Here is a 64662-nt window from a genome sequence, read left to right as displayed (position 1 = left end):
TTCTTAACCACTGAGACATCTCTAGAGCTTTTTGATCTTTTAATAATTATTATAAATTTCACATATGAACATAATATGTTTCCATCAAATCCAATTCCAATGCCCTCCTCTATATTCTCCCTACTGCTCACCACTTTTTCTTTCCTGCTTCATGTGCTCTTCAAAACCACTGATTCCTGTCAGAATTGTCAGTCAGTGCACGGTTCTGGGATGATTCCCTGGGACAGATACAGATACATCCTATTAGCAATTTTGATAACCTGTAACCTGTAGTTGATTGATAAGTAAATGATCCTTCTCTTATTTTAAACTGAGTGTCTTCCAGCATAACAAAACAAAACAAAACAAAACAAACTGTTCTCTCTGGCAACATAAAAGATACTAATTCATAGATTTGGAATATAAGTACATGACATTGCTACTTGCTTTATTTGAATTGATGTGAAATTATGCAAACCAGTAATGATGACAGGATCTGAATTTGTAATTATTAAGAAGATAGGATTTGTTATTATTTTGTCAGCTTCTTCCAATCTGCATATACTTATGACATAGGGTTTGTAGAGAAAAATAATATTTTATCTTAGTTTAATACCAAACAGACAAACTGATTTGCTCTATAGTCTTTGATCACACCACACTGATTATTTATTTGAAACCAAGCTGAAGAGCAAGATAATATTTTTCTCTATATTTATATGTGTTTGCTCTTTCTGTATATTTATATGTGCCTATGAGTACAGGTGATTATGGAAGTCAGCAGAGGGCATCTGATCCCCTGGAGATGGAGTTGCAGGCTGTTGAGAGACACTGATGTGGCTTCTGAAGACTGAACGCCCCTTTGCAAGAGCAGCAAGCCACTTTACAGCCCACAAGCTATTTCTGCTGGGATTGATTTCAATTTTCCAGCTGACGATTCTAATCGGTCACTTTGTTACTGTAAGTGATACTCAATTTATTCTACTATTTTCAATACATTCATGGCGGTCATCCAAATAAAAATTCCTAGAATAGGTTGGTGAGGTCAAACTGGCTGTTCCATTTTTCACATGTGAAAGATGGTGTCCCCTGCCATCTACAAAGGTTCAGTGTCACCTGGCTTTGTGTGCTTCCCTCTTCTTTATCAATACTAACTGAGGCAACACCTAGACAGGCTTTCTGCCAATTTGATGGTCAACTATTGTTCCTGGGATGTTTTACCAAATATCTTTTTCCTGAACTTTATGATTGATACCAAGACCCCTGTACAGAGATTTGCCTTTTTAGAGGTTTCTCAAATAGAATGTCCTTAGCAGGAATTTTGGCACATTGCAGTGTGAAAGTGGACTTGATGATACTACAGGGAACTCATGAAACTACCCATTGTTCCCTTAATGACAATGACAAGAAAATGAGCTAAACTTTATGGATTTCTCCAAAGCTTCCAGTACCAGATGAGATTCATAAGAAAGCAACTTACAGAAGCTAAAATAAGTTGTGTGGTACAGGGGAATCTAGAGCATTTAAAGTCAAGAAATACCAAGAAAGTCACAAATTCACAAGGTCACTGAGCAAATGAGGAGTTTTCCTTCCTTGTTTCTTTTCTTTTCTTTGTTTCCTTCCTTTCTTCCTTCCTTCCTTCCATTCCTTTCCTCCCCTGAATTTTAGTTATTCGAAATAAAATAAAAGAGAGGTGAAAATTTGTTTTGTGTAACAAAAAGAAAACCTTTTAAAAGCCAATAAATTACAAACCCTGACCGAGTTTATATAGTTAAATAAACATCAATATAATAAGTAAACACAAATATTTGAAGTTCACATGTTTTTAATCACATCCTGTACACTGTTTATGTAAAAAAATGAGAGATTCTTTTCCCTATGGCAAAATAGGGAAAATTCTTTTGGTCTATTACTTCATTAATTGGAAATGCCTATAATATACATTTCTGTTTGATGCTTAGCTTGGAGCAATCTTGGAAAATGTGAGTTGCATATGAAAATGGCAAGTTGAGTTCCCAAAAATAACAACTGTATTGCAGGTCATGCTGAGATCCATAAACACAAGACTTTTTTTCATTTATTTATTTATTTATTTATGTAGTTATTTATTTTTGCCTTTGAGCTGATGCTCTTTTTAAATGGTAAGAAGTTAACACCACCTGGGACTTAAAGAAGCAGCCTTTTCCTTAAAGTTCATTGTAAAGATTTTGTAAAGATATGGCATGATTGAGTGACAGTTGTGAGGAAAGCAACACATTCCTTCTTTAATGGATAGAAAAATTAGTATTGTTTTGTAAGAGACTCAGTACAAATCTGCATAACGTAAACACAGGTTTCTTTAAATGTGATGTTGCAGAGCTAACAGATATTTTTAAAATATCATAGCTCATAGCCACTTAATGATTGATTTCACACTGTATTTTATTCTATAAGTAGTTGCTGGATTCCCTCTTACCCCTGCGGAACTGAAATGTCATTGTTACAGTGCATTGCTTTAAGGTGATGGATAACTATCATTATTATATTAGTCTTTTTCACAACTTCCCTTGTGTTTCACTCAAAGGGCAAATAGCTACCCTCTGGATAACACAAAGCAAGGAACAAGCTCTCCAGTCACTACAGGAAGGTCATCATTTCTCATCCACGTATCTTCTACAAGTCAATCATTAATCCCAAGATGCTCTGTGATCTTGGTTCATCATCCTTGCCAAGGTCTGCATCTGATTTGTCTCCTGAAATTCCTTGAAATTTAATTTCTATTTCAGTGCTATTCAAAGTCAGTGTCTTCAGTGATAAAGTATATGTTTATAAAGGACAAAAGACTGTTCATTTGCAGAAGAGGATTGATTCTTACTGCAGTGGTTTTAGTTTCATAAGGATTTGTCTATACGAAATTAGTTCAGCCCTTGGTCAAGCCCCTCATTTTAGTTTCCTGGCTATCTAAGCCTGCCTGATCTATGACACAATGTTCTTGCTTTTTCCATCCCCTTGCTCTTCACAGCCTCCAGAACACTGAGATAGATATACCTCTACTCTGAATTAGATTCTAGGAAATACACTCAAATCTCTTGTAAAACTCAAGCGAACTCAAACACGGCTTTTCTTAAAGGCATGACAGAACCAGAAACAACTGTGTTCAGCTGAACAGGGATCATTCTGGCACCACACCTCTGTTCCACACTGGGATGCAATTTCTTCATTTTCTCATTGTTTAAGAAATGTTGACTTACTTTATAAATCCACATACTGCAATTCATTTCTTCATTTAAGGAAAAGAGTTACAAGATGTTGGAGGACACCCAGTGTCTTCTCATTCCTCATGTAGAACTTTAAGTACTTTCTGCAGAGGTTTTCTCTCTACTGTGGCCTGAAAGTCTTGTCAATATGTTGCAATAATTGCCTCCAGTTCCTGTTCTGGGCTGATCTCTGTGAGAAGAAAGCATTACATCATCTAATAACAGGATGGAAAGCCTCTGAGACCAGACAGCTCATGGACTTCCAGCCCCAGAACAGTGAGAAGATGGAAGGACATTGATCAATACTAGCTAGCTGTTGGGATGCTTGTTTCTAATGCCATCATTAGCACACCAAGGAAGCACCTCAAAGCCATCATCCCGATAAAGAGTCACATGGCCTTGTAACTCTGAATAACACTTCTGTATGAAGAGTGTCTCAAAGCCAGGTCAGAGTCTTTGACCTGATTGCAATGTCTAGCTCTGTGCACTATGGAGATTATTAATCATATATGAAGATGTTTTGTTCATTTATAAAACAGATATTCATAAATTCAAATATTTATATAGTCCTAATACAAAGCTGAGTGTTTATGAGCCATGAGCATTAGCTATCAGTAGGCTAATGGCTAATGGTTCACCAAGTCAGTTATAACAAGAAATTGTTATGAGTTCATTTTCGATGGAAGAGATTCCAGTGAGTTGAATAGGACTTGCTCACCAGAAGCTTAAATTGGAAAGGTAACTTCTGAATATGTGGGTGGTGTGTATAAGGGAGGAAGTTACTGAAGATGCTGACAACATTTCACTCTTAAGGAAAGCTCTGATTAACAAGTTGTCTCAGATAAAACTTTTCCTGTATGCATGTGCAGAATTCTCCAAATGGGTCTTGCTCAATTTGGGAGAAACAATCAGATGTAAACAAATGCATGCTTGAAATTACACTCACTTGCAATAGTCTATTATAGTTTGCTTGAACTTTACAAAGCCTTAATTCATCTGAGAGGTGAGTCTCAGTTGGGTAATAGTTGTTGATTAATATATGAGGTCCCATGCAATGTAGCCAGCACCATTCCTGGAGAGGTGGACCTAAAATTTACAAAACGTTAGCTAGGCCTGAGCCTGAAAGCTAGAAATCACCATTACTTCATGATTTCTGCTGTAACCCCTAGACTGTGAGTGAGTTTGATGTTCAGAGGTAATGTGTGTGGAATAGCAAACATATCTGGCTTTAAGTTCCTGCCCTGACTTCCCTCAGTTTTGAACTCTAGTCTGTAAGCTGAAATAAACTCTTTCCATTCCTAAATTGCTTTTGCAAGGAGTGCTTTATCACAGCAATGGGAATCAAAATAGAATGATAGGCTTTCAGAAACTACGAACATGTTGACTTAAGAACTAAACATGGTGTCAGCTTTAAACTGCTGTTGCTAGTAGAACATCCTCTGAAACTTCCAGATATGTTTTCTATACTAATGTCATTTAATTCTTTCAAGTCTTCAGACACCAGCTATTCTAACATGTTTGAGTTCCCCAAGGGGAAAATGATTTTGTTAAATGGTATTGAAAATGAGTTCATTTCAGTGATAATAAAAGTGATGGTCTGTAAGATTTAAAATATATGAAATAAAGGATAAATTATTCTTTGTATGCACCGAATGTCTTGTTGAATTCCACCGAACAAATAAAAATGTAATTGTTAGACATTTTGAAATGTAAAGTCAATTTTATTAGCAAGTACTGTGGTCATTCAATTTTGCTGTCCCTATTCAAATTTGTTATCTGTTTTTGAAATTTAACTTTGTTCAGTATGAATCTAGTCCCCTTTGAGTGCAACTGTAAATAATAAGTTTTAAGTGTTTTTGTGTTTTTCATACCTCAGAAACTAAAAGGAGGGTTGTCCTTACTGAGTCTTTTGGTTTTAGTGCAATGACTTACATATGTATTTGCATAACAGAGAAGAGGAAAATGATGGATGACAGTGAAGTGCCGGGGAATTTATGAGCTCAGACACATTGCAGATTTCATCATCTACTGAGATATCATTCTGACAAAAGTACTGCAAGAAATAGGTTTCTAGTATTTTTATTCCTCAAAAAGAGAGCGTTTGAAAAATAAATGCTCATGGTAGCTAAATCGCTATAAAAATGTATTTTAAGAGAGCAATTGTTAAAGCCTGAAACAATTACACTTTTATAACTTTTAGAAATATTTCCAATTTATTAATAGTATGGTTTTTTTCAAATTGTTAGACTTCCTTTGTAGATAAAATAATTAAGACATTTTCTTCAGTTTGGTAAGCTAACAAAATAGAAGCTTTATCTCCTGTTAATAAGTAATTCGATGTATTTGTATAATATCTAAAAGCCATTAAAAGGAAAGGTTTATGTGATTTATTGAGTTAAAGTAATTAAGCCTATTTTTTCATTGAATTTTTCTAGGATTCACTGATTACATTTAATACACATTAGAATTCCTACCATCATGAAAATTTCTTATAAATTTTATTGGAAATTTCCCAAACTACTGAAAGAAAAGTTAAAGTTGTAAAAATCAATAAATTAATGCTATGTATCTCATCTTCTGGGCATATAAATATCTCAAGAAGTAAATATGCAGGAATGATACTGTTAAGAATGAGCTCATACTAAACATTCCTTTGCAAGAGATCTAACAGACATCAGTAGAATAATATTCAGTTATACAGTCATGCCACACTGCTTATTGCCATTGCACTGTTGGATTCAAATGAGGATATCCGTCATGCGAACAACTTGTAGAAAAGTGAGTCCAGAGCTGTAAGCCTTGACCTGAGAACGTACAAAATTTAAATCTTTTCTCTGATTTAAGTTCATTGTTCATGCACTTATTGGAAACTGTCTGCAGAATAGATAAAGTCTAATCACAAAACTTGCAAAATGTGTGTGAGCATAACCACCATGCAATAAGAACAGAGCATGATGTGAAAAATGTAGCAACTTTTAAATCAGTACAATAGGTTCATCAACTTGACAATGTAGAAAGCTCTAGAATTCTCCATTCTTAGATCACATAAAAATTCTACCGCACTGAAATCAATAACAGTTCATTTTATACTTTAAAAAAGCCAGTGATGTAGATCTTTTTTTTCTCTGTGTAACTTATGATAAGAGATCCCAAAAATATGAAGGACTCAGTTCTAATAGGCCTGATTTAACAAATTCCCTGTATATGAACAACAAAATACAGTTGCAAAATATCCATCCTGGTATCCTGCTGCCATCAAGGAAATGGGATGAAACAAGCCTCAACAGACAGGTCAGTGATAGAAACACAGTGATACCCAGAAGGTAGTACATATATAGGTAAAGATTTATCCAAATACAAGGAGAATACAGTTGGAGAACTTTTAGGACCTCGTAACAAAAGATAGTATATTGCTACAAAACAAAAACAAAATAACTCAATTTAAAAATGAGTTCCAGGGCCCCCAACATGGCTCAATAGGTCAAGGTATATGTCTATAGGCCTGAAAACCTGAATTCAATCTCTGAAATTCACATTTTTAAGAAAAAACCCAACTCCCACAAATTGTCTTCTGAACTCAACACACGTGTGTGCATATGCATGCACCACAAAGAAAGAGAGGAAAGAGAGATAGTGAGACAGAGGGAGAGAGAGGGAAGAAGGAAGGAGTACTAATGTAGACTTTTCTTAAAGAAGAGATCAACAGCGGTATAAAAAGGCTTATCATCATTAAGAAGTGTGGAAATGCAAACAACAACCACACCAGATATGATATCACTCCAGTAGAATAAGGTTTTTATTAAAAGGGCAAAAGACAGAGATAAGGAGAAGCTCAGAAGTGAAGCACTTGCCTAGACTTTCAGGGCTCTCAAATATAAACAAAGACAGGTGCTGTCCAGGAAAATAAAAAATGGGAACTCAAGCAAAGGATCTTTCAGGTTGCAAAGTTCTCCATGTAAAGGTCAAATTGCACATAATGATTGAAGAGCTGTAATTTATGCCAATATCCTGCCTAGGTACATTCTCTAATCTCTGTTAGCTGACATCCCTCTTTTTACACATTTGCAAAGCTCTTCATGCTTTCTATTATTCTCTAGTGCTATTAATTACAGTTCTTCAGGGGAATATTTAACAATTATTTTGAATAATGTATTGTCACCCATTCATCATTAGAAAGAGGATCTCTAAATTAAGTGTCTGTCACATAACAAGTGTGTTCAGTTTTGAAGGATTAGAAGAATAGTGAATTAAAAAAAGAACCATAATGGACATTAACTACCTATAAGTTGGATGCTCCAAATACAAACAAATTTATGCTCACATAGGACCTCTCAGGAAACAAAATAATGTGAGGCTGTACATGTGCCATTAAGAGGAAATGTTGACCACAGAGTGATCAGAGTGTACATGGCTGTGAGCCATTTTCCTATTCGTCAATTGATATTTGGATGCCCAACCTACTATGCCCAGTGCCATCCCTATGCATTTGGGCCTGGACTCTGTAGGAAAGGTGGCTAAACTGAACCTGGAATCAAGCCAGTAAGAGTACATCAGTGGTCTCTGCTTTAATTCCTGCACATGGGTTCCTCACTTGAGTTCCTTGTACTCAGGATTAAGAGATCTCTGTGAATACAAGGTCACCCTGATCTACTCAAGAGTGAAGAGTCTGAAAGAGAATTATAGCTCACACATTTCATCTTAACATTAGGGATGTATATAAGACAGAAGCAATGTCTCAGAGAAGCATTCAGTGTCCAGCCACACTGAGGAAATTTTACAGTTTGAGGCTTGGTGAGAGCTCGTGGAGACAGAATCAGCCCATTCAACCTGAGACAGAAGTTAGAAGCTAGTGGCCAGCTGCTTTTCTTTTCTTTTTTATTATTTTAATTTTAAATAGCATGTTTTAGATGTCAATCCTAGTTTCCTCTCCATCCCCTACTCCTGTACCCCCTACTATCCCCCTCAGCCTCCCACCCTATCGCCATTTCCTTCCACATAGGGGATATCTAGAGTCTTTATTCATCTTGAAGCTTGAACCCCAATATCAGACTCTGGGTCTTTTACTTACCGTGTTGCAACAGAGGAATCATTTTTTCTCCCAGTTGCTTTGGACAGTGTTTTATCACATTTTAGCACAAAAGAAAGCTATGGTATATATATTTCCTTAGCAACTAGAGTTCCCTCCCATGGCCAGGGAGAAGGAACTCTTCATCTCTAAGTCCTGAAGCTTTGGAGTGTGATAGAAATCCCCATCACCACCACAGGGAAGCAGCTGGCTCCTGAACATTGTCTTCCTAGTTGTGTATAAGGTTTCTATAAGTCTGATTTTCATAGCTATCAACATTTATTTTACAGCTAAGAGAGATGAAACCAAGGTTTAGAACAAGATAAATCATTGCTTTTCTTCCATAAGAATGGAAATATAAATCTACCATTAGAATAAACTTCAGGAGGTCTTCTGGGCTAGGGACTGCATGCAGGTTGACTCACACCAGCGGACCAAGCAACCATGATCCTTCTAAGATTGCTGGGCCACTCCTGCCCCTACTCGATGCAGTGGTAAGCTCCAGGCCACTCTTTGGGCCCCACTTCTGATTGCCCACTCTGGGATCTCCTGGCCTGGGATTTCAGTCAGTTTGACTCACCCCTGGCTAACCAAGCAACCACAAGCCTGCTGACAGCACTGTGCTAATCCAGCTCCCACCCACCTGGAGAGGGGGTGCCTTTGAAGGGGAATGGGACAGGAACTCCTGAGATGATTGGGAACATGGGGGTGGAGAAAGTGAGAAGAGGAGGGGAGAGGAGCACATGGGAGAGCAGGGAGTTTGAGTCCGGGGAAGAATAAAGGATAGCAGGATGAGAGATACCATAAGAGAGGAAGTCACTATAGGTTTGAGGGGAGATCTGGTACTAGTGAGATTTCCAGAGATCTACAAGGATGACCAACTGCTAAGCAATAGTGGAAAGGCTACCTTAAATGCCCTTCCCTGATAATGAAATTAACGACTGCCATCCTAGAGGCAGACATACCACAGCTAAACACTGAACTGAACTCATGGAACCCCGTTGCAGATGGGGAGGAATGATGAGCAAAGGAGTCAAGACCGGGCTGGTGAAACCCAAAGAAACATCTGATTTTAACAAGGTGGAGCTCAAGGACCCTAGACTGATGGCTGAGAGGCCAGCATGAGACTGATCCAGACCCCCTCAATTTGGGTATCAGTGAGGCGGCCTCAGTAATCTATGGGAGCTTGGGTAGTAGATCAGTATTTATCCCTGGCATACGAATGGATTTTGGGAGCCCATTCCATGTGGAGGGATGCTTTCTCAGCCTAGACACATTGGGTGGGCCTAGGCCCTGGCCGGGATGACATGACAGCCTTTGGAGATTCCTAATTGAGGGCCTCACACTTCCTGGAAAGCAGAGTGGGGATTGGGTGGGACGGTTAGGGGGTGGTGGTGGGCAAAGGAGGAGGGGAAGGAGAAGGAGCTGGGATTGAAATGTGAAGCAACTTCTAATTTAAATTAAAAATATAAGAATAAACTTCAGTTGACTGCAAAGCTGTCATATTCACAAATGCTAAATATTTCATTTAACAATTTGTTTGAAAATATTGCCATTACTCATGAAAGATTAATTGTTCTGTCTAGAGCTTTTAAAAATGCTGATTTCATTAAATGAAGGTGGCTTCCAAAATGATTTTGCATCTGGGATTTCGCTGTAACACAGTTAACAGTGGGTTCCCTGTTTTTAGCATTATAGGAGCCCATTGATTTGATTAGATATGAAATGTTTAGGAAACAAATCCATTCCACTGTTATACACTGTTATGCAAAGACCACCAGGGAGACACTCACTGAACTTCAAAAGCAAGATGTATTGCTCTAACTAACCTTGGTAGGGACTCTGTCTAGTTAGCTGATTCAGCAGCCACCAGAAGAGGTGCCTTCCTTGTCTACTGCTGGGGTATTCAAAGTCAAAAACCACAGGGTTAAATCAGTAGGTGGGGAAAGGTATGGGTTGTTTTCTGATTGGTTGACATTTGTTAACAATTAGGGGAACTTTTGGTAGTGTAACTTGTTTGTCAACATTTTTGTTTGGTTGGCTACAGATGGGAACATTTCATGATTTCTGTGCTTTTGTTTGTTTTTTGCAGATGGCCTGTTGCAAATAGTAACCAGGAAGTAAGCATCCTAGAAGTTAACAGGGGAGATTTTGGTCTCTCCTGGATTTTCTTTGTGTTCACTTTTGGCACTTCACCACAACAAGGTAGCTTTTTTTACGTTAAAATTATGCACAATTTTAAGTTTTATCCTAAGACCATTTTCAAGCTTCCAGTTTCTATATCAAATTCAAATTTTCTCCTAAATGATAATAAAGCTACTGTGTTAGATAATGTAATCCTTATAATACTGTCAGAATGCAAATATATTAATATATTCTAGTATTGTTTTCAGGAAACAAATTTATAAGAAACTTTATAGTCTTAAGATTGTGAGTGCTCATGTGTATTTGGACATATTGGTCATGCAAAGTTGCATAATGCAATAAAACAGCAGTTGAGAACCATGGACACATTCTATTGTTATTATATGTTCTTCTTGCCTGTGTTAATTTCAGCATGTCTTGGTATGAAACTTATATTTTTATTTGAGATTTTTTACATTTTATTATGTTAAAATTTTATCAGCATTGAATACATTATTTGAATTTCTATATAAAGTTAATAGAAGAAATTGCAGAAAACCTGGAGTATCTAATAAATCTGTCCATTTGACACAGTCTAGAGCTACCTGATAAGAATATCTCAGCAGTGGGATTACCCAGAGCAGGTTTGTTTTCTTAATTGTTAATTGATGTTTGAGTGCCTACCCCAATGTAGATGATACCATTTCCAGGGAGATAGTTCTAGGTTGTATGAAAGAACATGCAATCCATGGTGTTCAGAGGATGCTAACAATACTGTTCATTGTGAGAGTAACTCTGTACAATGTACTAATACAAGTTTCAATGTTAAATTGGATTTGTGATTATTGATATGCAGAGCAGATTTTCAGGTTATGTTCTTCAAGCTGTGGATCTCAACTTCAGGGTTGAGTGATTGATTTTTCTCAATAAAAGAGTCTTAAATTACTAGAATTATTATTTACCTGAATAGAAAGATTGCTTCAGCTTTCCACTGCAGCATGAGGTACATATTTTAGGATACACCGAGCACTTTGTTTACATTTGACATGTATGCATGTAACAATTTAGATATGGACAATGTTATTCCTTTCTTTGGAAAAAATCAAAACTACATTAAAATCATGTTATTATCTGCAGAAAAGTCAGGAAAAGTGAAGATAATTGAGGAAACAAATGAACTGGAAATAAAGATGCCTTTCTATCCTATCTCTTTGATTCCTTCTCTTCTGGTGGTGGAGACCTACTGTGCGTATTTGTCCTTCCGTTACATTGTTCACAGTATGGAAGATAATATAGAACCCACATCCCTATGAATTCTGTGCACATTAGATAAACACACCAAAGGGTCTACAAAGGACTTAGACTCAGAAACTCACAAGAAAATTTCCAGAGTAAAACATACTTTATTACGACTAATCGACAGGTACAGAGGGATGTATCAACCTAAAAGAGGGAATACATAGAAGTTTAATTGAAGAAAAAATTATATGAATAGAAATGTATCAAATTTATAAATGCTTAGGGAAAGGGGAGGTCATTTAATGGAAATATGTGAGCTGAGTCATGTTTTCCAATAAAATAGTACAAACAGTAAATTTTTGACAAGAGTTTACACTGTGCAATAATGAATGACTGTTTAAATCGGGAATAAGTGATGTATGATTGTAAGTAAGCATTAAGGATACTAATGTTTTTTATATAAATTGAGGTGAATACACTCACATAAAGTTTTATTTAGTACGGGACAAATATCATAGTATACTTTTCAATCCTTGTATAAGTGTGTCCTGAAAAGACTTCTGTTTAATAGAAAGAGAACAGACACTTAGTATAAGGAGAATATGGTATTTGACTAACATCATGTACTTTCTAAACAACTTAATGGAAGATGAACAAAGATGTATTTTTTGATACTCCTGCAGATTTTTCTGTAGTAAAATGCTGCTAGAAACATTACTGTTAAAGTTTTCATTTTGTTTTTTTCCATAATATGTTAGATGTTTCTTTATTTTTTCTTTGTTTTTGTCTTTTATAGGTAAAATATGAAACACAGTAAAAACTACCCCCTCAAACAAAATTAGTTATGAAAGCTTCTCCTTTGAGGTCCTCTTAACATACTGCAGAAGAAACACTAATTTTCAATGTTTGGTACCCTGCCTTTACAGAAAGCTTTCACTTTCTCACACAGCACATTTTCTAACCTTTTATTTCCCTCTGGATTATTATATGAAAATTTCAGATGATGGCACATCAGAAGCTGTACAGTCACTTCAAAGTCATGGGGCACTGACTTTCAACTTCCATTAGAAATCTCTGAAAGATTTGATAAGCCTTAAATACTGCTGAACATTATAACAATGCACACGTTTCCTGCCCTTCCCGAATCAACTGTCCTGAAAGGATTTAATCATGTCCACCATCCCCAACATGCATGCACACTTCCATGAAAAGTAGAAGCACCAAAGCAAACTCATTCAGGATGCAGGGGTTCTAATACCATTAAGATTAGAACTGCTTGGCTTTGCACTGCAGTATACTATTTTGTCTGTTCTGTGGTTGTTGATAGCAGGCTAGAATGTGAGTTGGAAATGTTCGGTTTAGATTCCTGTACAGTGTTTGTGAAGCATTGGGTGATGCCCATTGATATGGGGAAATTACAATATAGGAGGGGAAACAAGCAAGGGAAATAGGAATTTTACCGTTAGTCTCTGTCCATCAGTCAGTTTCTCTGTCTGACTGTCTCTCTAACCTTCCTTTCCTCCTTCTTTCCTCTCTATCAACACAGTTTGATATTCTATACTAACATAGTTCTCTGTCTAATTCCTGAGTATTAGTTGTTCTAAGGTTAGGAAAATAAATTTCTATGCTCAAGCTTTAACTTTCAAATGTAATTGTAACAGACTTGTGCTACCCTATTGCTGTGATAGAGTTGCAACATAGAGTCTCTCTGCCCAGTGAGTCCTGATGTTGTCTGTAGCAAGACTAGAAACACTAGAATGAAAATTCCTGACAGTTGCCACACTACTCTGGAAGCCAGACAAAAGCATGGCTTATCCTTCCTCAGCCAAGTTTCCTGTAGTTGATGGTAATTAACAGAAAACCACAACTGAACAATGGGTAGAGAGTGAGAGATTTTGGAACATTTGGCCTACATGGAAGGTTTTCATCAAACCCTTCTCTTCAGGACTCTAGAATCTATGTGGAAGAGGGGGCAGAAAGATTGTAAGGGCCGTAGGTTGTTAATGACTCCAAGGAAACTGTATTCCAAACACAGCAGGACTGATTCACACATGAACTCACTGAGACTATGGTAGCATTCACAAGACCTATACAGTTTCAAACCAGTCTCTCAGCACTGATAAAGGGAAGTAAACACAATATCCCACCCCTAAAGGTATAATTTACCCTATTAGTAATTTATACTTATCAGGAAAGGGGAAATCAATTTTCTACAAAAGAGTGTTGTTGGGGTATTAATCACACTCCAGGTATTTCCTATGCCCAGGAGCAGCTAATCAACACAAAAATTCCATCTTTTTGGTCACTTTGTGTTATGTGTGAAGTACTTTTTTTCTTGTTGCTTTTTTTCATTTTTTTCTGATCATTTATCTGTTTTGATATTTTTCTTTATGTTAACGGGTTGTTTCTTCTTGGAGTTGAGAGACATTAAGAAAGAAGACAAAGTTAAGTGGGAAGGGAGGAGAGTAGGAGCCAGGAGAGGTTGGGGGAGGTGAAATAAAATTATCAAAATATATTGTATAAATCAAATTTTAAATAGATAATTTAAAAAATAACCAACAACTCATGTTGTATAAAGCACAATGATGATAACTTGGGCATCTGGAAGAGAGGAGTTAACAAACTACACTAACAGAAAAAAATGATACCGTAGAAGGAGAAACTTGATACAAATATTACTTTTGAAACAGAGCTGGAGAGTACCTGATCCATACAGCAGGTCCAGAAGAGACAAGCATGGAAGATTTGGAGATACCAGGGTGGACCCTATAATGTGTTTTTAGAAATACAGCAAACATGTTCTACATTTCACCAAAGACACAACTTAATGGTGTCTATTTTACTGAAAAACTCATTAATAATGTCATCTTTTGGTCTTTCAATTTTCTAATATGGAGAAAAATAATGCAGATGCCTAATTGTGGGGATTGTAAGTCATAGGGCATGTATTTGCTAAAGTTATAACAGTGTGTTCAAGGCTATTTTGTGTTTGTTATTTGCCTTATTTGTCTTGGTTTTGAGACATAGTCTCCTTACTGTGCCTACGGATTGTTGGGTTTACAGATATGCTTCATATCCAATGAACCTACAAGCAGTCTATGTGGATAAAAACATGGATAATACAGTCAGAAAAAGGATGTATTTATTGTCCATGCCAAGGATGATGCTGGTCTAGTCCAGGAAATTAAAGCAGTAAACTTAGATGATAAATAGAACATATGAAATTCTAGACCTCTAGAAACTGAATATAGAAAGTGAGAGGCTAAAGGCTTAATGTAAATGTGTTCAGTGCATCCTTTAGTCCATTTGTCCATTGCCCTGTTAGGTCATACAGATGTGATTTAGATGAATCCTGAAGTCCTTTGTTTCTTTGTTTGTTTGGATTTTTTGTTTTGTTTTGATGTTTTTTGTTTGTTTTGTTTTGTTGTGAAACAGGGTTTATCTCTGGCTTTGGAGGCTTTCCTGAAACTAGCTCTTGTAGACTAGGCTGGTCTCAAACTCACAGAGATCTGCCTGTGTCTACTTCCTGAATGCTTGGATTAAAGGCGTTTACCCATGCCACTGGCAAATCCTGAAGTCCTAACCTATACAACTAGCACAGAACAGAGAGAAGTACCAGCTATCTGTTCTGTAGGTTCTTAGTCAGGGGGCTGAAGAACAAACTTACTCCAAGTCTCTAGGACAGGACAACAGAGACAAATACAAATGTTAGGAATTTTTATCAAAACAATGTACTGCATTTCTTTCATTACAGGACAGGTGAGACATGCTAATTAAGCCATCCATTTCACTTTTCATTTCCTTGCCTTCCCAGTCATCAATGAATGCTTATCCATACTGCTTCTACTCTGCTAACAATATTTTTGCACAAGCGGGAAGACAGCCATTCATAACTTTGTGGTATAAATATGAGTGACTGCTCTACCCAGGGTGCATATTTTTTGTCTTTTCCCTGGACACATATTTCATGAGGGTTGGATAAATCTTACTAGCTGCTACCTAGTATAATTGTTGTATCATCTCCCTTTCTGTGTATCACTCCATGATTTATGAAACATTTTTTATTCAAACTGCACATGCAAGAGAAACATTTTACTGAGCTGAATATTGAAACTTTGTGTTCAATAAATATGAAAATCTTAATTTTCAGCCAAAGATAAATCACCAGAAATCAATTCAGAAGTCATTTATTTTTCAAAGTAGAAAGATTTAAGTTCTTTTGGGAGAAAATATTCATGTTCTTACCTTAGAGACCTTTTGAGCAATGACTGTTATATTGATACTGTGACAGAAACTTTAAGTGTGGGTTTGGCAAGTTTTCTGAGCATCTGCAGTGTCTGAATTATGTCCACAGGTGAGCTGGCAGTGAGATTAATGCAGCTTGCATGACTGGTAGATTGAGTAGTTTGCATAACAGCAACCAGGCTTGGAGCATAAGGTACAAACTGCTCTGTCCTCTGGATGGCTTCACTGCACATCTAGGAATACTGTCAATTCTAGTACTCCATTACTCCTTGTGCAAGAAAAATTCTTCAGCTAGGGATTCTGCTCAAGTCCTTGTTAATTCTCACAAGTAGGAGAGACAGGTGAGTATCTTAAGAACAAGATGGCCCAAGCATCAATAAGCTCAGAGCTATTCAAGGAGAGTTGAGGCCTCTAATTTGCACAGAATGTCACAAATCCTGACTTTGAACATGGCCTTTCTTCCTACTTGGGAGACAAAGAAAACAGGGTAGATCAGGTAACAATACATTTCTCACACATTAATTCCAGTTGATTTTAATTTCCCTTGAATAGTATTACTTATTTATCACAGCTCAATATCTTAATTCTATTAGAATATTGTTGGAACCCTGCATTTCTACTACAAATCCTTATAGAACAAATTCTAACACTAGGGAAATGGACAAACTACATCATTATTTAAGAACACATATTTGCAGCAAGAAGCTGAGAATCTTAAGGTAACTTCAGTACTCTAACCAACCATGGTATTTCCTGGGGTCACTTTAGGTTTTTCTGTAAACATTTTTGTTCACAATGAAGAAGATCTGTGTGAACATCTGACTCTTAGTCACACTTTTGCTCAGTTGTTGAAGTTTTCAATTAAATGATGCTAATTTGTCTGATTGTTCATTTTATAAACTCATAATGTTTTCATTTCCTGATGTATAAAATTAATATAATTTTGGTGTCCATTATCTGATGATCAGTTGCAAAGAATAAATATTAACTGAAGATTTCCCTTCTTAGCGAGAAGTGAAGATTTCATACAATGAAAATTTAAGAGAGAAGGGCAGTATGAGAATATTACTAGGAAAACTATCCTTATTTCTATTACAAATTTAGTAGCTTAAACAATATAAATCATCATCCTTTTGTTTGTAGGTCAGGAGTCCAATGCATGTCTCAGTGGACTAAAAGTACTGCAGTAACTGTTCCTGTTTTGATTCTTAATTGGGATTCCACCTCCGGCTTCTTACAGAAGTCTAGAGGCCCACAACTTCCATCTCAAACCATTCATGCTGACTCTGTACCTTCCTCAACACTCACATATTGTTCTAACTCCTTTTTTGTTGTTGTTCATTGAGAGTTTTGGAAGATTGCTTTTGAAGGATTATCTCCTATGTTTGGTTAGGTTTTCTACTTTTATGATGAGACACTATGGCCATGGCAACTCTTATAAAGGAAAACATTTAACTGGGGTTTCTCACAGTTTCAGAGGTTTAGTCTATTATCATCACGGAGGACATAGCAGGTTGCTCGAGAAGAAGCTGGGAATCCTACATCTTGATCCACAGGAAAAAGGAAATGAATGTCTCACTATGTGCAGTTTGAGCATAGGTGACCTCAAAGCCCACCCCCACAGAAACACATTTCCTCCAACAAGGCCATACCTTCCCCCAACAAAGTCATACCACCTAACAGTGCCACTCCTTCTGAGGAGCATATATTTTCAAACCACCATACTTCTGTAGCTTTATATCAGATATCAGCAACCTTAATTCTGCCTGCAACCTAAAATGCAATGGGACACAGACACTCTCTTGTGTTAATAGATTACTAGTGACTGTATAACGTCATTATTCTTCCTATTCCATTTGTAAAGCCAAGGCAAGTAAAAATAAGAACATTTAACAGAAATGGTATTTTCATTCAGCAGATTATACTGTAAGCTCAAGATAAGAAAACTAGCTTTTTGTGGGAATTTGAGAACTCATCACAGCTGTTCACCATCTAAATTCAGAGTTTGACTGGGATTCCTATAGAAGCATCTAAGCTTTTGGTTATCCTTACTGATTTACTTGGTTCCCTACAACTTTTGTACTGGAAATTTAGAATCTGTTAATCTTAAGTCATATAAAATGTAGTGTCTCCCCTGGGAATTGTTTGCACATTCTGCTAGATTTCCTGGGTCCAATAGCCAGTATCTGGAAAACAATTATGCCTGCACATAGTGTGTGTCTATATATATATCACATAAAATCTCAAAAAATGATTCTTATATTTTCCTATTAAATGTAAATGCTATTTACATTTAAACAATTTCTCTGGAAACTGGAAGTATAGATGACACCCTTGTTGTTATATTAAGATGGACAATGACAGAGATAATAGCTAGATAGAAGTAGCCACATAGTATTTCTGAGGCCTGACCACAGAGAACATGTTATTATATAGCTTCAAAAGTAAATCTGATCATTGACTTTATATATGGTGTTATATTTTAATACACATAGGTAAATACAAGGTGATGATATAAGTAACTTCTTCTTTAAAACAAGTATAATTTCGTGGAGTCTGGATCAGTCCCCTGTTGGCATCTCAGCCATCAGTCTGTGGTTCAAGAGCTCTCCCTTTTTCGGCCAACAGGGGACTTGATTCAGATTCCATGAATGCAATGTCAGTGAGGAGGCCTCAGATATCTCTGGGGCCTTGGGTAGTAGATCAGTGTTCACCATGGGATACTAATGAATTTTGGGAGCCCATTCCACATGAAGGGATGCTCTCTCATCCTGGACACATGTGAAAGGGCCTAGGTCCTGCCCTGGATGAAATGACAGACTCTGGATATTCCCCCAAGGAGGGCCTCACCCTCCCTGGGGAATGATGTGGGGATTGGGCTGGGAAATGGAGGGGTGACTGGTGGAGGTACAAGGGAGGAAGATTGGGAGAGGGAGCTGGGATTGACATGTGAAGCATGCATGTTTCTAATTTAAATAAAAACATATATTGAGGGAAAATATAAATTAATAATAAGAAAACTTACATAAATTAGTTTACTCCTTCCAGAACATTACCTAAGAGTTCTGTTTGGGTGTATGTGTTTGTCATCCTAGCTCTTGGAAAGAAGAGATAAGGGCCAGGAGCTCAAGGTCAGCTTTCACTATATAACAAGTTGGAGGCCAGGAGGCCAGTCTGGGCTACATGAGACTTTGCCGAGAGAGAGAGAGAGAGAGAGAGAGAGAGAGAGAGAGAGAGAGAGAGAGAGAGAGAGAGAGACAGAGACAGAGACAGAGACAGAGACAGAGACAGAGAGACAGAGACAGAGAGACAGAGAGAGACAGAGACAGAGAGAGACAGAGAGACAGAGACCCAGAGAGAGACAGAGACAGGGAAAGAGGGAAGGAGGGAGGGAGGAAGGAAGTAAGGAACAAAAGAAGGACTATTTAATCTTGGATCATCTCTTTCATTCCACTTTCTACTATAGTCTCATTTCAGTTGGTGGTTCATCCTTATCCTGATATCTGGTTCAAATATCTTTTTCCTCTCTAACCTCAATTATTTTTACTTTCTGTCCTTACCACAGTAATATATCATAGAATAATTTTTAGCCTACCTAACACATCTAAATATTAACTGTACATTGATAACCTTTATAAATGCATAAAATGAAGCTGCAAAGTTTTACAACAAAATATATACTAATGGCATAAATTAATTGACTACTATTTACATTTAAATGTTTTTATGGAAACTGGAACATTTAGATGACACTCTGTTATGATATAATATTCAGGTGAAAAATGGTAGAGAGATAATAGCTAATACTAATTACAAATTATAGATAATAAATGAACTTTTATAAACATAATATATGGGTCTATAGATTGAACTGTTACACTGTATATTCATATGCGTAAAACTCTGCCTCCATTGTAACTTAATGTGTATATTTGCATTTCACAAGGAACTTAAGGTTAAATTGACTTTTCATAAGCCGCAAGTCACAAAACTTCAAACACACTACTAAGAAAGTCCAAACAGAAGCTTCAGGAGTTCAAGGTCTGTGGGATCCACAGTCACATGAAACCCTGTTCCAGAAAATCAATTAAATCAAGCACACACACACACACACACCTCCCCCCACACACACAGAGGGGGGAAAGGGAGAGAAAGACAGAGAGAGAGACACACACACAGAGACAGAGAGAAGGAGAGAGACCTCTGCCTGACTTTTCACAAGCAAATTCCAATAGAAGTATATGTGTAATGAGTAAGAACATAGCTATAGGAACAGTAGTGAGATAGATTGACCCAGAGCCCATCATGTAATTCCCTAGCTATGAACTTCCAGCCCCTAGCATTGTCAGAAAACAAAATAAGCTGTCTCAATTACTATGCCATTTTCATGCTAACCTGAGATTAATGTATATAAATATAGGCAAAAGATGAATCACTGTGCATACTAGAGAGTACATTTATAGTGATTACTTGATATATATGTGTGAAATGTTTAATACTTGCAAAATATAGTTAGTAAAAGAAGAAAACAATAATGAAAATGTAGTCAGACTTTTCTTTCTTTCCTGCCAGTTTCCAAATAACTGACAGAGACTTTATATTAATTATGAATACTGTGCCAATAGCTCAGGCTTATTACAAACTGGCTATTAAGTAATAATACTTAATGTTCCTTTTAAGCTTCAAATTAAAAGGCATTATTATCTCTACTGATAGCATTATTTGCTGTGAACACATGATCTTTAAGAAGTTTACTATTTATCCATTCAACATGCTTCACATTATTACTAATAATGTAAAACTCACACTTGTGTAGGTTCAACATGTAATTAGTCTCCTTGCATCAACATAAATGTTTCCTCCTCTGCAATATTAACAATGATGCATAGATAAATTGTCTCTCCCTCAGAACTCACATTCCATAATGGGTGACTTAAGAGAAAGAATTCAGAAATTGTTTGAGTCTTCCCATACCTGCTCATGGATCCCTGTGCGTGTCTCCTCTGACATCTGAAATACAAAGACCAAAGAACTCAGCTAAGGTAGGGTCCCTGAGAGAAATTTTATCTCCATGATCCCATGACACGAAACAGGAGAATGGGGATTTTGTACCAGCAGGGAGCTTTGGGAAGCTAAAGGAGGTTGCTTCATCTATGACCTGCATGGAGTTGCCAAGCAGGGAACAAAGATTCCTGGTGAGCATCTGCCTGATCTGTTCCTTCTTCCTTAGTGATGTCAATCAGACTGCAGTTTTGCTATATTTACTCCTACAGACCTGTTTGAAGATCTTTTAGAATTAGTTACTGTTAAGAAGTTTCCTGAGCCAGGCAATGGTAGTGAACACCTTTAGTCCCAGCACTTGGGATGCAGAGGCAGGTGAATCTCTGTGAGTTCAAGACTAGCCTGGTCTACAAAAGCTACACAGAGAAATCTTGTCTTGAAAGCTCCAAAAATGTTTTCTGAAATTATTAGTAACATAATGAGTCTTACCTTTGCAAATATAATGGTAATAGCTGACTGAGTTTGAAGATAACTGTGGTAAATTGTGTAAATTCTTCTTAGGTATTTTTAAATTATTTGAATAATAATGCCAGATGTATTTATATAAAACATAAACAGTGATGTTTATAAAGATATGACATACCTTTCACTAATAATAAGGATGATGAAATATTACTAGTGTGTGTTCTCAAACCAGAAAGATTAGGCTAAAAATATTTAGGCATCTTGCTCAAGATCATTCAATTAAAATATCTAGCTTATAGAATTCTAAACAGGAGAAACTCAAATGGCTGAAAGACACTTAACAATTGTTAAACATCCTTAGCCATCAGACAGATGCAAATAAAAACAACTCAGAGATGCCATCGTAGAAGTATCAGAATAGTTAAGATTAAAAGCACAGATGACAGATAAATAGGGTGTAGAGTAAAGGGAATACTCCTCCATTGCTTGTGGGAGTGGTTGTTTCTCAGAAAATTGGGAATCAATCTACCTCATGACCCAGCAATACCACTCTTGGACACATAACCAAAGGATGCACACCCTTACCGCAAGGACATTTGTTCAGCTGTGTTCACAGCTGCAAAATTCATAATAGCCAGAAACTGCATACAACCTAGATGTCCCTCAGCTGAAGAATGGATCAAAAAATGTGGTACATATACACAATGGAGTACTACTCAGCAGTAAAAATCTTGAAATTTGTAGGCAAATGCACAAAATTAGAAGAAAAATCCCAAGAGAGGTAACCAATACCCAGAAAGACAAATATGGTATGTACTCACTCATAAGTAGATATTAGACATAAAGCAAAGTTTAACCAGAATACTGTCCACAACCCCAGAGATGCTAGGTAACAAAGGAGACTCAAAGATGGACATACATGGATCACCCTAGGAAGTGGATATAGACAAGATCCCCTGAGAAAATTGGGAGCTTGGTAGGGATGGTGGAATGGAGAATGAAGGAGAGGAGAAGAGACAGTAGTAGAACATGAAGGAATGGGCTGATTGAGTTGGGGGAAGAACAGAGAGGGAGAGAAAGGAAAGACATATTTTGATAGAGAGGACCATTATCAGATTAAGAAGAAATGGGGCACAATGGAAATTACCAGGAATACACAAGGATAATCAAATTGAGGACTACCATAATTGTGAGCATAGAACCTTCATCCAGTAATTGACTTAAACAAGCACAGAGATCTATAGTCAAGCACTGGGCTGAGCTCCTGGAGTCCAGTGGAAGAGACAGAAGAGCAATGATATGAGCAAAAGGATCAAGACCATAATGGGGAAAATCAAAAAAATAGCTGAGCTGAGCTAGTAGGAGCTCATTGCCTCTGGACTGACAACTGGGGAACTTGCATAGGACCAAACTAAGCCCAGTGAATGCAGGTGACAATGGATGACTTGGACAGTTTGTAGGGCTATTGGCAGGTAGATCAAGATCTATCCCTAGTGTATGAACTTCCTTTATGGAGTCCACTTCCTATGAAGAGACACCTTGCTCAGCTTAGATGCGGGGGATGGTCTTAGTCCTGCCTCACCATGGTTATGGGGCAGACTTTTTTGACTACCTATGGGAGGCCTTATCCTCTCTGAGTAGCATATGGAAGGTGAGGTGGGTAGAAGGTAGAGATGGTGGGGATGGAGGGAGAACTGTCTGGGTATGTAAAATATAAATTAGTTAATTCATAAAAGAGGGTGAGGGAGAAAAATAAAAATATGGTTGTTAAAAAAAAGGTGGTCAAGACCATGCTGGTGAAACCCACAAAGGCAGCTGACCGGACAAGGGGGAGCTCTTGAACCCCAGACTCAGTGAATGTAGTGTCAGTGAGGATGCCTCAGAAATCTCTGGGGCATTGGGTAGTACACTAGTGTTCAGCATAGCATACAAATGAACTTTGGGATGCTCTCTAAGCCTGGACACATGGGGAAGGTCCTAGGTCCTGCCCTGGATGAAATGACAGACTCTGGAGATCCCCACAAGGAGGGCCTCACCCTCCCTGGGGAATGATGTGGGGTTTGGGCTGGGATTGGGGGGTGGGGGTGGGGTTGGTGGACGGAGAAAGGGGGAGCCTGGATTGACATTTGAAGCATCCATGTTCCTAATTCTAATAAAAAATCTTACGTAAAATAAAAAATAAAATATACTGAGGTATCATAAATCTCAGAAAACAAAAAAAAACATTTTGTTGTATTATCCTCCATGTTATTAAAGAATATTAAACAAATGTAAAAATAAAATTAAACTTGTATATTATGCTGCACATTTCATAAAGATAATATATTTGAAACAATGCAATTTTCCTGATATATATCTCATCCATCATTTATTTCCTTCCACGTTCACTCCATCGAATGAGTTTTGGCAGAAAGAAAATATAAGTAGCTTCCTGGCTTTCCTTATGAAATCCTGAAGTCTTACACAGACATGCGTGGTGAGGGAAAAATGTAAGATATGGAAGTCTGCCTCTCTCACCCCTCCAATGTCTTCCTTCTTCAAAGCGAAAACCTGAATCTCTATCTCTACATAGAGGAAAAGCAGAGAACATGGGCACACACATCTCTTGTTAGAACTGTAGAGGGTCCATGTATGTTGTTTCTCAGGTAGAGCCCATGGAGTCAACAAGGTTTTATTACTGAGTGAGTGACACCATGAACAACCATCCAGCCATCTAAATAAATAAATGAAACAGACATGTCAAGCTTGAGAAAGTTGTGCATTTTCTTCTGTACTGGTCACTTTGTAGGCCAAATTAGATTTGATCCCATTGTGGTAACAATGTCAGACTTTCTGGGAGAGTCCAAGCCATTGTGACTAATTTGTTTGTCTTCCTGCCAACGTCTGCATTTTCTTAAGAATACTGAGTCCTGAGCTGGATGGAAAATGACAAAGCAATATGTAAGATGGGCTTAGACTTTGCAAGGGATTATTAAAAGCAGTTTTATATCCATGGGTGGTTGCTGTGAACTCATAAAATGATAAAGTGTGTGTTTGTGTGTGTGTGAAAATCCCATTGAAAGAAGCACTGTAAAAGAGCACTTCCATTAAGAAATCAATGATATATTAAAAAGCTTGACGTTATTAATCTCTGATAAGTAAGAATTTCAGTGCTGTAGCAATACAACTGTGCAAGAATGGCTATAGGTATAACCCTAATATGATCATAACAGAGATGGTTTGGTACTCGAATTTCCATACATGGCTATGGGAAGCTTAAAATTAGTAATCAATTTATTAAATGTTCAGAACTATCTTTTAAAGATGATCATAATATTCACTGCATGATCCACCATCTATAACCCACATTATTTACATGTAGAAATAGCATTGAAAACAGAATATTATGGCTACCAATGCCTATTACACAAGCACTGATGCAGAATGCTGATGAATTAAACAAGAATCCTTTTATATGATATAAAAGATCACCACATTGTGAGAATCGAGTCCACATTGAGATTAGAGGACAGGTTTCACAATGACAGCATTCATCTTCCTATTCAATTATTCCTCATGTCCAGAGTTTTAAAGTCTACCTTCCTCTGTTAAAGTGATATGATGGGTGCTTCTGGTCATGAAATTGGATGAGGGAGAAAAAAAGGAAGTCTATCAAGACAGCTTCATCTTTAGTATTTTATTCCAGGAAATCATCTCAACTTTTGCTCTCCTTGTGAATGGAATGGAAAATAATATCATTACTGAATAATATTAATTATTATAACTCATTCAAACCCAAATACAGATAGCATGTGATTTCCATTGAGTCCTATTTATTTATTTACTTAACATTTGTTTGTATATGCTACTTTTATGTATCTTTTCTCATAAACCACTTATTAGTACAATTTCCTAAATGTAAATAAACTAGGGCAATAAGATGTCCTGTGCCCCTAGGCAGTGCCTTCTTGGTCAGTAGTTTTCTTCATTATGTTTTAGCAAACTTGTGCAAGGAATAATTATGTTATTTAGACTATTAAACATGTGCCCTTCATATTCAGGGTTGACGCTGTAGAATATATTTAAGTGTAAATTTAAACAAGATAAAAAATATATTTCTACTACTGACATCTGATAGAAAAACAGTTTAGCTAAACACTTCTTTAGTTCACTTGCAAAGATGATATTAATGGTGTCAGCTGTCACAACTGTAAGCAAAGCTTTAAGGTGCAAACTGAGAAGTTGTTGTCATTTAAATAACAGGTAAACTGATTGAGGTGAGGCACACCTTAAATCCCAGCACTCAGGAGGCATGTGCATGTAGATCTCTGTAAGTTCAAGACTAACTGGATCCACAAAGTGAGTTCTGGGACAGCCAGACGATTGCATAGGGACACCCTGTCTAACGAAATTCAAACCAAACCAAACTGAAAACAAAAGGATTAAATAATAAGAATTATCAAAATTTAACTATTTCTTTCATTGCATGTTAATTTATATATCTGTACCTCTTTTTCACTATTTTCTTTTTTAAAAAATTACTGTATGTATGTGTCCATGATGTATGTGCTGCGGTGGTCACAGGACAACTATGTGTTCTTTCCTTTCACCTAGAAGTGAGTTTCTGGGTTTAAATCCAGGTTTCTAGAATTGTTTGTTGAGTCTGAGCACACTGACAGTTAGCCTGTTACCCTGAAAAGAGTGTGAAATGGCAGCGTCACTTCTTTTTCCTGTTTTTTTCCTCATTACTCCTTTTATTTCAGAATTCCCCACATCACTTTAGTTATTCGCCATGGAGACATTACTAGAGCATTACCTTAGCAGTTTTCTTCGAATCGAAAGCAGTTGTGTAATCATATTGCTATTGTTGAATAAATTGTCTTTAAAATGGGTTTGCTTCACATCTGAATGAAATGTTTCTATTGTGAGAGAGAGTCTCAAGAGGCTTAGCTGATCTCAAGGATCCAGAGAAGAAATGATGGTATCACATTGGGTGACAGGGAAAGTGGGGAATAAGGCAATCTCTGAGAAGACCTCTGTCATTCACCCTATAAGAGGATGGGCTTGATATGCAAAATGGTCTCTTCTCTGTATGGAGAGAAAGACATTTCAAACTGATCCAACAGATGGCCTGAGTAAGTCAAGTGATATACACAACAAATACCAAAGTCATGAGTCTAAAAAGGAGAGAAGTTGGGAGTTGTTTGATAGGTGGCAGAAGAGGCGGAGGAAGGAAATGAGCAAACAGACAAATTATACACACAGGCATGAAACTGTCAAAGAACTAGGTATCAAAAAGTGTTAGAGCAAGTGGAGGCTCTATTCACACCCAGGACAGAAATCCTCTAGGCCGTGCCAGAAGATATGTCTTCTCAACTCTTTTGTACTGATTAAAAGAAAATGAAGCCAATGGACATTGGGTACCCATCCAACAATGAGAGATGTACTCTCATCCTGGACTCTTGAGGAGGGTCTAGGCCCTTCCGTAGGCGAAATGACAGACTATGGACACCCCCATGGAGTGCCTCATCCTCCCTGGGGAAATGAGGAGATATTGGAGGGGTTGGAGGTAGGGCGTGAGAGGAAGGGAGGGAAAGGGAGTGGGACCTGGATTTGACCTGTGAAGCAACCTTGTTTCTAATTTAAATTTAAATTTAAATTTAAAAAAGAAAAGAAGCCATTACTGTGTCATGGCTTGATGACATAATGAACTTGATGTCTATAGCCATCCTAGAACCTTCATCCAGTGACTGATGGAAGCAGAGGTAAACACCCACAGTTAAACACTGAACTGAACCCATGGAACCCAGTGACAGAGAGAGAGAGGAGCGATGAGAAAATTGGCAAAGAATGGGCTGGCAAAACCAGCAGAGACAGCTGATCTGAACAAGGGGGAGCTCTGGCACCCCAGAGTGACAGCTGGGAGGCCTGCATGTGTCCATAACACAAACAGGGATGCTTTCTCTGCCTGGACTCTCAGGGGAGTGCCTGGACCCTGCCCTGAGTGAAATGACAGACTCTAGATATCCTCTATGTGAAAGGAAGTTGTGATAATGTGGGAGACTGGGGGAGGATGGGGGGAGGTATGGGAGGAGGGGAGGGAGAGGGAACTGGGATTGACATTTGAAGCAACCTATTTAAAATTAAAGTAATAAAAAATATAAAAAGAAATATGAAATAAACAATAAAAGATCTTTTCTTAGAATGAGAAAAAGAAATGGATTATAAATATAAACATTAGGTAAATAATAAGAAAGTTGAGATGAAAATGTGATATACAGGCATGATGACAGGAATGAAAACGTGTCAGCAAAGAGGAAGCAAAGAAAAAGAGATGGATGCTGGGGGCTCTCGTGGCTTCTGCCATTCCACACTTTTATTGAGTCTAAGCTATGGCATGTGGGTGGAAGTCTGTGATTTTCAGAGTAGATCTTCCCTTCTCAGTTACACCTGAAGATATTCTTACAGTCATGCTCAGAAGTGTGTGTGCTAGGTGAGTCCCAACCTAGTTACGCTGACATTGATAAAACACCACATTGTCTACACTGCTACATCAAATTGTCTACACTGGCACTTATTATCCTCTTTAAATATTCCCATGAAGGGCTTAGAAAGCATTTAGATAAATATATATGCATATATATTCATATATATGTATCTTATTATGTTATTAGACATTGTCAAGAGAGTTGAACGTTGGGAGTCATGTCACTGTAAATTCTTGACCTTTTTACTCATTTTATTGCTTAGAGCAATGGATGACAATTTTCTTATTTGTGTAGGTGAATTGAAGAGCTGTCTTGACATATTACAAAATACTGCTCTTTTGATGTATTTTAAAAAGCAGAGGGTTTTCTGAGTGTTAATTATTAGGAGTTTAAAATGTGGGCTAAACTCTGTGGATTATATTCTTTGTGTTAGGGCAGTAGTGGGTAGTGGAGCCTCCCTAAACAAAGGAAGTATGCATTTTCAGGTACAGAAAAATCTGCTGTAATAAGAATGAAATATTATAGGGGAAGCTCAGTCATGTGACTGGGTCAGCAGGGGTCACATGGAGGGGAAACAGTGAGCATTAACTTGTGATTGCAACACTGCTGGTTGAACTCAGGGTATGACCTATGGCACACTTTTCTTGGAGTAGAAATGAGAAAACTGCAGTAGGAATTCTTTTGATGTCTATAGTCTGTAAGAAGGGCCTGAGAAAGAAATTCATTCAAGGAGTAACAACACTTGATAGCACACCAGTGATTTGACAGATTTGTTTGGCTTTATTTCTTTCCAAATGTACCTACCTAAGCATTGGCAGAGAAGTAAAACATGGTTTGCTCTCTTTCACCAAATTTGCTGCACAAAATTGTTATATAATCTCAGGGACTCAGTGTTAATTAACCCAAAACTATGAAAGGAAAAACCAGCAGAAAAACTCCCATTGTGTTTTCCCTTTACTCTCAGGTTTAGAAGGTGACAAAGAAGAAAACTACAACATATAGCTCGCTTCAGCTCTAACTTATATGACTACAATTCTAGACAATACAGTGTCAGCATTTCTCTTTGAAAAGGCAAAGCACATGTCTGCTGCTTACTAAGGAGATTGACAATCTCTGAAAAGTGTTGTAGAGATATGGTGATAAACAGTCATCAGAATTGAAACTCATACTTACCTTGTCAAGCATTGCCTTATGATAATAATAAACAATGATAGTTTGAAAATCTCTAGTTTGCATGCCAATTGAGATATGAAATATATTTTCACATTTATTACCTTATTTAATTTTCTTGGAAATCACTAACCACATCGTCACTAAAGTTATTTGGTAAAAAACAGATTTAGGGGAGAGATACACACATACTAAGGCAGCATAGTTAATCTGTGACGGAAAGTGTTGATGTCCTTAAATCTTTCCATTCACTAGACTTCCTTACAGCAACAACAGACGCACAATCACAGACACACATATATGCTTTTAAAATGCACATTTTATGAATACATTTTATTTCAGCTTTCTCTTAAATTTGCATTTACGTTTCTTCTATAATTTATGTTCCTTTAATAAAATAAAGGTGTATGCATTCATAAAAAACAGAAATGCTATTGGTCTAGGTAACTGTGATGGTTTGAATATAAAATCACCCATAGGCTCATATGTTTGAATGTTTGTTTTCAAGTTCATGGGCTGCTTGGGAAAGATTAGGATGTTTGGCCTTTTGGAGGAGACTGGTCACTCCTTCTATTAGAGGAAAGGTGGGTTTGAGATTTCAAATCTTACTCCAGGCCAAGTCTTGCTTTCTTATCTGCCTCCTGTCTTTAGATAAGGATTTAAACACTCAGCTATTGCTCCAGTGCTATGCCTACCTGCCACTATGCTCCCCGGAATGATGTTAACGGAGTCACCCTGTGAAACTGTAAGGAGGACCCCAGTTAAATGTTTTTTCTATAGTCATGCTGTGTTTTCACAGCAATAAAACATGGAGGGAGTAACACAGTAATGACTTTTGATGGACTGCAAAATTGTTAGTTGAGTAATTTTGGTGCATCTGCAAATTTTCCAATTTAAAATGTACAAACTTAGTATGGTGGCAACATCATAAGTGTAGTTCATGTCAGTAGATTCCCATTGCTTCTACATGTCCACATTCAGTAGTCTTCAATGATTTCAGTGATACAGGTAGGTCTTAATCTATTTCCTCTGGAGCACAATGCCAGAAGTGGAAGGAACCCATATCTGAGAGTCTCTGAGATATTGGATCAAATCACATTAAAGGAGAAAAGGTTCCTTTTAGATCTTGGGTACCAAGTTTACATTCCTGGTTGGCTGACATCACTGCCTTGGATCTGAGGTGAGGTTCACTGTGGACGGTTGCTCAATGATGGCAACAGAGAGAAAGTGTGGGCTAGCAGATGCAGGTAGAGAAGGCTGGGAGATGGGGATAGAAAGGGCTGGGAGGTGGGGATAGAAAGGGCTGGAAGTTGGGGATAGATGGGGGGAGAGATGGGGATAACGGGGTTGGGTTTATAAAGATATAGGAGATGTGGAGATAAAGATAGAGGAGGTAGATGAGTAACATTGTTTGAGTGATGGAGATGGGGATTGCAGGAGTAAACAGAAATTTATAGGAATCATTAATTTTATAGAAATCCATCCCCAATTGAAGGAGCCCAGGTTTGTAATACTCATGACATTAACGTAGTTATGATGCAGTTACAAGGGTGTTAGTATTTAATCACACTTCTGGCTTTAGCAGACTAGAAAAGTTAGTCATTAGAGTCATTCAAAGGACAAAGTAAAAGAAATTTCTTGGGTGATGGAGGGAAGATGAGGTAACGGAGATTTGTGAATGGTATTGAGATAAAACTTTGGAACATGTCCAGTAGTATGCTTAGTGTAGCAGGGGCTTAGTGAAAAGTATTAAGGATGGTTCCTGGGAATTCTTACTTAGAACCTGTTAAATAGAATGACACTTATTGAAAAGCTTATAAAATAATAGGCATGCTAATTATAGATGACTTTGACCCACTTTCTGTAATTAAACTCAGACCAATCCTCCTGCCTCTGCCTCCTGAGTGCTGGGATTAAAGGCGTGTGCCACCAGTGCCCGGCCAATTTTATGACATATTAACCTTGAACTTTGATGATAAACGATGCACTGTTTTAAAACTGAGGGATCCATGAAACCTGGGTCGGAGTGGGGGTGTGTGCAGGGAGAGGAAGCTGGGATTGACATTTGAAGCAGGCATGTTTCTAATTTAAATAATAAAATATTTACACTGTGAAAGAAAAATAAGACACATCTGTGTATTTAATCAAGATGTGATCAAAGCACATATATGAAAGTCATAATGACTACTCCAGATACTCTAAAAAAACTACACCATCTAAGAAAATGTATCAAATATGTGAATAGAAAAATGATGCTTTATAAATTTGGTCATTACAAAAAGCCTCGCCTGTTTTAAAACAAAGCCCAGCACAACAACATACTGAAAATTTTCATCAGCTAATCCATACACCCCCTCCCCAATTGTCATGAAAACCTAGAAAGAACAAAAGTTTGGAAAACAGAGAAATTAGCATATCAAGTTCCCTGTATTAAGGGATTGTTACTACTTTAACATAAATGGGAGGAAAGCAATGTTACAGAAATTCAAACTGAGAACAGATGAGAACAGATTGATATACAGTATAAAATAATGATGCCATAGGTAGCTAATAGTAACAAAGATGAATCATTTAAGGAAAGAATTTAGAATAATGTGAGAACATCATGGAAGACAGATAAATGTAAACTATTCTTTAAACTGTGTAGAAGTAAGATAGAAATGAATACCTCTTAATTATATGGATAGGCAATCTAGACTCCATTGCTTAACTTCATGCTCCATTCCTCATAGTGTGACTGTGGCTTGCAGGGGTCTAGAACCACGAAGACTGCTTACGTCCCTGATTTAGTTAGGTAGGATATGGAAGTTTACATCTTCAGATTATTTAAGTTACTGTAGGCATGCGAAAACCTGAAAGAAATCTACCTTAATGGAATTAATTTTGGTCTAGCATTTAATTGAGGAACACTAATAGGAACAAATTAACACTCAATATTTCCTTTCTATCAAGATAATCAGCTATATCTCACAAATCTTCATTTTGGTGTCACCAAGCATTCAAAAGACTTTGCTGCTTTTCTCAAGACTGTGCCCCAGGCTCACAGGAGGGCCATATACACTCCCCTTCTCATCAGCAATCCTACAAGAGAAGTATAAAGTGCTGCCTGCAGGGCCTAGTTCCCCCTACATCTTCTCCCCTCTTCTTTTCCATTTCCAAGGGGACCCTTGGGCAGAAGAAGAAAGGAAGGCATCAGAAACTGCCTGAGACTCTTAACTGAAAGTGTTGCTGTGGGAGGGGAAGGGTTGTCAGTGACAGAAGAGATGCTAGAAAAAAGGACAACAGACTGAAATATTGCCTCAGTTGCGATTTTTACTTCAGAATGTTATCTCTGGGTATAAAATGATAATTAATTATGGATTCATTCAGTTTCATAGTGTTATGTATTGATGGTGTACTTAAGACTTCCAGGGGGGTATTTTGTTTTGTTTTTACTCAGCCTTAGACCTCTATTTTTCACAGTCCTGGAGACTGAACTCAGGTCCTCACACATGTCAGTCAAGCACTCACCACTGAGATGTACTCACCAATCTTTTAGTGTCTTACGTTTCATTAGGGGGTGAGTTCTCATTTGCACAGATTAGCTTTGACCCCACTGTATCTTAACTTCACCCGGAACATAAAATCCTCCTGCCTCAACCTCCATAGACGATGGGATTGTAGATCTTCCTAGTTTTGCCTTCTGTGACTCTTTAAGGGCACTTCCCAGATGCCCTGTCAACACCTGGAGAGAAAATACCCATATGATTGGAATTCCCCACCACACGTGTCACAGAGGGAAGGAGACGAGAGGGCTTATGGCCATTGCTTTGCAGATGTGTAGTAACTCGTCTTAATGCCATAACAAGATACTTGACAAAGAAACCTAGTGGGAAAGAAGCGTTCAGGCTGGCTCACAGTTTGATATTACCTTTGGACGTTGTGACAGTAGGACTTTAGGGTGGTTGATCACATTGCATTTACGGTCAGGAAGCAGAAAGTGATAGATGCTGGTATTCTGCTAGCTTTTGTCTGTTTGTACCATCAAGTAGGAAGGACACTTTTAGAGTGGGTGTTCTCACGTCAATTAACGTAATCAAGGTAATTCCTTATTGGCATAGCCAAGCTAAATCACTCTATAGAAGACCTCCTAGGTGTTTGTGGAGGCTTCTAGGTTATTCTAGATTTCTTCAAGTTGGTGATCATTATCAACCATAGCAGTATACTTCACCCTGTTTCCCTCTCCATTGAAAGTGGCTTCTATTATCAATTCTCCCTTGATTTGTTGAATAACAGAGGAAGATAGTTGGAGCACAGTGAAGCTCTGTGGGAGTGGTCAGTGAGGCTTGTGGTTGTTACCTTATGTAGAGAAAATGTAGCTACAAAGAAATAGCAAAGTTGGGAAGATAACAGAGAATCCATGGAGGATAATAGATGCTTCTAGTGAATTTACTTGTCTGCTTTATGAGCTAAGCCATGACCTTTCAACTGTGAAGTTTGAATCCAATGTGTGTCCTGACAATTCACAAGGATGTGAACCTACTTGGTGCATTGTGAGTCAGAATGTTGATGAACTCACATTTCACAGCTATTCTGCAGTCTAAATTTCATGTTGATAATTTATCTAGTTTAATTCACATTGCCATTGTGGTATTTTTTTAAAATCACATTATTTATTCAAATGCCCTTTCACAAGTTCTTAATATACTATGCTTATATGCTCCCTTTATTTTAATTGGAAAAAGGGGGTTACTATTATCCCTCTAACTCTAAAGAGTTAAAGGTAGTAAAGGATCATTGGTAAACTACCTCATAATTAAATATTATGACTGAAAGGTGGGAAATATAGTCACATTTACAAGATTACTGAATGTTTGACTGACTTTTGAAAAAGGAATTTTGCCTTATTAGTAACAGTTTTCTCTAAATATTGCTAAAGATAACTTTGCAGTAAGTTCAGTTTCCTATTTCATTATATTGTAGTTATTTATAAAGTAAATCAAACATGGTTTAAAGACACAAATATATCATATTTTATACAGCAGTTAAAACTAATTTTAACAAGCAAGAGCCATGGCAGACAGGCAATACCATTTGAGGAAGCTTCTGGGCCCTTCATTATTGACAGTTCCAATGGAGATTGCCCACAATTAATACTGGGATTTTCAAATAATCATTTATGATTTCTGAGATTCAAGTTTTCCATCTATGCAGGGCACCTCTGTTCAAGCTCTTTTATAGTAATTTTTACTTTATAAAGTAGTGAGTTTTTTCATGGCTTCTTCTCTTTGGTTATTATGCCTTACCTGTTACTCCTTCCTCTTCCCAATTCCCGAACTGCTTTTCTATCCTATTCACTGTAGGCCACCTTTCAGCCCACCAACGTAACTACTAAATTTTGCTCCAAGACAGATCATAGTGAATCTGAAGAACAAAATTCAAAGTTATTCAAATGAAAATACCCCCCAAACTGTAGCAATTAATAGTTTCTGGTTAATTAGCCATGCCATTAAATTTAGCCTAAATCCAATTATATATTCCTTCTACCATTATCCTGCACCTTTACTCTCCATTCCTATGTTTCTAGATTTCTGTTTGTAGAGACTACAAAACTCAAGTTATGTAGTTGTTTTGAGGGACAGTGCCCCTTCTCAGGAATTACAATTTGTACCTAACCTTAAGAGACTGCTGAGAATTATGTCTAGTTATATATAGGTCTAGAAACAAACAGGAAAAGGGGGTGGGTCCTGAGGAGACTAAGCATTGTTTTGCATGGCATCTGTTGGCCAAGGGTTTTTGCAGTGTCCTTAATCCACGCAAGACATATTTTCTAAAAGATGAGCAGAAAGACTGCATAACACTAGGGGTGAGGAATTTGCTATGGCTTGAGTGTGAGGGGGGCACTTTCTCTGAAGATAGAGAGGCTTCCACCAACAAAGAAGACTCTTTAGAATTTCAGTGCATTACACCCTGAGATTCTTTATGGGCTTCCCACATAGCTTCATTCCAACAAATAAGATTCCATTATTTCCCAAGCAGTGCTCTCCCTCTAGTAGCAGTTATACTGCTTGGATGGTAGTTCATCTTGAATTGTTACCTACAATATCATGACATAGGATGCTGAATAAGAATTTTGGTGATCTTAGCCCTTAAGCTATAGGAAATTAAGAACTCTTTCAGGGCACGTGGAGACAGTTTCAGGCATTTGGCCTTGGAATCCAAATCAAAGAACTAATCCTTTTTCACCATTTTTGTCCACACACATTAGAAGCAACTAGTCATACGCATTATATTTGTCATACTCATTAGTTCACCAGCAATGTTCAAGATATACATGGTCACTGAGCTCCTTACTTATAACTGTTTGATTATCCAAAGAAAATCATGGACTATTATACTTCTCTTTACTTCTAGAAATTGTCATTAGTAACCAGGTTAAAAGGCCAGATTCATAAACTACTGAACCAATCAGAAAGCTTATCCTTGAAACTCTCTTCCTCCAGTACCATTCTCAGTACCAAAATATATATTAGATGGCTTTAATAACCATAATAAAGTAGCATAGATAAAACATCTTAAACAATAGGAAATTATTTTTAAAAAACTAATTTATTCAGTCATCAACAATAATAGGTGGATAATAATCCATCATATTTTTGGCTATTTCTTAAATGTGTACTTACAGGAAAACCCAACAGAAGCCTACTTGTCCTCAATGTGAGGACCAATAACATGTAAGGAATAAGTCACTCTTCTCAATTAGTACATGGGATAATAGCATTAAAGCCACAGGAGAAAGTCAAATCATTGTAAAGGTGAGAAAAGCCAGAGGGAGTGGATAATTAGAGCTATCCAAATGTTGCAATTGAGTGTCTCTCTTAAGGTCCTCCTTGTATCTTAGTTTTTCTGGAAGTATGGGTTGTAGGCTGATAATTCTTTCCTCTGTGACTGAAATCCATATATGAGTGAGTGAATACCATATTTTTCTTTTATTTATTTATTTATTTACTTATTTTTAAATTAGAAACAAGCTTGCTTCACATGTCAATTCCAGTTCCCTCCTCACCCCTCCTCCTCTGCCCCACATCAACTCGCACAACCCCCACCCAATCCCCACTATAATCTACAGGGAGGGTGAAGCCCTTCATGGGTTATCTCCAAAGTCTGTCATATCATCTAGGGCAGGGCCCAGGCCCTCCCCCATGTATTCAGGCTGAGAGAGCATCCCTGCATGTGGAATGGACTCCCAAAGTCCATTTGGATGCCAGGGATAAATACTAACCTATTACCGGATGCCTCAAATATTGCCATGGCCTCCCCACTGACACCCATGTTTAGGGGGTCTGCATTAGTCCCATGCTGGCCTCTCAGCCATCAGTCTGGGGTCCAAGAACTCCCCTATGTTCAATTCAGCTGCTTCTGTGGGTTTCACCAGCCTGGTCTTGACCCCTTTGCTCATGACTCCTCTCTCTCTGCAACTGATTTCCAGGAGTTCAGTTTAGTGTTTAGCTGTGGTGTCTGCCTCTGCTTCTCTCACCCACTAGATGAAGGCTCTAGGATAGCATATAAGGTAGTCGTCAATCTCATTATCAGGGAAGGACCTTTAAGTTAGCCTCTCCACTATTGCTCAGATTGCCAGTTGGTGTCACCCTTGTAGATCTCTAGAAATCTCACTAGTGCCAGGTCTCTCCTCAAAACTTTAATGATTCTCTCTATTGTGGTATCTCTCATGCTGCTCTCCTCTATTCTTCCCCCTAACTCAACCTTCCTGCTACCCTATGTCCTCCTCTCCCATTCTCTTCTCTTTACTTTTCCCAAGGTCCCTCTCCTTTCTGCCCATGCTTCCAGTCCCCTCAGGAGATCCTGTGCTATTCCCCTTCTCTGGGGTACCATGCATACCTCTCTTAGAGTCCTCCTGGTTTCCCAGACTCTCTGGAAGTGGGATTGTAGGCTGGCACTCCCTAGATCTATGTCTAAAGTCCATATATGAGAGTACATACCATGTTTGTCTTTTGTGACTGGGTTATCTCACTCAGGATGGTTTATTCTAGTGCCATCCATTTGTCTGTGAATTTCAAGATTCCATTTTTTCCCCTGCTAAGTAGTACTCCATTGTGTAAATGTGCCACATATTCTCTATCCGTTCTTCAGTTGAGGGGCATCTAGGTTGCTTCCAGGTTCTAGCTATTACAAATAATGCTGCTATGAACATAGTGGAACAGATGTCCTTGTTGTATGAATGTGCATCTTTTGAGTATATGCCTAAGAGTGGAATTGCTGAATCTTGTGGTAGACTGATTCCCATTTTCCTGAGGAACCACCATATGTATTTCCAAAGAGGCTGTAATAGTTGGCACTCCCACCATCAGTGGAGGAATGTTCCCCTTCCTCCACCTCTCCAGCATAAACTGTCATTGTTTTTGTGTTTACCCATTGTGACAGGAGTAAGATGGTATCTCAGAGTTGTTTTGATTTGCATTCCCTTGATGACAAATGATGTTGATGAATTTCTTAAGTGTCTATCAGCCATTTTAGATTTCTCTATTGAGAATTCTCTATTTAGTTTTGTACCCCACATTTTAATGGGATCATTTTTTGTTTTGGAGACTTGCTTGTGACATACATGGTCCCCTGGAGAATGGGAAAGTGGCAAGTTCTCCTGAGCAAATTGGGAACACAGAAGGAGGGGAGTAGGAGCTAGGAGAAAGAGAAGGGGAGAAGAGGATGGGAAAAGAGGACTTGAGGGAATAGGAAAGGTGAGTCCAGGGAAAAATAGAGGAGACCAAGAAAAGAGACATTATAATAGAGGGAGCTATTATAGGTTTAAAGAAAAATCTGGCACTAGGGAAATGTCCAGAGATCCACAAGAATGATTCCAACTAACAATCTAAGCAATGGTGTGCAGGGTATTTAAATGCCCTTCCCAATAATGAGAATGATGACTACCTTATATGCCATCCTAGAGCATTCATCCAGTAGCTGATGAAAGCAGAAGCAGATACCCATAGGCAAACACTGAACTGCACTCCTGGAATCCAGTTACAAAGAGGGAGAATCGATGAGCAAAGGGGTCGAGACCGGTCTGATGAAACCCAGAGAAACAGCTGACCTGAACAAGTGAGAACACATGGACCCCAGACTGATAGATGGGAAACCAGTATAGGACTCATTCAGACCCCCTGAATGTGGGTGTCAGTTAGGAGGCCTCTGCAATCTATGGGGCCTCTGGTAGTAGATCAGCATCCCTAGCATAGGAATGAACTTTGGGACCCCATTCCCCATAAAGGGATACTCTCTCACCTTAGACCCTGCTCCAAAGGATATGACATACTTTGAAGATGCCCCAGGGAAGCCTTCCCTGGGGAGCAAAAAAGGATTGGGATAGGGGATTAGTGGGGGGCAGGTGTGGATGGAAGTGGCAGGGAACTGGTATTGACATGTAAAACGTGCTTGATTCTAAATTAAATAAATAATAGAGAAAAAATAAATATTGCAAATGATCTGCAGTGTCTCCTTAAATATCAAAATCACAGACAAATGGTTTAGGTCTCTGTCTTATTTTCTCTCTTTCCATATAAACTGCTTGTTCTCTGAGAAAGTATTGCATCTTAAATTAGTTCTTAACAAAATAATTATTCACAACACAAAGTCTGGTATGTAAAGAGTGAGAATATAACAACTTAAAAAATGTCTGTGTTATCAGAAAATGAAGATACAAGAAAACAAGTGTATTAAAATTAAAGACAATGACTAGTGTGTGAAAGCACAGTGTTCACACAATGACTCTGTTGGGCATCTTATCGCAAATCTGTGGATGTAAGCTTCTTTCCCACTTAGTCTTGCAGTCATTCAATCCCAAATTGTCACACAGAGGCTTATATTAAATATAAACTGTTGGGATTATCCCTCAAGCTTATTACTGACAAGCTTTTACAACATAAATTAACTCTTAATTTTTATCTGTGTCTATCCACGTGGCTTCTCTCAGTAAGGCATTCTTATCTTGCTTCTTATGCATCTGGCTGGCAAATCACTCTCTGTTCCCTCTTCCCAGAATTCTCCTAGTCTGGTAGTCCCTCCTATACATCCTGCCTGGCTACTGACCAATCATTTTTCTATTTAACAAGCATTGTCCCACATCACAAATCCCCTCAGCACACCTGACAGTGGTAAATATGTAGCTGGTGGTTGGCCTCTCAGGTGGCTGTTTCCAGGTTCTGCTTCATATTCAAGGAGCAAAAGGCTCACACAGATGTGATAAGGATCAAGGAAACTTTATACAAAAGTAAAGCAGTTTAGGTTTTATCTTGGAGAACTATCAAAATGACAATGTCACCTGAGTAAGTACACTCAAGTAAAAAATTATTATTGACAGTTCCTAAGAGAAGGAAGAGCATGTTTCATAAGGCTGTATCTTGAGTGGGTCTCTATTTTGGCTTATAGATTTAATTTATGTAAGCTTTTTATCTTTTCAATGTGGACAAGACCTTCACTTTAAATATTGTTCACATCCAACTATTCACAGACACACAATGAGATTCTTATTAAAAGTCCACGGTTTGGTTCATTGTAAATGTACTCACAACAAATTCAGTCTAGATTTCCCTCTCTACTCAGATATAACTAGATGATTGTCAGTGGTAGAAGAATCGTATTCCATTGTTCAGAGTGGTGATGGTGTGTACACAAAGTTTTATGAAGATGGACGTCCTGGATTGCCAAAATATTGCTACATCATCTTTCAGAAGATGGGTATGTACATAGCCCAAGTCAAGTGGAGTCCCAGATTGCTGAGCTACTTACCCAAGCTCACCTGCAGCAAAGAGACTACATTGGTTCCCTATCAGTATTGTACTTAATGAAGTTTAGTACTAAAAGTGGAATAAAGTCGTTATAAGCATTTGTTTTCCAACATCAAATTTTAAAGAAACTATTCAGTAACCTCAACTGCAATATGATTCAGGCTGGCATGTGTTTCACTGTGCTTCTATCCTGTCATCAAAGCATATAAACAACATGACAAAACAAGGCAAACAAAAACTGCTTCTATTTTGAACCCATCTACTCACTGATCTGTTCACATATCATAAAAATAGGTTGCAATAATTAAACAAAATAAGCAGAAAGAAATAATTCCTGACACATTTCATTTATACTTAATGATTGATTCTAAGCTAACTTTCAGTTTGCTATGAACAGTTTAAATTTAGATAAGAATCAAGGTTGCTTCACAAGTCAGTTCCAGGTCCCTCTCCCATTCCCTCCCTTCCTCCCGTGCCCTCCCCCCCCGTTATCCCCTCATTTCTCCAGGGAGGGTGAGGCCCTCCATGGGGGTGTCCATAGTGTGTCATTTCATATAGGGCAGGGCCTAGACCCTTTCCCAAGAGTTCAGGGTGAGAGTGCACCTCACATTGTTCTATTGGAGTCCAAAGTCCGTGTGTATACTTGGGATGGGTACTGATCTGCTGCCTAAGGCTCAATAGATTCCCTAGGCCTCTTCACTGACACCCAGATTCAGGGGTCTTGATCAGTCCCATGCTGGCTTCCCAGGCTAATACCTGGGATTCAAGAGTTAACCTTTGTCTGGTCAGCTGTTTCTGGGGGTTAAACCAGCCCAGTCTTAATCCCTTTGATCATCAGTCCTCCCTCTCTGTTACTGGCTTTCTTGAGTTCAGCTCAGTACTTAACCAAGGAAGTCTGCCTCTTCCTCGATCAGCCACTAAATAAAGTTTCTGTTTCCCAGACTCTCTGGCCATAGGATTGTAGGCTGGCACTCCCCAGATCTATGTCTAAAATCCATATATGAGAGAGTACATGCCGTGTTTCTCTTTTTGTGACTGGGTTACCTCACTCAGGATGGTTTCTTCTAGTGTCATCCATTTGCCTGCGAATCTCATGATTCCATTATTTTTTCTGCTGAATAGTGCTCCATTGTGTAGATGTACTGCATTTTCTCTATCCACTCTTCAGGTGAGGGACATCTAGGTTGCTTCCACGTTCTGGCAATTACAAATAAAGCTGCTATGAACATAGTGGAACAGACATCTTTGTTGTATGAATGGGCATCTTTTGGATATATGCCTAAGAGTGGAGTTGCTGGGTCTTGTGGTAGGTTTATTCCCATTTTTCTGAGGAATCTCCACACTGATTTCCAAAGTGGCTGAACCAGTTGGCACTCCCACCAGCAATGGAGGAGTGTCCCCCTTTCACCACATCCTCTCCAGCATAAATTGTCATTGGTGTTTTTGATTTTAGCCATTCTGACAGGGGTGAGATGGTATCTGAGAGTTGTTTTGATTTGCATTTCCCGGATGGCTAAGGATGTTGAGCCCTTTCTCAAGTGCCTCTCAGCCATTTTAGACTCCTCTATTGAAAACTCTCTATTTATTTCTGCAGCCCACTTTTTAATAGGGTCCTTTGGTGTTTTGGAGACTTGCTTCTTGAGTTCTTTGTAAATTTTGGAGATCAACCCTCTGTCAGATGTGGGATTAGTGAATATTTTTCCCATTCTGTGGGCTGCCTTTTTGTCTTGCTGACTGTGTCCTTTGCCTTACAGAAGCTTCTCAGTTTCAGTAGGTCCCATTTATTAATTGTTGATCTTACTGCCTGTGCTACTGGTGTTATGTTCAGGAAGCTGTCTCCTGTACCAATTCGTTCAATGGTACCACCCACTTTCTCTTCTAAGAGGTTCAGTGTGGCTGGATTTATGTTGAGGTCTTTGATCCATTTGGACTTAAGTTTTGTGCATGGCGATAGACATGGATCGATCTGCATTCTTCTACATGCCAGTCTCCAATTATGCCAGCACCATTTGTTGAAGATGCTTTCTTTATTCCATTGTATATTTTTAGCTTCTTTGTCAAAGATCAGATGTTCGTACGTGTGTGGGTTAATACCCGGGTTTTCAATTCGATTCCATTGGTCTACCTGTCTATTTTTGTGCCAATACCAAGCTGTTTTCAGGACTATAGCTCTATAATAGAGCTTGAGGTCAGGGATGGTGATGCCTCCGGACGTTGCCTTGTTGAACAGGGTTGTTTTGGCTATCCTGGGTCTTTTGTTTTTCCATACAAAATTGATTATTGTTCTTTCAAGGTCTGTGAAGAACTGTGCTGGGATTTTAATGGGGATTGCATTGAATCTGTAGATTGCTTTTGGCAGGATTGCCATTTTTACTACATTGATCCTACCTATCCAAGAGCATGGGAGATCTTTCCATTTTCTGAGGGCTTCTTTAATTTCTTTCTTTAAAGATTCAAAGTTCTTACGATACAGGTCTTTCACTTGTTTGTTTAGCGTTACCCCAAGGTATTTTATGTTGTTTGTGGCAATTGTAAAGGGTGATGTTTCTCTGATTTCTCTTTCAGCCCTTTTATCATCTGTATATAGTAGGGCTACTGATTTTCTTGAGTTGATCTTGTAGGCTGCCACTTTGCTGAAGGTGTTAATCAGCTGTAAGAGTTCCCTGGTAGAGTTCTTTGGGTCATTGTTGTAAACTATCATATCGTCTGCAAACAGTGAAAGTTTGACCTCTTCCTTCCCAATTTGTATCCCCTTGATCCCCATTTGTTGTCGTATGGCAATAGCTAGGACTTCAAGTACCATGTTGAAAAGGTATGGAGAGAGTGGACAGCCTTGTTTTGTTCCTGATTTTAGAGGAATTGCATTGAGTTTCTGTCCATTTAGTTTGATGTTGGCTGTTGGTTTACTGTATATAGCTTTTATTATGTTTAAGTATGTCCCTGTTATCCCAGATCTCTCCAAGACCTTTATCATGAAGGGGTGTTGGATTTTGTCAAAGGCTTTTTCAGCATCTAGTGAGATGATCATGTGATTTTTGTTTTTCAGCTTGTTTATATGGTGGATTACGTTGATGGATTTTCGTATGTTGAACCATCCCTGCATTCCTGGGATGAAACCTACTTGATCGTGGTGAATGATTGTTTTGATGTGTTCTTGGATCCGATTTGCCAGTATTTTATTGAGTATTTTTGCATCAATGTTCATGAGGGATATTGGTCTGAAGTTCTCTTTCTTGGTTGTATCTTTGTGTGGCTTGGGGATCAAGGTTATTGAAGCCTCATAGAAAGAGTTTGGCAAAGACCCTTCTGCTTCTATTGTGTGGAACACTTTGAGAAGAATTGGTATAAGCTGTTCTTTGAATTTCTGGTAGAATTCTGCACTGAGGCCATCTGGACCTGGGCTTTTTTTGGTTGGGAGACTTTTGATGACAGCTTCTATTTCCATAGGGGTTATAGGTCTATTTAAATTGCTTATCTGTTCTTGATTTAGTTTTGGCAATTGATAGCTGTCCAGGAAATCATCCATTTCCTTTAAATTTTCGAATTTTGTGGAGTACAGGTTTTCAAAGTATGACCTAATGATTCTCTGGATTTCCTCAGAGTCTGTTGTTATGTCCCCCTTTTCATTTCTAATTTTGTTAATTTGCGTGTTCACTCTCTGCTGTTTGGTAAGTTTGGACAAAGGTTTGTCTATCTTGTTGATTTTCTCAAAGAACCAACTCTTCGTTGCGTTGATTCTTTGTATTGTTTTCCTGGTTTCTACTTTATTGATTTCAGCCCTCAATTTGATTATTTCCTGGCGTCTACTCCTCCTGGGGGAGTGTGCTTCTTTGTGTTCTAGAGCTTTCAGCTGTGATGTTAATTCTCTGGTATAACTGTTCTCCTGTTTCTTCATGTGAGCATTTAGCGCTATGAACTTCCCCGTAGCACTGCTTTCAAAGTGTCCCATAGGTTTGGGTATGTTGTGTCTTCATTCTCATTGAATTCGAGGAAGTCTTTAATTTCTTTTTTATTTCCTCTTTGACCCAGGGATGGTGCAGTTGAGCATTATTCAATTTCCATGAGTTTGTAGGTTTTCTGCAATTTGTGTTGTTGTTGAATTCTAATTTTAAAGCATGGTGGTCTGATAAGATGCATGGAGTTATTCCAATTTTTTGTAGCTGCTGAGGTTTGATATGTTGCCAAGTATGTGGTCGATTTTTGAGAAGGTTCCATGTGGTGGTGAGAAGAAGGTATATTCTTTTTTATGTGGATGAAATGTTCTATAGATATCTGTTAATCCCAGTTGGGTCATTACTTCTATTAGCCCTTTTGCTTCTTTGTTGAGTTTCTGTTTGGTATTCCTGTCTAGTGGTGAGAGTGGTGTGTTGAAATCTCCCACTATAACTGTGTGGGGCTTTAGATGAGATTTAAGTTCTAATAATGTTTTTTTAACGAATGTGGATGCCTTTGTATTTGGGGCATAGATGTTCAGAATAGACACTTCCTCTTGGTGGGTTTCACCTGTGATGAGTATGTAATGACCTCCTTCATCTCTTTTGATTGATTTTATTTTAAAGTCTAGTTTGTTAGATATTAGGATTGCTACCCCGGCTTGTTTCTTGGGTCCATTCGATTGAAAAATTTTTTCCCAACCTTTAATTCTCAGGTAATGTCTGTCTTTAAGGGTGAGGTGTGTTTCCTGTATGCAGCAGAAGGAAGGGTTCTGTCTTCGAATCCAATCTGCTAGTCTGTGTCTTTTTATGGGTGAGTTAAGGCCATTAATATTGAGGGATATTAATGACCAATGATTGCTCATCCTTCTTCGATTTGCGATGGTTGTTGTTGGTGGAATTATGTGTGGAATTTCACCCCTTTGTTCTTTTGGCTGTTGGTAGAGAGAGATTCTCTAATGCTTATGTTTTTCTGGTTGTAGTTAGCTTCCTTGGGTTGGAGTTTTCCTTCCAAAATTTTCTGTAGGGCTGGGTTAGTGGACACATATTGCTTGAATCTAGTTTTGTCATGGAATATCTTGTTTTCTCCGTCTATAGTGATTGAGAGCTTTGCCGGGTATAGTAGTCTGGGCTGGCATCCGTGGTCTCTTAGTGTAGGTAGAATATCTATCCAGGACCTTCTGGCTTTCAGCGTTTCCATGGAGAAATCAGGTGTAATTCTGATAGGTCTGCCTTTATATGTTACTTGACCTTTTTCCTTAGCTGCTCTTAATATTCTTTCTTTATTCTGTATGTTTGGGGTCTTGATTATTATGTGGCGAGGGGATTTTTTTGTGGTCCACTCTATTTGGTGTTCTGTAGGCTTCTTGTACCTTCATTGGCATGTCTTTCTTAAGGTTGGGAAAGTTTTCTTCTATGATTTTGTTGAATATACCTTCTGCCCCTTTGAGCTGGATTTCTTCTCCTTCTTCTATACCTATTATTCTTAGGTTTGGTCTTTTCATGGTGTCCCATATTTCCTGGATGTTTTGTGTTAAGGATTTGTTGGATTTAAGGTTTTCTTTGGTTGATAAATCCATTTCTCTAGCGTATCTTCAACACTTGAGATTCTCTCTTCCATCTCTTCTATTCTGTTGGTAATGCTTGTATTGGTAGTGCCTGTCTGTTTGTCCAGCTTTTCTATTTTCTGCCTTTCTTCAGATTGTGTTTTTTTAATGACTCTATTTCAGTTTTCAACCCTTGCAGTGTTTGCATTGCTTCTTGCAATTTTCTGTTTATCTGTTTGTCCGTTTGTTGCCTTTTTTGGTTTGTTTTTTGTTCCATTTCTCGCATTTTGTGCTTTGTTTCTTCTTCCATTTCCTGCCTTTTTTGGTTTGTTTCTTCTTCCATTTTTTCATTTTTTGCTTTGTTTTTTCTACCATTTCTTGCATTTTTTGCTTTGTTTCTTCTTCCATTTCCTGCCTTTTTTGGTATGATTCTTCTTCCAATTCTTGCATTTTTTGCTTTGTTTTTTCTTCCATTTCTTGCATTTTTTGCTTCATTTCTTCTTCCATTTTCTGCCTTTTTTGGTTTGTTTTTCTTCCAATTCTTGCATTTTTTGGTTTGTTTTTCTTCCATTTCTTTGAGGGATTTTCCAATATCCTCTTTTAGGGCCTCTATCATTTTCATGAAAGTGCTTTTAAGGTCGTTCTCTTCTGCTTCGTCCGCATTGGAATGTTGGGGTCTTGCTGGTGTGGAGTCTCTAGAATCTGGCGGTGTCATATTTGTTTTTCTGTTGCTGACTGTGTTTTTGTATTGTCTCTTTCCCATCTCTTCTTCTAGTGGGTGCAGAAAGAGCCCCTTACTGGTCTGGGGACCAGAGTTCCCTTTGGTGGGTGCTAGCAAGTCCAATAATCTGGTGGTTCTTCTATTCCTTGTCTGAATGCTGGTCCCGTGGGTGGAGAAGAAGAACAGGAATCTGGGGCGCTTATCCTCTTACCTGGTCCCCTGGACCCTATGCTGGGTCCTGTTGTACTTGATCCAGAACAGCTACTCCCCTGGTCTCCCTGGGTCCTCTGGTTTCCTGGTCTCGTTGGTGGGAGAGAAGACCTGGGGTCTGGGTGCTTGGCTCCCGCCGGGATTGGGAGCTCTGTGCAGGTCCCAGGCGATCTGCAGGCACTGGAGCACAGGCCGGGAAGCCGGCCTGTTTACCTGATGCTGCTGGAAGAACCCCTGCTTCACTGGACTCCCAGCCTCCTCTCCTTTCCTGGTCTCGTTGGTGTGAGCGAAGATCCGGAGTCTGGGGTGCTTGGCTCCCGCCGGGATTGGGAGCTCTGTGCAGGTCCCAGGCGATCTGCAGGCACTGGAGCACAGGCCGGGAAGCCGGCCTGTTTACCTGATGCTGCTGGAAGAACCGCCGCTTCCCTGGACTCCCACAAGAGAAAGGTTCTTAGTGAGACCAAAGATTTACAAAATATAAATCCAATACCTAGATCTTGGAGTCTGCTGTAAAGATAGTATTTGTTCTTTGTTCATAGGAGTTTCTTGCATGTAGGGCCAATGTTAGCTTTTTAGCTGTGGGTTGATAAAGAGAGAGACAAGTAGGCCCAGTAAACTAATTAAGGCAGATCTTTTATTTTTGTCTTTTTTAATTTTATATTTAAATGAGAAACAAGGTTGCTTCAAATGTCAATCCCAGCTCCCTCTCCCTCCCAGCCTCCCATGCCCTCCCACCAACTCCCCCCTCTCCCCTCCTCCAGTTCCCACTCCTTATCCAAGGGAGAGTGAGGCCCTCCATGGGGTGTGTCCATAGTCTGTCATTTCATCCAGGGCAGGGCCTAGACCCTCCCCCAAGACTCCAGGCTGAGAGAGAATCTCAAATTGTAGGATGGGCACGCAAAGTCCATTTGTATGCCAGGGATAAATACTGATCTACTACCCAAGGCCCTATAGGTGGCTTAGGCCTCCTCACTGACACCCACATTCAGGGGTCTGGATCTTTAAGAATGGCTTGGTAAACTTTTTTAAATAGATAAATTCATTTGGCTTTCTCAGTTGTCCAAGTTCTTTCAATGTTCCTCTTAGCCCACTGCTTCTTTATACCAAAGAATTGCCAAAAAGATCTACTACAGTGTCTGAGGACAGAAATGGGATAGGGAACTCGATTTCTGTTATTGTACAGATATAGCCACCCACAGACACATGCCTTGAAATATTTTTCCTCATCGGTGAATAGCTTTTCTTTTTCTTAAAATGAATATTAAACTACTTATATTTTAAAATTTCATCATCTCAATTTTATTATGGTTTAAGATTTCAGTTGTCTTGCATGCTTGTGACAATCTACGGTTTACATATGAAGAAGGGATAGAAATATTGCTAGTAACAAAGTTTGTGTCTAGGCCTCCTAAGATCCATTCTCACCAGTTCATACAAAACAAAAGAAAAAATAAGGATACTTTTGAGCAAGAAATAAGAACTTAATATGGAAAGGTGACTATCCTTGATAGTTGGGTCACGATCCCAACAACATTCATGGTAGTTGATGTGAAAAATGGCTCTATGAGCCCAGGAAAATGACCACACTAACCAAGGCATTTTGATAGGGTAAAAGATTTACTTCTGCAAAACAGTGCATATATAAGTTTAATAAAGCCAGCAAGAACATCCAGCAGAAAGTCTGTTGAGTTTTTAATTCCTCACCCAAAAGGGCAAAGGTGTGCTTTGCCTAAACATAAACTAAACTGCTGAAAATGTAAGTCATCTCAACGAAATGTTTTCCATATATAAAAATTGCCGTGGCCATCATATTTCTTCACAGCAATTAAAAAAATAAACCTAAGGCAGACAGTGATATTCATTAGACCTCTTCCCATTTCTGTGTGTCTGACTCCTCTTTTGGGGTGGGAATATGGGAGGTGTAGCAGTTACAGAGAACACATGACTTAGAAGAATAATTAATAATCCTAATAATGACAGAGATCAAAGAAATCAATGTAATGACCTAAAATAATGACTGAATTTCCTTCTCAACCTAGCTAAACTCACCCAAAGATTTATCAGGTTAAGTTTTCTATACCTCCCCACTTGTGTCCCTGTAGGTAAACCTGTGGTTATACAACTAAGTAATTTTGGATGCAATTGTCACTCATATACAGACAATAATCCTGCCTAGTATCACACTACAAGTCAATAAGGCAGCTATGAACAACTGTTTTTGGGGGGGGGGAGGAGGCAACTTAGCATAAGTTAGAGAAGTCTACTGCTTTAGGTTTAACTGCAGATAAGAAAACTGAAATAAAGAGTCACTAATTTTCTCTTGTGATAGATGCATACATGGCAAAGAATAACAATTTTTTCCTGAAAAACTGTATTATATATTGATGGTAATAACTTCCATTTTATTTTATAATTTTACAGTGATCCATCCATATTTATATGTTTAATGTTCCTTGAAAAAGGAGAATATATACATTAAGTAGCCTATTTTCTCTGTGTCATTGAGTTTTAAAAAATTAGACCTCAATATGAAGCATTGTCATGTGAGTGTTAGCAATCATGGATTTATTTACTTTAAAACAATTGATCTTCATATTTTTGGAATTTAACTTTATACGCATAATGTGCCCATATCTATAGAGAGTTTGGAATATGTATCTTGATTTATTTCATAAGCACAATTATAAAAAGCACATGCTAGTTTTATAATTCAAGTGACTGTGTTCAATAAAGGTAAAAGATGGCGATATAAATGGAAAATCACACAAACAGTATCAAATACTATTTTTTCCAAATATTATATGAGCAAAATACATATTATTATATCAGGTTTGGCATTAGGTAAAGTCTGGATGGTAAGTTCTGGATAATTGAGACTAATTCGAACTACTTTCTCAACAACAGGATAAAGGTATACAGCACCCCATCTCATGTATCTTTTTGATTGCGTTGTTCAGCGTAGTGTGATTCTAAAATTGATCTCTCCATCCCAAAGTGTATTCATTATTATGTTATGGATTTATTCTCATTCTTCAGGGCTAAGGTGATATCCTGCAAAAAACACTCTGAAATCCCTTTCACAAACACCTGCATTTTCTTTAGTACTTTTCTGTTCTCAGTCTCCATCTCTACCATGCCCTTAAATTGCCCCATCTATGGAGTGAATACTGTATTGAAGTCACGCATCCTGCACCACCAAGTCCTCAGTATACAGAGTTCAGGAGTTGAGGAGCTTCAAATGCTCCTTTACCTTCTGCTTGTTTTCTCATTCCTCATTTTCTTTTGACACACAATCACTGAGAGCACTTGACAGTCTCATGGAGCAAAATCTACTACAATGTAAGATGAAAAATACATTTATAGAACTGTATCAATTATGTAATGATCATTGTTATTTTGGAATTATTTTAAATAGGAGATAAAAGCAAGTAGGAAGTGATGTTAGTGGATTTCACAGTCAGTCATTACTTTTGCTAGAGAGGGTATCCTCATTGTTAAAGAAGTTGACACCAAAATCTATTAGTATTCAAATCCAGTTAGAAAGCTCACTTATTATCAACATTTCAAATATGTACATTTTGGATCTCTTTGTGATGAAATGGTACAGAATTGATGCCACCCCAGTGGTCATCAACACCCTAACTCAGCAGCTTACTTAGTGTCTCATAAATAGAGGGGAACAAAAAGACAAGGGTCTGACCTTAAGTCTGTTTTTTCCCAACCCTTCTATGTTAGAGTCTCCCAGATCGGTATCTTCCCTTCACTTGTCCATTAGCAAGCTCTTCAAAAGTGAAGCTATGTCATTAATGTCTTCTATGCTTCTCCTTCCCCAATTTTTATGTTTTTTCTCCTACAAGCTATCATAGGTATTGAATTTTATCAAAAATCCTCTTATTTAGTTATCAAAGGATACTTCTCTGATCCAGCTTCCCTGTTCATAACAGTGTGGAGAAGATTTCATCATAGCAATCTTACAGGACTGTCACCTCTTCTTGTGTGACATAGAAGCCTGGGGCATTTCTTCCTAGTCTACACTTAGGTAGAGGAACACAGGGTTTATAAGGAAACAAACAAGCAAGCAAATAGAACCCTTGAGGGATATGAAAACTACTGGAAGTTTAATAGAGGATTTGATGTCTGAAGAAAGCAAATTCACACATTTGTGGGGGGATACACAGGTACTGTAGTCCCAGTATTCAGGAAGATGAATTTCTTGGGCCCAGAAGTCCAAGGCTAAGAAAAGAGAGCTGCTTGCTCATATATCAAAGGGAGGAGAGGACAGGATTGGGTGACTAAGAGAGTGGCAGGTTGGGGAGATGAGAGATGAAGCAGGAGGAGAGTGACAAGAAAGGAGAAAAAGGGACAGGAAGAAATGTTTCAACTCTGCTGATGTATGTGTGGACCACAGATATTCTCAACCCTGAAGCATGTTTTTTCATATTTATTCTCAGTTCACTATACTGGCTACCTAAGAGGAACCTCACATCTTCAATAAACTCTTTAAGTTCTTCAATGGCCATGCCTGTCCATTCTCTCTGTCCCAATCCTCTGCAAAAGTGTGTGTGTGTGTGTGTGTGTGTGTGTGTGTGTGTGTGTGTGTGAGAGAAACAGAGAATTCAATACAGTTCTTTAAAGTCTTTTCTAGATATAATCATATGAGAGTTTTCTTTATTTTAGGACATACAGTTTGGTTTCTGTGTTTTATAAAGGTTCTCTTTCAGTAACACAGATCATTCCCCAACAGACCTGTGCAAAGTTTCCTAGACTTGTCAGCCACAGATCACTCTAGAAAACATCTTGCTCTAGATATTGAACTTAACAGATTTGAACTTAACCTCTTTTACCTACCTTTGATACTTGGAAGGAAACTACATGCAACACCAGAGACTGAAACAGATAAATCATTCATGACTAAATAAATAACAACAGGTAAAAACTAATGAAAAGTTAACTGTAGTCATTTATCTTCATGTCCGATTCATTATTACAGCAAAGATCTTCTGTGAGTTAAAGTGGCCAAAGTGTCCATGTGAATAAACAGTTCATGACCTATAGCATTGCTGAAGTAAGAAGGCAAAAATAGAAGCTATTTTTGCTCAAAAGAGTCTAAAAATATCAAATCAAATATACCACTCTATTTGGTACAGCAAGGCCATATGTATATATATTATCCATTACATATTTAATTGAACTCCATGAGCTATTAGTTCTTATATGGACCATTTCATTTTAAGGATTATTTTCAATTTTTAAATTAAAGATGACATTTCAGTAGAGTTGATAGATATTGCAAAAGCAAGACTAAAACTAATGACAAGTTAACTGTAGTCATTTATCTTCCTGTCCGATTCATTATTACAGCAAAGATCTTCTGTGAGTTAAAGTGGCCAAAGTGTCCATGTCACAGGCTTTATTGCATGACAGTTTCCCATACGTTTTGGCAGCATCGTTCTTTTATTAAAGAGAATTTCCTTAAAGACAAAATCATGATACTCTGACAAATGAAATATTCTCCTGTAATTTTTGCCTATGATTAGTGAATAAAAAATAAAAAGTGACAGTAGAGATTGCAGTATCTGCCAAGAGTCGTCATTGCCACATTACATAGGTAAGATTTAAAGGAGTCTGCTGATGTCCAATGCCAAGGACCTGGTCTCTATACACATTAAGAATACCAGAACACCTGAGTGTTTGCCAAAAAGCTGAGGAGATATTGAAAAAGCATGTTGGAAATACTGATTAAAGAGAAAACTAATGAAGAATCTAAGGATCAAAATTTGCTACCAAGAACCTAATTTGCCTTATTTAACCTTGTCTACTTGACCTTACTTAACCTTTTCTACTTGCAGTGATGCTTTCTAGCAAGTAACAACTAATCCCCACTGGAAATGAATGACTCTGGAAGATGGTGCACGGTAACTTTGGTTTGACCCTGAGGTTGTTTCCCAATAGGTCTTTGTTTCATTTTGCTTGCCTCTGTAAGGGAAAAGGACTTTCTCCATCACAAATGAAAAACTCATCTCATTACTTAAGGATCCTTTGAGGTTCATGGTGAACACACAGATTTACTGACTTCTAATTTAGTTAATACCACCCTTGTCTAGAGGCTACAAATCCAAAATAGACAGACTTTCTTCCTGTGGACTGTGTGCCCTGTGTCTCCACATATTAATTATAGTGGAACACAGTCACTTTCCAAATCACTAACACATTTGAGAATTGGTTCTACTACTGAAAAGCAAGCCAACACCAGCAGATTAACTTTTAGTGTTACCCCTTGTCAATTTTGCATCGAAAAGTCCTTACCTTAATCCCTATGATGTTATTCTTTTCCTTTATGGACTCATCTGAGATTCAAGGTGGTCTGTTAGTTGAGGGGCCCTATAAAACCAAAAGTCAAATCATCCACTTTCAACAAGTAATGATACAAATATTCTGATTCTAAAATGAGGAAGACAGGACATGGAAAAGCATGATGGGGTATGCACTTCTGTGCTTATGTTTCTAGTATTAATTGATGAAGAAAACACCTTCTGGCCAATGAGGCAGGAAGATAGGTGGGAGGAGGATAAAGAAGTCCGCAGCAGAACCAGGCTGGTTAGAAAGTAACCAGCAGTCACAAAAGAGAACCACAGTAAGACCAAACCCGATGGGAAAGCTCTTCAGTGCCTCACGGGACTTCCCGATCCTCCACCAGTTGGGTTGCCGGTGGCACCTGGTGCTCTCTCTGGGGTTAGCCCCTCAGCAGACACAGCTTTTTTAGATGAGCATTCCAAGTTTCAGGTATCCTTGATTTCCTGTACACACATTTCCTGTATACACAGTCTTCCTTTGCACAGTTTTGAACCCAGCCCACACAGGAGCTTTATTTGGGAATCCACCCTTGCTACATGCTGCATGGTCTCAGCTGCTTTCTGGAACATCAGTGCAACCCTCTGTGAACCCTCACTCTAACATTTTCTCATTTATAAACTGTAACAAAGTTGATAAAGGCAACTGTTGCTGCTAACTCAGGGTGTCTGCTAGACTTCAGAGACGGTGAGTTCTCACAGAGCCTATATGGTTAACTGGAGAAACAATTCCTTAGACACCCCTGCTCCAGCACAGTTTCCTAGAGCTTCCCTTTGTTTGGTATTCTCTTTTAAAATTAAATATCATTGAACCGTGGAGCGTAAATGGGTGGCATTTTGCCACACAGCACCTATGCCTATCATATTGTCCTGGTGCAGTATCTCTAGTTTCCTTAAATGAAGATTTAGTTAACTAAATTTAACAATTATAGTCTGATCTGTCTCGTCCACAGTTTGAAACTGAGTCTCAATCCTGTATTTTTTTTCTTTTACCAAACTATGCTTTTTTCACACAGGATGTAAATTTTGAATCATTGCTGTAAAAACCTCATTAAGCATAGACAGAAATAACTGTACTGAAGCTTGAATGCTGTGCTAACTTGAATTCAGCAGACCTAGAGGAAGAGAGAAGTGTTTGCAAGCTCTCTACCCACTTTCTTTTTCCTTTATTATATCCAAGACCCCAGGCCATGGATTAGCGCATTCATGCATGGGCTGGGCCTCTGTGTTTCCTGTAATCATCTATGTAGTCTGTCCTGTGGGTACCCAAGTTAGCCTCAGGCTCCACAGTGATTCTAACTGCAACTCGAATATTGTATTGTGAGGCTCAAATGTTGTGTCTTGATGGGGACTGTGTTGGAAAGAAAAAGAACAGTACCAGGATGAGAACCCAGGGCTATTTCATTGTTTAGTTTACCTCCTCACCCAGGAAGTTGCTCTGCCCTGTAGAAGATGCTACTAAAGACCTAACTGACATTGGTTCCATACACTACACTATTTCCCAGTTATGTGAGATAGTTTAAGCTTCATTCATCCTGACAAGTCTCTGGAAAAACCCTCTACTACACTAATACCTGTTTGTCCTTCAAGACTGTCAGGAAGTTCACCACAGGGAGCCTGTTCTGCCCCACAGCTCCCAGGATTGCATTATAAAAGGATTTTTAATTATTCTTCATCACAATTTTCTTCAACTTTGCTGTGTATGAAACTGTTTGGGAAGGACTGTCACATGAAGCCTTGTTGGAGGAGGTAGGTCACTGGAGGAAAGCCTCAGGTTTTAGAAGATCTCACCGTTCCCAGTTATTACTCTCATGTCTTCTGATCCTGTTTCAAGATGTGAGCTCCTAGATAGTCCTCCTACATCACACCTTCCTGCTGTCATGCTCCCCAACATGACTGAAAATGTAGCCACCCCCCAACCCTTCTTCTCTAAGTTGCCTTGGCTATTGTGCCATGTCAGAGCAACAGGAAAGAAACTAAGTAACTGTGGTTTTTTTAAATGTATATGTGCACTACGTAGTCCAACTTAACCTCCTTGCTGCTCTCATAGAGCATCCCAGTTCAGTTCCCAGCAACTAAGATGTAATTCCAGGTTCAGGAAATTAAGCTTCTTTTATGGCCTCTGTGGACACCTGAATTCACACACACACACACACACACACACACACACACACAAACTCACACTCAGAGAGAGAGACAGAGAGACAGAGATAGAGTGACAGAGACAGAGAGATGGCAGGAGAGTTGAAAGAAATAATTCTAGTCCTCTTCTTTCAGCACAGGGCATCAAGATTATAGACATGCACAATAACTGGTGGGTGCAGTTTCTTTTGTTTTCAATGTAGCATTGCATCTCATCAATTCCTCCATTAAAAAGCATGTATAATGTTTTATTACCTACAGGTGAATTCTACTGTAAGGGGACATTTTACCTTTATGTTTGTTCTTTGCTAAACTTTTAGCTCAAGCCATGAAATGACAAACAATTGTTTCCCAGTTGTGGACAAATTGTGGTCCTATCTCAGATCTAGATCATGTTTCAATTTATGGAGTTTGAATGAAGGATTACAAACATGATTTTTCCATGGGTGATGATAATATAGTTTTTGTCATACTCTTTTCCTTTGGTAGATAATGCATGACTCAGAGACTTAGCTGTTGTTTCCCAGTGTCTGACACATCCTCAATGGGACATTGTATATTTATTTTTATGGAAACATGGTATTGCCAAATCTGAGCTAGATTTCCTATTAAAAAATGATTGAATCCTCAAACGTCTCAAATATTGGTCCCTGCCATTCAGTCACTTGTTAAAGACAGTTGCCACCATATTTCTTAAAAACCATTTCTTTCACATACAAAGCACATGTCCCCTAAAATAATGAACTCCTCTCCTCAAACTTTAAGGTAATCCCAGAATCTGACTAATCTTAAATCTTAAAATGACTAATGATCCCAAAATGTTAAGTGGAATATCACAATGGATACAGAATTGATGCTTATCACTGAGCTCCCTCCATCCCTAAACTTAACCTCTATCTACATTTGGGCTTATTGTCTTCATCTTTTTTCTAGCAAGAGTCAAGTTGGTTCCTGAGTTTATTCCTCTTCAGGATTGCTAGCCACAGATTCACAAGTGTGGAGGGAGCAGCAATGGGGAACAGAGTTCAGATGTCTGTAGATATGATAGAGTTAGCTGTCTGGGAGATGACTTTGGTAAGACAATTCAACTTTATTTCAGAGTTTGTGGAATATATAGGTTTCAGGACAATGGCTGGCAATCACCTAATTTGCATTAAACAGCATGGTCCAATCATATAGCTGGGTTCCTGACAGCGTAAGCATATGAACATAGCTAGAAAAAGTTACTAAGTTACTTAATTACCATGTGATCAGAAGGGGAAGAGGGTTTGCAGGGAACTATGTCAGGAGTCATTCTTGAGATGAGTCAGACATGATCAAGATAAGGCTAGGTAGAGAATACAGAAATCAGAAAGCCTCACTGGGGAATGAGTATTTCATGTTACCAAGCTTGGACAAAGCTACTAGGCCATGGTAGACTGCAACCTCTGATCAGGAGGTTTTCCAACATTGGTTCTTTCGCTAATTCACCCAGCCAATTAATGATTCCCTTTGTACCTAACTTTCTTCTCATAGCTCTTTTATTAGAAAATCCAAGGATAATCATTGCCTGTTAAAATTATTTCTCTTCTTCAAGGCTAAGATTATTTTCTTCCTATAAGCTACTTTCAGCAGATATATCACATGTGAGTTGTCCCAGCTATCAATGCTGCAGGGTCTGACTCACATGACCACTGTACTCATTGTTCACAGTTAGTCCATCTTTATATAAAATACAGTACACGATTCCCCTGGGCCTTCTTATTTGTGTTGTATTTATGTATATAAAAGAGGATATTATTTTAATTCACCCAAGGGCTTTATCAGATGAAGGTTTAAACAAATAGTAATTTTACTTTCTATAAGGATTATAATTTAAAAGTTAAAATAAGAGTCAAAAATAAAATATGCTATGTTGAGATTACAGAGCTCGTGACAGTGTCACTGGTTTAGGAACGAGTTCCTACTCTGAATTGGTTGGGGAGAGAACGTATTTGTGAATTCACTGTTCCATTGTCTAATTTCTTGGCAACAACAAACTCTAATCACTATTGCCTCAAAACTTCTTGGAGAGCTTCTTCAGATGGTATATAGAGGGAAAGACTCAGTACTCTTGGCTGTCAAAGGACAGGTCTGATATCACCTGACCTTATGTGGTAGGCTACTTTACAGAAAATCCCCTGGACCTTCTTTCTCTGTATCCTGAGTATTGTTAAAAGTGGTTCCTGTAGTTGTCTCAGGTCCCATTGAGATTATTTAATTGTCCTGTATGCTGGGAGTGTTTATCCTACCAACAGACACATCTGCCACTTGGAAATTGTCCTTCTTATTCTGTAACAAACAGAAAAAAAAGACATCACAGTGAGAGTGGAACACAAATCTGCCTAGTAAAAATGTTTAGCTGCCACAGTAGACAAGACATTGTTTTAATTTCATAGTCCACTGCAAACATTAGCTCATTCACAAACTAATTAAGAAAGAGGAAAGCAGAATGATCTGGGGTAGTAAACAGTGTTTACTTGGTCAGCAGGCAGAAGCAGTCCATGGAACTTAAACTGTTGTTGTCCTCCGTTCTGCCTCACCCCACCCATGCCTGACCTGTGGTCCCTACTGCTTTCTCTATTTCAAGGGAAATAAAACAGGATTCCTGATTACAGGTGATGTGGTAATTTTATATTCCAGGCTAGTCTTGTGTGTTGAAAATTTAAGAGAATGTACAAAAAAAAATTCTTGTTCTAACTCATGCCCTCAATCTTTATACATTTTATTGTGTTTTTCCTGTGTGTGTTTGACAAGGGTGGGACATGACCTATGAGCTACATTTCATCTTGAAGACACACTTTAAGGAAATAATTTAGAGGGTCATTGCAAAGGCAAAGTTATGCATAATACAAAAAATTGTGGAAATGGAAGACACTTGGGAAAGGTGCCCCATTAAAGAGGAATATTGAGGTTAGATTATTAATGAAGTTTTAAAACATAGCTCCCAAATTTATACTTTCTCCTGTTCTGTAACTATAACCTAATGAGAACACAGAAGAAATAGGTGAAAGGAAGAAACCTAACTGCTTGATTACTGCTTTGAAAAGAACTGTAATTGCACCTCACATAAAACGACATTTAATTTTTTACAACTCTGTAAGGAAAAAGCAGTTTCTAAGAGAATAACTTATAAAACATCATTGAGGAATAAATGGAAGAATCAGATTCTACTTCAGGCAGTCTGATTTTCATTCCTTAAATTTAATCTCTGCTAAGGGAAATAAGCACAACTTTTGCAGAAAGAGAGGAAGAAATTTGGGGGCATGTGTTCAAAGTCCACCCAGGTATCACCACAATGATTTGAATATTTATTTAAATATTCAATGATTTATTATTTATTTAAATTAGAAACATTCTTGCTTCACATGTCAATCCCAGCTCCCTTTCCTTCCACTCCTCCCTTGTCCTTTGCCTACTACCCCAAACCCCCATCCAATCCTCACCCCACACTCCACGGAGGGTGAGGACCTTCATGGAGGATCTCCAAAGTCTGTCATATCATCCTGGACACACTCTAGGCCCTCCTCCATGTGTCCAGGCTGAGAGAGCATTCCCCCATGTGGAATGGGCTCCTAAAATCTATTCAGATGCCAGGGATAAATAATGATCTAGTACCCGAGGCCCCAAAGGTTGCCAAGGCCTCCTCATTGACACCCATGTTTAGTCCCATGCTGGCCTTTCAGCCGTCAGACTGGGGTTAATGATCTGGAGAGATGGCTTAGCCATTAAAGGCTTGGATCACAACCAAGAATAAGGAGTTTTTTTTATCATAATTATCAATTTGAAAATTATGTAGAACAAAACACCAGACACTACAAAAAAAGCTTTTTGGGAAGACAGTTTCCTTCATACCGAGCCTAGTGGACACACCTGAGCAGAGAGTGTTTGAGGAGCATTATCTCATAGGTGCTCTGGGTAGGTACTTAAACCAGTACACAGACAGAAAAAGAGTGCCACAAACATCAGGACTTTAGGGTTGGCAGGAAATGAAGAAACAACAGACATAAATACAAAAAAACTGAAACCTGTTGGGTCCTGCACTCTGTTGGAGGTTAAACAGCAGCCTGGTAATTCAGCATGTATATTACATAGAGTTGAATAAGGAAGTAGGTTTATTAAATACAGCTGAGCAAAGAGAGGTGGGTTATCTCTTCTCTCCAGTCTTTTTTTTTTTTTGGTTTTTTTTGAGACAGGGTTTCCCTGTATTGCTTTGGAGGCTGTCCTGAATCTCACTCTTGTAGACCAGGCTGGCCTCGAACTCATAGAGATCTGCCTGCCTCTGCCTCCCAAGTGCTGGGATTAAAGGCATGCTACATCAATGTCCAGCAACTTCTCTCCAGCCTTATAGGGGAACATTCTCAGGATGCAGTTATCCAGAAGGAGGAAATTGCAGATGATATTTTGTGTGCACACTGTCAACACGCATGCTTGAACTAGTATAAGGCCTTGCTATTCTCCCATTCTTGACCCCCGGGAAGGCTTTGCCATTTCTACGGTTTTGAGACTGTGATGTCTTTGACGGGCCATGCTTATGCCAACAATACATATTCACCCAGGATCTCACCCACTCTCCTAGGTTATTAGCACCATTCTCCAGGAAAGGGGTACATTTGTTGCATCAGAAAACTCTAGCTGGGGTTGAGCACAATGGTGAAGAAGCCTAGGACAGGCTCCCAGCCAGTTCAGTCTTGACATTGCAGTGCTATGGTAGTACTAACACTTGTAAATCATATAGTTGAGCTAGAAAAAAGACCCACAAATTTAAACCATAGTGTTTTAAATAAATTTATATTTCTGTGTAAGACCATGTTCATTACACTCTTCAGATGTATGGAGCCTGCTGGCTTCTGTGAGAACTCATTTTAATGTCCTTCTAATTTTAAGGGTCTGTAGGATTTTAATATTGCCCAGCTTGTAATCAGATATTTTATATGACACAGCAACTGTACCGTAAAATCAAGTAAAACTCTACTAGGTTTAGAACTAGGAGATAATGAATTGGTAATTGATAGAATAATGAATGCAAACAAAACCAAAAACCCTGAATATTTATATTACTATATATTATATATCATCTGAATTTATATATAATATAAATGTAATAAAAAGTATATTACTCCACTATGCTATTTCAAATAAAAGAATACAATAAAATTAATGATATATAACAACATTTAGGATGCCACTAATGCATAGGGAATATTTTGGTACCTTTACACTAACACATATACACATGTCATGCATCATTTTAGAGGAAAGTGCATGAATGACATAAGCAAATATCTTGTATTTTCTGCTGAACAATGGAGTAAGAGAAAGACCTCTGAATTTTCAGAGTGTGGAATATTATCAATGAATGCAATACTCATATAAATATCTCCATGCTAACCTTTAAAATTAATCTCCAGAAATGACTCATGATTAAGACTGTTTGCTCATTTTGGAGGGAATATAGTTTTGATAATTAATATCTTTGTCTGTGTTATAGGCTCACAATAGTCTGCAATTCCAGCACCAGGGAGTATGACACAATTTTCTGGTTTCAGCAGGTATCTGTGTTCATAAGTGCATACACCCACACACGTGAACATAACTGTAACAGACTATTCTGTAGTCTTCATATTAGAAAATACTTGTTTCCATTCTGTTAATGCAGCAAAGATGTTTAGATTGCTCCTCTTCCTGTACTGCTTTTCTAAGGGCTCAGAAGTGGAATCACAGAACTGAGACTTTTATGACTAAATATATTACCCTCTTTTTCTTGTCTAAGAATGTGGACCTTTGCTGTAATTTTTGGCCCCGCTCAATCGAGACATGTAACAGAAACAACTTTGAAAAAATTCTGTCTTACTTATATGTATTGTATATAGCATTCATTTTTCTCAATAATATGCATGAGACTATACCTTAGAGGAACATATTTCATAAAAGAGAAGTAAAAAAACTCTCTCTCTGTGTGTGTATGCTGTGTTTCCAATTTGTAACTATTAACTTAATTTTCAATAGCCACAAGACTGACTTTATGATTGTCAAATGCTTTTAGAATTTGTCTCATTCAGGAAGATATTACTGATTATTTCTGTATATGGAAAACAGCAATATAACAAAAGCAGTCATGCCAGTGTATTTGAGAAAAGAGAGAAAAACACTTGTAAACTATATTATGAAAGAATGTCAGTGTAAGAATGAGTTGATGGTCCAAAGACTTTCTGCTCATATGAGTCCACCTTTTTCTAGAGAGATGCTTACACTTTAGGACCAAGGCTGATTTGTGTTGCTCATTGCTGTTTCTGGAACACATTAAATGACCTTGGGATTCAGTGACTGGATAATAAATTGTGCAACTAGCTGTGGATGCTTCAAGGATATAGAACAAGACTTGAACACTGAAAAGTCACATACAGAAAATCATTTTCTCTGAGGTAATATCTGTCTTGAAACTTCAGGTGTGCTTCTTGTATGCAGCAAATGGAGGGAACTAGAAGAAACCACCCTGAGTGAGGTAACCCAGACACAAAAGACAAATATGGAACAGGGGAGTGCCAGCCTACAATCCCACTGCCAGAGCATTTGGGAAATTGGTAGGACCATAAGCGAAATATGCATGGTACCCCCAGAGAAGAGGAATGAGGCAAGATCTCCTGAGCAGATTGTGAGCATGGGAGGCAGGTGAGAAGGAGCTGGGAAAAAGAGAGGGGGAGAAGAGGAGGGGCAAGGAGGACATGGGGGGGCAGGAAGACTAAGTTGGGGAAAGAATAGAGGAGAGCAGTACGAGAGATACCATAATAGAGGTAGCCATTATAGATTTGAGGAGAGATTTGGCACTAGTGAGATTTCCAGACATCTACAAGTATGACATAAACTGACAAACTATGAAATAGTGGATAAACTACCTTAAATGCTCCTCCCTGATAATGAGTTGGATTACTTCCTAGTAAACCATCCTAGAACCTTCAACAAATGACTGATGGAAGCAGTGGCAGGTACCCACAGCTAAACACACTGAACTGAACTCCTGGAACCCAGTGACAGAGAGGGAGGATTGATGAGCAAAGGGGTCAAGACTGGACTTGTTTAACCCACAGAAACAGCTGACCTGAACAAAGGGGAGCTGCTGAACCCCAGACTGATGGCTGAGAGGCAAGCATGGGACTGGTCCAGACCCCCTGAATGTGGGTGTTAGTAAGATGGCCTAAGTGAGGAGGCCTAGGCAATCTATAGGGCCTGGGGTAGTAGATCAGTATTTGTCCCTGGCATTCAAATAGAATTTGTGTGCCCATCCCACAATAAGAGATGCACTCTCACCCTGGACTCTTGGGGAAGAGCCTAGACCCTGCCCTGAAGGAAATGACAGACTGTTCTTATCACCCATATAGGGCCTCACCCTCCCTGGGAAACAAAGTGATGACTGGGTGAGGGGCTGGGGGCATGGTGGGAGTGTGTGGGAGGACTGGAGAGAGAGGGAGCTGGGACTGACATGTGAAGCAACCTTGTTTCTAATTTAAATACAAAAAGACAAACATGGTATTTACTCACTCATACCTGGATTTTAGAAATAGAGCAAAGATTTACCAGCCTACAGTCCACACTGCCAGAGAAGGTAGGAAAGAAAGACCCTAAGAGATGACATACATGGTCCCCTGGAGAAGTGAGAAGAGACGAAATCTTCAGAGCAAATTGAGATTTTGGCAGGAGGGGAGTTGGAGCTAGGAGAAAGAGAAAAGGAGAAGAGGAGGGGAGAAGAGGACAGAAGGGATCAGGAAAATTGAGTCAGCAGAAGAATACAAGAGAGCAAGTAAGAGATGCCATAATAGAGGGAACTATGATAAGTTTAAAGAGAAATTTGGCACTAGGGAAGTGTCCAGAGATCTACAAGATGACCCTAACTAACAATGTAAGCAATGGTGGAGAGGTTACCTTAAATTCCCTTCCCTGATAATGAAATTGATTACTACTTTATATGCCATCCTAGAGTTTTCATGCACTGGCTGATGGAAGCAAAAGCAAAACCCATAGCAAACACTGAACTGAACTCCTGGAATCCGGTTGAATAGAGTGAGGACTGATGTTCAGAGGGGTCACGACCAGGCTGCTGAAACCCACAGAAACACCTGACTTGAACAATGGACAGCATATGGACCCCAGACTGATAGCTGGGAAACCAGCATAGGACTGTTCCCGAACCCCTAAATGAGGATGTCCATTTGGAGGTCTGATTAAACTATGGAGCCTCTGGTAGTGGGTCAGTGTCCCTAGCATAAGAATGGATTTTGGGAGCCCAATCCACATAGAGAGATACTCTCTCAGCCTAGACACATGGTGGAGGGCCTAGGCACTCCTCTAAAGGATATGACAAACTTTGAAGACCCCCGTGGAAGGTATGACCCTCCTTGGTGAGCAGAAATGGAATGGGATGGGCGTTAGTTAGGGGCAGGGGAGGAGGGAAGATAGAGGAAACTGGAATTGACAGATGTTGGGGCCTAGCCCCCACAGGGTCTCTGAGTTGTTTATCAGCTGATAGCCACAGGTGCATCCTGTTTTCTAGTCCTGGCTTACTGCCCTCGCTTTGCCCCACTGACATCAACATCTAGCACGAGGAAAACACCTCTCTTCTACCTGGGGTTTTTCCACTGTGCTATAAGCCTTTTTATAAGAGAGAGACCTCTTAGCACTTGCAATAAAGACACACACACACACACACACATACACACACTCTTGGCAATAAAGACAGCACATGCATTCTCTTAGTACAAACATCTGGATGTCTTGTCTTTCTTTTCCTGATATCTTGGACTTGTTTGTGGCCTGGGCACCACAGACAGGTAAAACAAGTTTGTTTCTAATTTAAATAAAAATAGAGAAAGAAAAAATAAAGCCATCTTCACCATCTATGTAGAAACATACAATAAAATCCATAAAGTAGTACATATAAAATAAAATTTGATGTGGATGTATAACGAATATGTTTTTGCTCCTTTTTTTTTTGCAGGAGCAGCATTTTGCTTTGATGTCCACCATTATCTTTAATAGATGAAAATCTACGGTTCTAAGCAGATGACACCTATCCTTTAAACCTCATTTTGACCAGTGACTAGGGAAAATGGAGAAGTAATAACAGTAGAAAAAAGTGAATGGATTATCTCTTATTCAAGTGGCGAATGGCAGCTACCAATCAAACAAGATTCCCTCCTATGACACTTACCTTTATTATTTATTATGTCTTATTGAAATTTGAAAACTGGACCTTGAACAGTACTGTCAAGTGTTCATTCTCTGATATTCTATGCCAATCTTCCAATTACAGGCTTTTCCATCATTCTACAATGATTTTCAAAGCCTGCATTTTATTAGTAATCTTAATTATTAATCTCTATAATGTAAAAGAAAAGAAATACTTTGTGAGTCTCAAAAATATATTAGCTTACTCAGAGTTATAGGAAGAATATTTAATAATATAGTTAGGCATTTTCAGTACCCTTATAATATCTTCATAATTCAAATTATTATTATTATTTATGAGAATAGTGTCTTCTTGTCAACAGACATTCTATGGTTAAAAAGATTTTTCCACTACCAGAGGTCCCACAGACTGTCCAAGTCTACTAACTGACACCCACATTCAGGGGACTTGGTTCTGACATATGCTGGTTTCCAGGCTCTGGATTCCATGAGCGTACACTTGTTCATGTCAGCTGTTTCTGTGGGTTTCCCTAGCCTAGTCTTGAGTCCTTTGCTTTGAGAATATTGTATTTTCTTTTGTTCATATTTTTTATTTAATCCTTTACACATGTCACTCTCAGTTCCCTCTCCCTTCCCTCCTCCCCCACTCCCCAATCCTTCCAACCCCCACCACACTCCATTGCCCCTTGGCTACCCAGGGAGGGCAAGGGCTTCCATGAAGATTTTTCAGAGTCTATCACATCTTAATCATTTATTTTATGACTTAGAATTTTTCTTCAAATTCATG

General features: G+C 38.5%; 1 long non-coding RNA gene across 4 annotated transcripts; it reads right to left on the bottom strand.

Annotated features, from left to right (window-relative positions):
• Positions 1 to 11787: 11787 nt before the first annotated feature.
• Positions 11788 to 52796, bottom strand: LOC121138138. 4 transcript variants are annotated; one of them, XR_005875325.1, is made up of 6 exons: positions 52489 to 52796; positions 46673 to 46758; positions 34277 to 34394; positions 31660 to 32715; positions 20863 to 20898; positions 11788 to 16350 (listed from the first exon to the last, which is right to left on the bottom strand). It is a non-coding gene; the product is annotated as an uncharacterized LOC121138138 (long non-coding RNA). The 4 variants fall into 4 exon arrangements; XR_005875323.1 differs by having other exon boundaries at positions 11788 to 16353; positions 52489 to 52795; XR_005875322.1 differs by having other exon boundaries at positions 11788 to 16353; positions 32519 to 32715; positions 52489 to 52765.
• Positions 52797 to 64662: the final 11866 nt, after the last annotated feature.

This window comes from Mesocricetus auratus, unplaced genomic scaffold (assembly GCF_017639785.1).
Source record: "Mesocricetus auratus isolate SY011 unplaced genomic scaffold, BCM_Maur_2.0 contig_5868_pilon_obj, whole genome shotgun sequence".
NCBI lineage: Eukaryota > Metazoa > Chordata > Mammalia > Rodentia > Cricetidae > Mesocricetus > Mesocricetus auratus.
Note: the sequence above shows the minus strand (reverse complement) of the source record. Positions and strands in the feature narration are given on the sequence as shown.